General features: G+C 40.4%; 1 protein-coding gene across 1 annotated transcript; it reads left to right on the top strand.

The window, feature by feature from the left end:
• The first annotated feature begins 24,695 nt into the window (after positions 1-24,695).
• PIWIL4 (piwi like RNA-mediated gene silencing 4) lies at positions 24,696-65,988 on the top strand. Its single transcript, XM_090267841.1, is given in 22 exon segments — positions 24,696-24,782; positions 26,157-26,235; positions 27,808-27,851; positions 27,854-27,938; positions 28,765-28,896; positions 30,784-30,998; positions 36,332-36,453; positions 38,035-38,115; positions 39,712-39,909; positions 40,893-41,004; positions 45,175-45,295; positions 46,570-46,687; positions 49,118-49,229; positions 53,583-53,767; positions 56,062-56,134; positions 58,345-58,545; positions 59,512-59,615; positions 61,292-61,362; positions 62,731-62,884; positions 64,462-64,587; positions 64,696-64,843; positions 65,500-65,988. Coding segments are annotated over 22 exon segments (2,685 nt in total). The 3' UTR covers positions 65,617-65,988.
• The last annotated feature ends 6,101 nt before the right edge of the window (positions 65,989-72,089 follow it).

The following is a 72,089-nucleotide window of genomic DNA, read 5'->3' as shown; positions in this document are numbered from 1 at the left end:
GAATTTGAAAAATGATGGGGCCAGCTGAGGGTAGGAAAGGAACAACAAGTAAAGAGGATTCAGGAGTGAATGAGTAAACACAAAAGCAGACTATAAAGTAGAACAGATGGCGAATATAGATGGGGAATGAAGAGGAAAATGGAAGAAGGAAAGACATTGGGGTAAATGAGCAAGAAGTGTTTGGAGAGAAAATGGGATCAGAAAAAAACGGAGCAGAAAAAGATAAGGGTTCAATGACAACGAAGGAGATGGATCAAGGAGGAGCATGTGCACTGGGAGTGAGGGGACCGTGTAAAAGCCACCACTCAATGCTACTTTTCTAAAAAGAAACCTTTCTTTCATCTTGAAATGCAGCATCTGTTGGCAAATGGAGAATGAAATCAAGAAGTCTGAACTCACTGACAGGGAAAGTCAGGAACTTACCAAGGAATAAACTAACATTTCAGCAGAAATATAAAACTGTCTCTTGATTCATTACAACAGATTCTTGAACTCCTATGAATGCTTCTTTTTCATCTTGGAAAAATTACATTCATTGAAGTTTTTAAAAAATTCCCAGTTGGCATACTTCAACTGTACTCAATATCCACTCTTAGAGAAATTTATTTATTTATTTTAGATAGCCATAATCACCAATTGACTCCTTGAAGAATAGTCCAAGGACTCCGTACATTTAATACACTTGGTAGTTTCGTGTGGAACCCAATTATAAAACCATTTCCAGTTAAGTTGTAAAGAGTTGGATTTTTGAGGTCTTTGAGTTAATGTTTTTAAAAATAATTGAATCTTACCTAAATAGGCTAAGACATAATGCCCTATTTGAACATGAGTGCTAAAAATTTAACCTGAATTATTTTTAAAAGGACAAATGGACTATTCAACAACAAACACAAACTTCACTTCAGTGCCTTCTATGCCCAGGACTAGGGATGTGCTAGGACCAGGGGTATAAATAAGACTAATGTTCTTTCTGAAAAATACAAGTGTGACACCCTCTGGTCTCAACACTTATCTACCTGATTATTTCCAGGAATACTGCAGTTAGAAATAAACATTATTATTAACATAACCTTCAAAATGACTGATCTCTAGAGGGATTTTTCTCTCCTAGCATCTAGAACACCTGCTCTTAACCTATAATTTTCTCTTTTTCATAATGTTAGGTAAACACTTTAGAAATCTCTGTTCCACTACCTGAAACTCATTCTGAAAGACAATTAAGCACAACCACCTCAATGATCAAACAGAAATATTGTTGGATAACCATGAGTCTTATCCAAAGATTTAGCAAGCCTCCTTCTTTGAGATGTATAAATTTGTGGCTTTTAAACAAGCAGTCTTTGCTAGAAGTTGTAGTTCACTAATAATTTGTTATTTATTAAGCTTCTACTATATGCAGGGTACTTTCCATATTTTTTATTTTCCTTTTTTCTTTTTACCATTTACATTAAAGACACTGTGGTAGGCTGCCTCTAAGATGACCCAGAGTGCTTTTCACATACTTTTAAAAAATCTATCCATCATTCATCTATCCACATCCATCCAAGAATCCAGTCAGTCATTCATCTAATCCATATGTATTTATACATAATAGGTATTATGCTAGATTCTGGGGACACAGAGGTGAAAAACATGGTCCCTGCCTTCAAGAAGATCACAGTTTAGAAGCAGACACAGACAAATGAAGCAACAATTTTCAAGTGACTTGATTGGAGTCATGGCAGAGAAATGTCTGGAGTGTAATGGGAGCATACATGATAGGTGTCTACTTCAGCTAGGGTGTCAAGAGTGAATGGAGGTTAGGGAAAGTGTCCCTGATGGAGAGGAAATATGTGTGTGAGTCTTGAGTCTATAAATATGAAGAATATTACAAATACACTTAAGAGGTGAGTATAAGAGTTATGTATATGGAAAGAACTAGTATAGGCAAAAGCCCATACATGTGAGAGACTGATAGGTTAGAGCAGTGATTTCAACTTTCATCTCATGGCATACATGGACTAATTACTAAAGTTCTGTGTCATACCAAAAAATATATATTTTTTTGCTGACCTGGCAAAAAAAAAAGGTCTAATTTTGATTCATTCACACCAGATAACTATTGTTGTATTGGCTGTTGTCATTTTTTTATTTGGCAGTCACAGGGAAAAGAGGTCAGTGCCCCTGACGCAATAGTCAGGTATTGCATGTCTTAAAAATTCTTCCCGCACACCCTGACACACGGGTTGAAAATGCTTGGATTAGGGGAACTGGATGAGGAGGCAAGGGTGTGCTGGTACAGGAATGGGAGGTGAGGAGGGTAAGATGTGATCTGGAGAAGAGAGTGGGTTTGATCATTAAGACCCTTAAATATCGGGCTTTTGGATTGTTTCCTCACAGTGAGGGCAACCATTGAAGGAATCAGTTTAATTTGCCAAGAATAAATCCCAAAGAGGAGACATAACCTTTGCTAATGCTCCTTCTTTTTACAAATTTTTGAGTAGATAGAAGTCTCAGGTGCTCAGTTTACCACGTTCCAGTTGTATGGTGGAAGTTTAATGAAATTTCATTCAATTCACTCACTTCAGTTGCACAGCATTATGCCATTTCAAGTCTAGGAACTAGGTCTTGTGGTCAAGTTCCATCATCTTCCAAATGCCTCTTTGGGCACAGCTTCCACCACTTCTGTCTCTGGACAACGACTGATCTCTTCTATTGCTATACTTCACTTTCTCTAAAATGTCATAAATGAAACTGAGTAGTATATAACCTTTTAATCTGGTTTCTTTTCCTTAACAATGCATTTGAGAGTCTTCAGTCATGTTATATGTTAGTAGCTCCTTTTTTGTCGATGATGGTTATTCTATTAAATTTTTATATTCTGTATACAAGTTCTTTACCGTATATACATTATACTTTATATTTTAGAGCAGTTTTATGTTCATAGCAGCATTGATTGACAGGAAGGGTTAGGGTTACAGAGATTTTCCATATACACCCTGCTCTCATACATGCATAGCCTTTAGCACTATCAATATCCCCCACCAGCATGGTATATTTGCTACACTGACATATCATAATCACCCAAAGTCTGTATGGTTTACATAAGGGTCTGATCTTGGTGTTGTACATTTTATGGGTTTGGACAAATACATAATGACATGCTTTCACAATTATAGTTTCATACAGAGTAGTTCCACTGCCCTAAATAGCCTGTTTCATGTATTCATTCCTCCCTTCCCCATCCCTTGGAAACTACAGATCTGTTTACTGTATCCATAGTTTTGCCTTTTCCAAAATGTCTTAGAATTGTAATCATACAGTATAAAACCTTTTCAAATTGACTTCTTTCACTTAGTAACATACATTTAAGTTCCTCAATCTCATTTCATTGTTTGATAACTTATTTATTTTTAGCACCAAGTAATATTCCATTACCTGGATATATTATAGTTTATTCATCTATTTACCTCCTCAAGGGCATCTCAGTTGCTTCCAAGTTTTGGCAATTATGAATAAAGCAGCTATAAACATCCATGTGCAGGTTTATGTGTGGGAAGTTTTTAATGCCTTTGGGTAAATAGCAATGAGTGCCATTTTTGGATCCATATAGAAAGAATATGGTTAAGTTTATGTCTTGAACTGTGCCACTTAACCATACATATTCTCCCAGGTTTTTATTTCCTAAGAAGAAGAAATTGTTATTTTATTGTTGACTTAGATGCTACTGTCACAATCTTCTTCTTCTATGTTGTTGTTTAAATGTCTGACAATACTGTTTTTTTTTGTTTTGTTTTTTTTTATTTGATGTACTGGAAAGAAAATGGGTTAAGACAGCCTTACCCACAAGACTAAAATGGCCAATATGCCCACTCTGCATAGTGCTATCCTTGGCTTTAATGCTGATTTGGGCCAGGACATTTAGGAAGCCCAGAGTAAACTACCCCATACAAATAAACAGGCAAGTCCTTTCATTGAGAAAAATTGATCTGAGATTAAGGTGATTAATTTATAGTAGCATAGGCAGTTTTGTTCTGTAATTCTCAAACTGTAAAGTAAATCAGTAAGACTGACTACAAAGTTCCTCTTTATTTCTACTTGGCAATATATTTATTTGTGTTTTTAGGGCAAAAACACGTAGCCTGCAGTATTTTCCTAGTTACACTTAAAAAAAATTTTTTTTTAATCCTCACCCAAGGGCAATTTTCATTGCCTTTTTTTTTTTTGGCGAAGGTCTCAAGCTCCTCTAGCTGCTTCAAGCTGGACATGGTCGTCGTCCTATGTACCCTTGGGTCCAGAAAACCCTAATAAGAGTGGGAGTGTGGAGGGGAGGGTGGCCTTCCCAAATGGGGAAGGATCGTGCAGACTCCAGGTCAGTTGGCTGTCTCCAGTCAACGGCGTGCTTGGTTTAACAGGCTGGTGTCCTTGTTGTGTTCCAGCCATTTAGTTCAGCCAAACCGTTGAGTCTCAGGAGGCAGCGCTGCAGACAGGATTAAGTGAAGCTTATGCGTACAGACAATCACTCAGGTAATGCGATCATAGGCTTATGTCCTCTGGTTCAATTTTGCTCATTTGTTTGTGTTGTTCATTAGTTTCCTGTAATAGGTGACAGCATAGGGTATTTTTCTTTTGTTGCCTGGCTTATTTCACTAAGCATAATTTTCTCTAGTTCCATCCATGTTGTTGCAAATGGTAGAAGTTCCTTCTTTCTTCCTGCTACATAGAATTCCATTGTGTAAATGTACCACAGTTTTTTGATCCACTCATCTACAGATGGGCACTTAGGTTGTTTCCAGCACTTGGCTATTGTAAATAGTGCTGCTATGAACATTGGAGTGCATAGGTTCTATTGTATTGGTGTTTCAGGATTTTTTGGATATAATCCTAGCAATGGAATTGCTGGTTCAAAAGGCAGTTCCATTTTTAGTTTTTTGAGGAAATTCCAAACTGTTTTCCACAGTGCCTGCACCAGTCTGCATTCCCACCAGCAATGCACCAGGGTTCCCGTTTCTCTGCATCCTCTCCAGTAGAAGTTGTTTGTTGATTTGTTGTTGATGGCCATTCTGACTGGTGTGAGGTGGTATCTCATTGTGGTTTTTATTTGCATCTCTCTGATGGCTAGTGATGTTGAGCATACTCTCATATGTCTATGGGCCCTCTGTATGTCTTCTTTGGAGAAGTGTTTGTTCAGGTCTTTTGCCCATTTTTTAATTGGGTTGTCTGTCTTCTTGGTGTTGAGTCGTATGAGTTCTTTATATATTTTGGAGATCAATCCCCTGTCTGAGATGTCATTGGCGAATATATTTTCCCATATGGTTGGTTTCCTTTGCATCTTGCTGATGTTTTCTTTAGCTGAGCAGAAACTTTTTAGTTTGATGTAGTCCCATTTGTTTATTCTTTCCTTTATTTCCCTTGCCTTAGGAGATATATCAGTGAAAATGTTGCTACGTGGGATATCTGAAAATTTCCTGCCTATTTTTTCCTCTAGGACTTTTAGGGTATCACGGCTTACATTTAAGTCTTTGATCCATTGTGAGTTTATTCTGGTGTATGCTGTGAGCTGGTGGTCGAGTTTCATTTTTTTGCATGTCCCTGTCCAGTTCTCCCAACACCATTTGTTGAAGAGGCTCTTTTCACTCCATTTGATGTTCTTTCCCCCTTTGTCAAATATTAGTTGACCATATGAACCTGGGTTTATTTCTGGGCTCTCTATTCTGTTCCATTGATCTATATGTCTGTTTTTATGCCAGTACCAGACTGTTTTGATTACCGTTGCCTTGTAGTATAGTTTGATATCAGGTATTGTGATTCCTCCTACTGTGTTGTTCCTCAAAATTGCTGTGGCTATTCGGGCTCTGTTTTGGTTCCATATAAATTTTTGAAGTATTTGTTCTAGGTCTGTGAAATATGTTGCTGGTATTTTAATAGGGATTGCATTGAATCTATAAATTGCTTTGGGTAGTATGGACATTTTAATGATGTTGATTCTTCCCATCCATGAGCATGGTATATGCTTCCATTTATTTGTATCTTCTTTAATTTCTTTCTTCAGTGTTATGTAGTTTTCTGTGTACAGGTCTTTTACCTCTTTGGTCAAGTTTATTCCTAGGTATTTTATTTTTCTTGCTGCTATGGTAAATGGGATTTTTCTTTCAGTTTCTATCTCTGAGTTTTTATTGTTGGTGTATAAAAATGCCTTCGATTTCTTAATGTTGACTTTGTATCCTGCTATTTTGCCGAATTCACTTATTAGGTTGAGTAGTTTTTTTGTGGAGTCTAAAGGATTTTCTATGTACACTATCATGTCATCTGCAAATAATGACTGTTTTACTTCCTCTTTTCCAATTTGGATGCCTTTTATTTCTCTTTCTTGTCTGATTGCGGTGGCTAGAACTTCCAAGACTATGTTGAATAGGAGTGGAGAGAGCGGACATCCTTGTCTTGTTCCTGATCTCAGGGGGAATGCTCTCAGTTTTTGCCCATTGAGTATGATGTTGGCTTCAGGTTTCTCATATATGGCCTTTATTATGTTGAGGTATGCTCCCTCTATTCCCATTTTGCTGAGAGTTTTTATCATAAATGGGTGTTGTACTTTATCAAATGATTTTTCCGCATCTATTGATATGATCATGTGGTTTTTGTCTTTCATTTTGTTTATGTGGTGTATCACGTTTATTGATTTGCGAATATTAAACCATCCTTGCATCCCTGGGATGAATCCTACTTGATCGTGGTGTATGATCTTTCTAATGTGTTGCTGGATCCTGTTTGCCAATATTTTGTTGAGGATTTTAGCATCTATGTTCATCAGCGATATTGGTCTGTAGTTTTCTTTCTTTGTTGTGTCTTGACCTGGTTTTGGAATTAGGGTTATACTGGCTTCATAGAACGAGTCTGGGAGTCTTCCCTCTTCTTGTATCTTTTGGAATAGTCTGAGGAGGATAGGAGTTAGTTCTTTCCTAAATGTTTTGTAGAATTCACTTGTGAAGCCATCCGGTCCTGGGCTTTTGTGTGCTGGGAGTTTTTTGATTACTGCTTCAATTTCACTAGCTGTTATTGGTCTATTCAGACTTTCTGCTTCTTCTTGATTCAGTTTGGGAAGACTATAGTTTTCCAGGAATCTGTCCATTTCCTCTAGGTTGTCAAATTTCTTGCCATACAGTTGTTCGTAATAATTTCTTATAATTCTTTGTATTTCTGTTGTATCAGTTGTGATTTCTCCTTTCGTTTCTGATTTTATTTATTTGGGTCCTCTCTCTTTTTTTCTTGATGAGCCTGGCTAAAGGCTTGTCAATTTTGTTTATCTTTTCAAAGAACCAGCTCCTACTTTTGTTGATCTTTTGAATTGTTACTTTAGACTCTATGTCATTTAATTCTGCTCTGATCTTGGTGATTTCCTTCCTTCTACTTGATCTGGGTTTTGCTTGTTGTTCTTCCTCTAGTTCTTGTAGCTGTAGGGTTAATTTTTTTATTAGAGATTCTTCTAGCTTTTTTAGGTAGGCTTGTATGCTATGAACTTTCCTCTTAAGACTGCTTTCACTGTATCCCATAGGTTTTGGGTTGTTGTGTGTTCATTATCATTGGTTTCCAGGAACTTTTTGATTTCTTCCTTGATGTCATTGTTGACCCATTCATTATTTAATAGCATGTTATTCATTCTCCATGAGTTTGAATGTTTTTGAGTTTTTTCCTTGAGGTTGATTTCCAATTTTAAGGCATTGTGATCTGAGAAGATGCTTGATATAATTTCAATTTTCTTGAATTTATTGAGGCTTGTTTTGTGTCCTACCATGTGGTCTATCTTTGAAAATGTTCCATGTGCACTTGAGAAATATGTATATTTTGCTTCTTTGGGGTGAAAACTTCTATATATATCGACTAAGTCCATTTGATCTAAAGTGTTGTTCAGTGCCTCAATATCTTTGGTGTTTCTTTGCTTTGAAGATCTGTCCATTGTTGACAATGGGGTGTTAAAGTCCCCTACGATGGGTGTGTTGCTGTCTATATCTTTCTTGGAGTCTTTCAAAATTTTCCTTATATATTTGGGTGCTCCTAAGTTGGGTGCATATATATTTATAAGGGTTATATCTTCTTGATGGATTTTTCCCTTAAGTATTATGAAATGCCCTTCTTTGTCTCTTTTTATGGACTTTGCTATGAAATCTGTTTTGTCTGATATAAGTATTGTTACCCCGCCTTTTTTTTCATGTCCATTTGCTTGAAATACTTTTTTCCATCCCTTTACTTTCAGTCTGTGTAGATCTTTTGTTCTAAGGTGTGTCTCTTGTAGACAGCATATATGTGGGTCATTCTTTCTAATCCATTCAGCTACCCTATGTCTTTTAATTGGAGCATTTAATCCATTTACATTTAAGGTTATTACTGATAAGTACTTATTCATTGTCATTTTTCCCCTTTGTACTCATGTTCTTCTCTGTCTCTCTCTGTTTCTTTATCTTCTTAGAGCAGACCCTTTAGCATCTCTTGCATTGCTGGTTTGGTGGAGACGTATTCTTTTAGTCTTCCTTTGTCTGAGAAAATCCTTATTTCGCCTTCCATTTTGAATGAGAGCCTTGCTGGGTAGAGTATTCTTGGTTGTAGGCCTTTGTTTTTCATTGCTTGGAATATTTTTTGCCATTCCCTTCTGGCTTGTAGTGTTTCTGCTGAGAAATCTGATGATAGTCTTGTTGGAGGTCCCTTGTATGTTATTAGTTGTTTCTCTCTTGCTGCTTTTAGGATTCTCTCTTTGTCTTTGAATGTTGCCATTTTAATTATGATGTGTCTTGAGGTGGGCCTGTTGGGGTTCATCTTCATTGGGACCCTCTGTGCTTCCTGGACTTGCGTGACTCTTTCTCTTCTCATGTGAGGGAAGTTTTCTGTCATTAGTTTTTCAAACAGGTTTTCTATCCCGTGCTCTTCTTCTTCTCCTTCTGGAATTCCTATGATACGGATATTATTACGTTTCATGTTGTCCTGCAGCTGTCTTAGAGTCTCTTCAGTCTTGTTCAGTCTTTTTTCATTTTGTTGCATTGTCTGGGAGTTTTTGTGTACGTTGTCCTCCAGCTCGCTGATCCGATCTTCTGCTTCCTCTAACCTGCTTTTAATTCCTTCTACTGTGTTCTTCAATTCAGAGATCATATTCTTCATTTCGTCCTGGCTCTTATTGATAGTTTCCATGTCCTTTTTGATGCTGGTATAATTCTCAGTAAGTTCCTTATAGTTCTTCTGGAGTTCACTGTAGTTTTTCTGGAGTTCTTTGTAGTTTCCGCTGAGCTCATTTAGCTTCTCCATAATCCATGTTTTAAATTCCGTATCTGATATTTTGCTCCCCTCTATTTCATTTAACACTCTTTCTGGGGATTCTACCTTTCCTTTTGATGGGGGGTTGTTTCTCTGTCTCCCCATTTTTGTGATTCCTTTTGTTTGTTGGTGCTTCTTAGAATGATCTGTTCTTCCTGGATCTGCCTCTGGTAGCGTCAGATCATGTACCAGACTGGCCCTAGGCAGCCTATTGGAGACTTCCAGTGATCTACTGCCTTCATTGCTTTTTGAGAGAGAGAAAGAGAGAGGGAGAAACATTGATGTGAGAAACACTGACTGGTTCCCTTCTTGTACATGTCCCATCCAGGCATCGAACCTGCAACCTAGGTATGTACTCTGACTGAGAATCAAACCTGCAACCTTTTGGTCTATGAGATGACACTCCAACCAACTGAGCCACACTAGCCAGGGCTTTCTTAGTACACTTTTGAATGAGCATCTATTTATCATGATCCATACATAATTCAACAGAAAATCCTCAGTAATTCAGATGACATTTTAAAATTTTCCAATTAAGAAACAAATCAATTTTCTTCTTTCTTTGTATACTTTTCTGTATTATGTTTATTCTTTCCACCAGTCTTAACAGATAAACTCCCCTGTAGGTACCCCGCCCCTGCCAAAAAAGAGAGGATGTCTTTATTCATTATCTCTGCCTCATTCTACTTGAAAACATTTTATTTGCCAGCAGTGATCTGGAATGACTAATAAAATTCTAAACGTTTTTTCATTGTTTTATAATAAAATAATCAAAAGTATTATATAGCACTCTTGGAAATTAGCCCTACTCTACTTTGTTCCTTCTTGAAAGATTTATCAAGGCACTTTGTTGCCTAGAAATTCTATAAGCATGTAGCATATACCATAAACCACAATTATTTAGATGTTAACTTTAGCAACCTGCCATTCTGCCTGAAATTCCATTTCCATTCTCTTGGGCTTATGGTTATAATATATTGCTTTATTTACTAAGTATATTAGTCTAGAGCCTGGGCTCTAAGCAGTGAGCAAGTTGCACTTCATAAACAAGATTCAAGTTTATTTCAGTGTATTACAAAGCATAAGAATAGCGATTTTATATTCTGCTTTCATAATTGCCAGGATTGCTGGGTCATTTGGGAAAAATGATTTAACAGTTGGAATGAAATTTCTTTATGTAAAAGTATGAAATGGTAGGACAAGATAAAGTAGAGAAGAAAAACTAAGGGGAATTTTCTCATAGTCTTCAAGTATATTTAGTTATCCAACAAATACTTTGCCAAGTGCCAGGCCCTGCTTATTTGCTGGGGATAAAGTAGCAAACACATAAAGTTCAAGTCCTCATGGTGGAAACATATGGAAGTAACAGAAAATAAACAAGTAACCAAATAAATAAAATAATTTTTTCTAACATATGAGGACCCACTGTTCAGAATGATATCCAACATCTTTTATCTTTGCTGGAGCTCAAATAAGAGAAAATGGGTTTTGAACCATAGGGTAGAAAAGAAATTTCTTTAACAGGGAGAGTACATGGGGATTTCCATAGGGAGATAAGGAACACAGAGTAATGGTAAACTTTTATTGACTCTAACCTGGCTATTTTGCCACATACATTACTATCCTATTTTCCAATCACAACACTCCTTTTGAGTTAAGTTGTATGATCTGCATTTTATAGAAAACTAAAAGGTTGTGTTACTTGCCTAGGTCCACACAGCTCATCACTGCAGAGCCAAAGTTGACTCTCCTGGAGTCCAAAGCTATTGCTTTCATTATGCATTACCTGAGTTCAGGTGGATGGTATAGTGCCATTCTAAATCTTTAAACTTTGTATAGTATTTTTAGGTAGTTTCTTTTCCTCAAGTAAGAGAAAAGCCTATATGGTGGCTTTCAAGCCTTTTTTCAGAAACCAAATCTGATTTTCAAACAAAAGTGTAAGTAGAATTGCAACATATGAAACAAATTAGGGAGGATCAGCCCCAGTGGAGTTGGTGTGCACTGTCAGAACCTCACTCACTGCCCTCCTTACTCACTCCCCATGTAAATTCCCCCTCAATGACTAAGCTCCATTGTGTTGTAGGAATTTTTTCTTTGTCTAGTGAATATTACCATAATATCAGACTAAAACAAGATTAGGCTCGGTTACTTGGAATATTACCAAATTTTAATTTTATTATGGTAAAAAAAAATATCTCAGCTGTCATAACTCTATTTGGGAAGACCTGATTTGACCATCAAGTCTGACAATAGGGCATATTGGGGGCAAAGTTATTGGGGCATGAGTTCAGTAAGGGAGTTAGTAGGAGCTGAGTCCAATGTGCACTTAAGAGGCTTCCATTCTCACTTCTTCATATTATAGTCAATAGCTCTAAACTCTGTAAATCTTAGGCCAGTATGTTATGGACTCCTGGTAATGCTCTTTTACATTATAGTTGCTAAAGAATTACATCCCTCCATCTCAATCTCCAGACTGAGAAAATTAAAAGCTTTAATTGAGTCCTTACTAGAATCATAAATTTGGAGCCCTTCTTTGGAGTAACAAAGTGAGTAGACAATACTGAGAGAATGTATCTTCATTTTTCATTCTGGTAGGCTCCAAGGCAGAGCTGGAATCCAAAGGCAACTTCACACAATAATGGGAAACTACTGACTTGCCAGGAAGGAGGAAGAGCCTTGCTAATTAAGGAAATATTTTCTCTCCCAATATGAGATTAAGCCGTACTGCCCTCCGCTCATATTATATCTTTCCCTAGGCGAGGCACATGTACTATTCTAATAGGTTCCATAATCAAATAAGTGGACATACCTGTAACTAACACAGAGGAAATTGACCTGAAGACCTACATCTACCCTTGACTATTGATCTTAGGTCTGGGGTCCATCCTCACACACCTTCTGCATACTTCTTTGGGAATTAGAAGTCAGGGACCACCCTTGACCTTCCTGCTGTAGCCGCTGATACACCTCCATATCACATCACTCAATTTGGGAAATGCATATGGGAGTGAGAACAGGACTGCCTTGTGCATTAGACACAGTAAGCACATGCCTAAGGCACGCAAGACTTTTGGGGTGCTTGAAGATGTTTTAATTTCTTTTAAAATCAGAAGAGAAAAAATTTTAGATAAAAGTGATCTAATATATATTAATATATTCATTTAAAAATTTTATTGAGGTTAGTGGATTTTTTTATTTAAACATAGCTGGTATACAATTATATTAGTTATATCAGTTTCAGTTGTACAATATAGTCATTGGACATTTTTATGCCTTACAATGTTCTCACCCCACTAATTCTAGTAATTATCTGTCATTGTGCAAACTTATCACAATATTATTGACTATATTTCCCTCATGTTTTTCACCCATCCTCTCCCTTTGGTAACCATCCCTTCAGTCTCTGTTTCCATGAATGGATAAAGAACATGTGGCATAGATATACAATGGAATTTACACAGCAATAAAAAAAGAATGAAATCTTGTAATTTATGACAACATGGATGGACCTAGAAGGTATTATGCTAAGTGAAATGTCAGAGAAAGATATGTGGAATTTAAAATATATTCATTTTTATATCATCTGATTTGTAAGATAAAATTTTTAATATATTTTTTTAATTAAAGAAGGTGTCCCAATATAAAAATATTTAGGCTAAGGAAAGTCAAAATCCACCCTGTGGTCATTGAGGTGGGGCTTCCTGGTTGAGGTGGATGGATTTTCCCAGGGAAAGAAAGTGCTCTGGTGAACCAGTGCAAAGCTACTAAAGAAGCAGGGAGGAACTAGAAAATAGAGAATCTCTCCATTTTAACCATTTTCCTCTTGTGTTACATTTGCACATATGTAAATAATCTTAAATCCATTCTGTTCATCCATGTAGATGAACAGAAATAGCTTCATATAGATTAACAACTAAAAGAGACAGACAGAGGCAGTAGATCTCTGGTAGTCTCCAACAGGCTGCCTAGGCCCAGACTGGTACACGATCTGACATCACCAGGAGCAGATCCAGGAAGTGCAGATCAATCTAAGAAGCAGGAACAAACAATAAGAGTCACAAAAATAGGGAGACACAGAAACAACACGCCATCGAAAGGAAAGGAAGAATCCCCAGAAAGAGTGCTAAATGAAAAAGGGGGAAGCAAACTATCAGATATGAAATTCAAAACATGGATTATGGGGAAGATCAATGAGCTCAGCGAGCTCAAGGAAACTACAAAGAACTCCAGTGAAACTACAAGGAACTCCAGGGAAGCTACAAGGAACTTACTGAGAATTACACCAGCATGAAAAAGAACATAGAAGCTATCAATAAGAGCCAGGAGGAAATGAAGAATACAATTTCTGAATTGAAGAACACAGTAGAAGGAATTAAAAGCAGGCTAGAGAAGCAGAAGATCGGATTAGCAAGCTGGAGGACAACATAGACAAAAACTCCCAGAGAGTGCAACAAAATGAAAAAAGACTGAACAAGAATGAAGAGGTTTTAAGACAGCTTCAGGACAACATGAAATGTAATAATATCTGTATCATAGGAATTCCAGAAGGAGAAGAAGAGGAGCAAGGGATAGAAAACCTGTTTGAAAAACTAATGACAGAAGATTTCCCTAACTTGATGAGAAAAAGAGTCATGCAAGTCCAGGAAGCACAGAGGGTCCCAATGAAGATGAACCCCAACAGGCCCACCTCAAGACACATCATAATTAAAATGGCAACATTCAAAGACAAAGAGAGAATCCTAAAAGCAGCAAGAGAGAAACAACTAATAACATACAAGGGACCTCCAACAAGACTATCATCAGATTTCTCAGCAGAAACACTACAAGCCAGAGGGGAAGGGCAAAAAATATTCCAAGCAATGAAAAATAAAGGTCTATAACCAAGTATACTCTACCCATCAAGGCTCTCATTCAAAATGGAAAGTGAAATAAGGAGTTTCCAAGACAAAAGAAGGCTAAAAGAATATATCGCCACCAAACCAGCATTGCAAATGATGCTAAAAGATCTGCTTTAAGAAGATTAAGAAACAGAGAGAGACAGAGAGTAACACAAGTACAAAGGGGGAAAATGACAATGAATAAGTACCTATTGATAATAACCTTAAATGTAAATGGACTAAATGCTCCAATCAAAAGACATAGGGTAGCTGAATGGATTAGAAAGAATGACCCACATATATGCTGTCTACAAGAGACCCACCTTAGAAGAAACAATCTACACAGAATGAAAGTGAAGGGATGGAAAAAATATTTCAAGCAAATGGACATTAAAAAAAAAGCTGGGGTAACAACACTTATATCAGACAAAACAGATTTCACAGCAAAGCCATAAAAAGAGACAAAGAAGGACATTTCATAATACTTAAGGGAAAAATCTATCAAGAAGCTATAACCCTTGTAAACATATATGCACCCAACATCATCGGCAGCCGTCCGTCTCGAGAGACGATGGCGTAGCTTCTTGAGAGTCTATCTGCACTGCCGAGAATGGCTGTGCAGTCTGACTCGGGAGTGACAATCCCTGCCGCACTTGTTACAGGTGAAGGCAGATGGCCGTTGTTGCTGCTGTTGACGCTGCTTCTGCCTCGATCTTTTCTGGACCGCCTCCTCATTGCGCGCAGCCTCTGCGCGTGAAGTACCTTGCCTGACCGCGAGCCTCCAGGCTAGGCGGTCGTCTGCTTGAACTTCCCATGTGTTGAGATTGATGGAGCATTGTGTCATATCCTTTTTGCAGATGTCTTTGAACCGCAGTTTTGGGCGCCCTGTCATCCTCTGACCTTCTGCTAGCTCGCCGTAGAGGAGGTCTTTGGGAATACGGCCTGCATCCATTCTTTTGACATGGCCGAGCCACCTGAGGCGTCTCTCACTAAGAACTGCATGCAAACTGCTCATGTTGGCTCGCTTCAGCACCTCGGTGTTGGGGACCTTATCTTGCCAGGCGACATGCAGGACGCATCGCAGGCACCTCATGTGGAAGCTGTTGAGTTTCCTTTCGTGCCTTGCGTAGGTGGTCCACGTCTCGCTGCCATAGAGGAGAGTGCTGAGTACGCAGGCTTGGTAGATGCGCAGTCTGGTTTTCTCAGTGAGGCTGGAATTGTTCCACACTCGCCGGTTCAGTTTGGCCATAACTGTGGCTGCCCTGGCGATTCTCCGGTTGACCTCCAAGTCAACTGACAGAGAGCTCGAGATGGTGGACCCGAGGTAAGTGAAGTTGTTGACAACCTCCAGGGTGTATCCATCGATGGTGATGCAAGGGGGAGTCCCCGTGCCTTGAGCCATAACGTTCGTCTTCGTCAGGCTGATGGCTAGTCCGAACTCCTTGCATGCGTGGGAAAGGCAAGTGACTAGCTGCTGGAGTCCCTCTTTGGAGTGTGATGTCAAGGCTGCGTCGTCGGCGAAGAGCATCTCACGGATGAGCACCTCTTTGACTTTGGTTTTGGCTCGTAGACGGGCCAGGTTGTAGAGCTTGCCATGGGATCTGGTGTGAATGAAGACACCCTCGCTGCAGTCCTTAAAGGCGTATTGGAGGAGCATGGAGAAGAAGATTCCGAACAGCGTAGGCGCGAGGACGCAGCCCTGCTTTACTCCACTGCTGACTGGGAAGGCCTCAGAGGTTGCACCGTTGTAGGACACCGTGCTGTGCATGTTGTCGTGAAAGGACATGACCACAGCAAGCAGATGTGGTGGACAGCCAATCTTCCGTAGCAAGCTGAAGAGTCCGCTTCAACTGACCAGATCAAACGCCTTCGTGAGGTCGATAAAGGTGAGGTAGAGTGGTTTATGCTGCTCGTGACACTTCTCCTGCAGCTGGCGTAGGGAGAAGATCATGTCCACTGTTGATCGGCCAGCTCTGAAGCCACACTGGGACTCTGGGTAGACGTGGGAAGCAAGGGTCTGCAGGCGGGCAAGAGCGACCCGAGCGAATACTTTGCCAACGACGCTGAGGAGAGAGATGCCCCGGTAGTTGTTGCAGTTGCTGCGGTCTCCTTTGTTCTTGTACATGGTGATAATGTTGGCGTCTCTCATATCCTGGGGGATGTAACCCTCCTTCCAGCAGAGACAGAGTAGATGGTGGAGCGGCTGTAGCTGGACTGGTTTCCCGCTCTTTAGGATTTCTGGAGGGATTCCGTCGCTTCCTGGAGCTTTCCCGCAAGCGAGGCTGTCGATGGTTTTGCCGAGCTCTGCCGCAGTAGGTGGGGTGTCTAGCTCCTCCATGACTGGTAGGTCTGGGATGGCGTTAAGAGCAGTGTCTGTTACGGTGTTCCTCGTCACGTACAGCTCGAGGTAGTGCTCAGTCCACCGCCGCATTTGCTGTTCCTGGTCAGTGATGACCTCACCTGTCTTGAACTTAAGGGGGGCGATCTTGGAGGGGATTGGGCCTGTTGCCTTCTTGATATCCTCATACATTCCTCGTGCGTTGCCTATATCGGCGGCTTCCTGGATGCTTCTGCACAGGTTTAGCCAATAGGTGTTGGCACAGCAGCGGGCGGTCTTCTGGACTTTGTTCCTGGCAGCCTGTAGAGCTTGAAGTGTACTGGGAGTGGGCGTGGCCTTGTAAGCCAGTAGGGCCTTCCTCTTAGCCTCGATCACGGGTTCCATTTCTTCCCAGTGAGCCTCATACCAGTCAGCGTTCTTCCGCTCTTTCTTCCCGTAAGCAATAATGGCGGAGTTGTATATGGCATCGCGGAGACGTGACCAATTGGATTCGATAATGTCGTCTGCCGCCATTCCCTCGCCGAGTGCATCTTCCATCCTGTTGATGAATTGCTGGGTCTTAACTGGGTTGCTGGCACAACTGGTGTTGATGCGTGGGCGACCCTTCATCTTGGAGTGGTGCAACCTCTTCGGCATTATGCACACCTTGCTTACCACGAGGGCATGGTCCGTGTCGCAGTCTGCACTGTGGTAGCTGCGGGTGAGGAGGGTGCTGCCAATATCCGTTCTTCTGGTGATGACGAGGTCAAGCTGGTGCCAGTGGCGGGAGCGGGGGTGCCTCCATGACACCTGGTGGATCTCTTTGCACTTGAAGAATGTGTTTGTCACGCACAGGCCGTGGTGACACAAAAGCTCAAGCAGTCGCTGACCATTCTCATTGATCTTTCCTCTCCCAAAGTTTCCGAGGCAGGTGGGCCAGGCCATGTGGTCGGCTCCTACTCTTGCGTTGAAGTCTCCAAGGAGATAAAGAGCGTTACTTCTGGGGATCTTGGATAACGCTTCGTCCAGTGCATGGTAGAACTGTTCTTTCTCTTCAGTGGTGGCGCAGAGGGTTGGGGCGTACGCGCTAAGAATGCTGACTGGGCCGAAAGTTGTTGACAATCGGAGGGTAAGTAATCTCTCTGTGCCTCCTGTGGGTGGCTCTATGGAGTTAACAAGCGTGTTCTTCACAGCGAACCCAACACCGTGCTGTCTTGGTTGGTCCGGAGACTTCCCTTGCCAGTAGAAGGTGTAGTTGGTTTCTCTGATAGTTCCGTTGTCGGCCAACCGGGTCTCCTGTAGAGCCGCAATGTCGATGTTTAGTCGTGCCAGTTCCCTGTCGATGACGGCGGTTTTCCTGGCACCATTGATCCACGGAAGGTCTGCAGTAAATCCGGGACACATGGTCCTGATGTTCCAGCTAGCGAGGCGAAGAGCTGGAGGCTTCTTTCTTGTTGTTTGCTTGGAATTGCCTGGTGCGAGTGTTTTGTGGCTCACTTTTCAAGAGACGCCTCTCTGATCCCCACGCACCCAGTGGGGCAGGTGAACCATGGCGAGACGGCACCTAATTGGCTGGGGGCTGCCCAGCTTGAGGCGGGCGGTAGCTGTCCAGTGAGGTGCGATGACCTCTCCCACCGTCAGAGGAGACCCCTGGCGCTCGTTTCCTTCGCCAATCGGATGAACTTATAACCGGTAACTGTCTCCTCCCGTGTTAAGTCGACATCTTGCGATGACGCTGGAGTGTCCTCTCCAGTGAAGCTACAAAGCCTGGGCAGGGTGATACGGAGGGCCAGCTGTTGCCCATGCAGCAGACCCCCCCTCTCTTCGCAGCTGAAGGATCCAAGGGGAAAGACAGAGTCAATACAGCTTGGCTTCAGGTGCGCCGCAGGAGTTGCCGGTGTTTACTACAACGTCAAACCGCCTTAGGGACTCCGGCTCCAGATTTTCTGTCGGGGTTTACTCCCTTAGCCTTTCCCCTGAGGAGGTATGCCGCAAGGCAGCGGAGGTTTGGAGTCAGAGTTTCCCTTCTCCTTAGCCTTTCCCCTGAAGAGGTATGCCGCAAGGCAGCGGAGGTTTTTTGGAATCAGAGTTTTCCTTCTCTGATGTGCCCTGACTGGAAGATCGAACCAGCGACACTTAGCTCGCAGGCCGACGCTCAATCCACTGAGCCAAACCAGCCAGGGGGGTGCACCCAACATAAGAGCACCCAAATATGTAAGGAAAATTTTGAAAGACTTCAGGAAGGATATAGACAGCAACACACTCATAGGAAGGGGACTTTAACACCCCATTGACAATAATGAACAGATCTTCAAAGCAAAGAAACACCAAAGATATTGAGGCATTGAACAACACTCTAGATCAAATAGACTTAGTTGATATATATATATAGAACTTTTCACCCCAAAGAAGCAAAATATTCATTGTTTTCAAGCACACATGGAATATTTTCAAAGATAGACCACATGGTAGGACACAAAACAAGCCTCAACAAATTCAAGAAAATTGAAATCATGTCAAGCATTGTCTCAGACCACAATGCCTTGAAACTAGAAATCAACCTTAAGGAAAAAACTCAAAAACATTCAAACTCATGGAGAATGAACAACATGCTATTAAATAATGAATGAGTTAACAATGACATCAAGGAAGAAATCAAAAAGTTTCTGGGAACTAATGATAATGAACAAGCAAAAACCCAAAACCTATGGGACACAGCGAAAGCAGTCCTGAGAGGAAAGTTCAGAGCAATCCAGGCCTACCTAAAAAGGACAGAAGAATTTCTAATAAAAAACTTACCCCTGCAGCTACAAGAACTAGAGAAAGAACAACAAGCAAAGCCCAAAGGGAGTAGAAGGAAGGAAATCATCCAGATAAGAGCAGAATTAAAAGACATAGAGACTAAACAAATAATTCAAACGATCAACAAAAGGAGGAGCTGATTCTTTGTAAAGATAAAATTGACAAGCCTTTAACCAGGCTCATCAAGAAAAAAAGAGAGAGGACCCAAATAAATAAAATCAGAAATGAAAGAGGAGAAATCACAACTGATACTACAGAAATACAAAGAAATACAAAGGATTGTAAGAAATCATTATGAACAACTGTATTGCAAGAAATTTGACAACCTAGATGAAATGGACAAATTTATGGAAACATATAATCTTCCAAAACTGAATCAAGAAGAAGCAGAGAGCCTGAACAGACCAATAACAAGTAGTGAAATTGAAGCAGTAATCAAAAAACTCCCAGTACACAAAAGCCCTGGACCGGATGGCTTCACAGATGAATTTTATAGAACATTTAGGAAGGAACTAACTCCTATCCTTCTCAGACTATTCCAAAAAATCCAAGAAGAGGGAAGACTCCCAAACTCATTCTATGAAGCCAGTATTGCCCTAATTCCAAAACCAAGTCAAGACACAACAAAGAAAGAAAACTACGAGCCAATATCGCTGATGAACATAGATGCTAAAATCCTCAACAAAATATTGGCAAACCGGGTCCAGCAACACATTAGAAAGATCATACACCATGATCAAGTGGGATTCATCCCAGGGATGCAAGGATGGTTTAATATTTGCAAATCAATAAGTGTAATACACCACATAAACAAAATGAAAGACAAAAACCACATGATCATTTCAATAGATGCTGAAAAAGCATTTGATAAAGTACAACACCCATTTGTGATGAAAACTCTCAGCAAAATGGGAATAGAGGGAGCAAAAAAAAAAAAAAAAGAAAGAAATTAAGGAAGATACAAATAAAGGGAAGCATATACCATGTTCATGGATGGGAAGAATCAACATCATTAAAATGTCCATACTACCCAAAGCAATTTATAGATTCAATACAATGCCTATTAAAATACCAATGACATATTTCACAGACCTAGAACAAATTCAAAAATTTATATGGAATCAAAAAGAGCCCAAATAACCACAGCAATCTTGAAAAGAAGAACACAGTAGGAGGAATCACAATAGCTGATATCAAACTATACTACAAGGCCATGGTAATCAAAACAGTCTGGTACTGGCATAAGAACAGACATATAGATCAATGGAACAGAATAGAGAGCCCAGAAATAAATCCAGGTCTATATACTCAACTAATATTTGACAAAGGGGGAAGGAACATCAAATTGAGTGAAAAGAGCCTCTTTAACAAATGGTGTTGGGAGAACTGGACAGGGACGTGCATAAAACTGAAACTAGACCACCAACTTACACCATACACCACAGTAAACTCAAGATGGATCAAAGACTTAAATGTAAGCCATGGCACCATAAAAGTCCTGGAGGAAAACATGGGCAGGAAAATTTCAGATATCCCACGTAAAATAAACAAATGGGACTACATCAAACTAAAGAGTTTCTGCTCAGCAAAAGAAAATATAAGCAAGATGAAAAGGTAACCAACCATATGGGGAAATATATTTTCCAATGATACCTCAGACAAGGGATTGATCTCGAAAATATATAAAGAACTTATACAACTCAACACCAAGAAGACAGACAACCCAATTAAAAAATGGGCAAAGGACCTGAACAAACACTTCTCTAAAGAGGACATACAAAGTGTCCATAGATACATGAAAAAATGCTCATCATCTCTAGCCATCAGAGAGATGCAAATAAAAACCACAATGAGATACCACCTCACACCAGTCAGAATGGCCATCAACAACAAATCAACAAACAACTTGTGCTGGCGAGGATGTGGAGAAAAGGGAACCCTGGTGCATTGCTGGTGGGAATGTAGACTGGTGCAGCCACTGTGGAAAGCAGTTTGGAATTTCCTCAAAAAACTAAAAATGGAACTGTCTTTTGAACCAGTGATTCCACTGCTAGGATTATATCCAAAAAATCCTGAAACACCAGTTCAAAAGAACTTATGCACCCCTATGTTCATAGCAGCACTGTTTACAATAGGTAAGTGCTGGAAACAGCTTAAGTGCCCATCTGTAGATGAGTGGATCAGAAAACTGTGGTACATTTACAGAATGGGGTACTATGCAGCAGAAAAAAAGAAGGAACTTCTACCATTTGCAACAACATGGATGGAACTAGAGAGAATTATGCTTAACGAAATAAGCCAGGCAATGAAAGAAAAATACCTTATGCTATCACCTATTACAGGAGACTAATGAACAACACAAACAAAGGAGCAGAATTGAACCAGAGGTATGTAAACAAGGAGCAGACTAACAGTAACAAGGGGGGAAGGGGGAGGGAGAAAAGGGGGTAAGAAAGGGAAGAGTCTAGCCAAAAAACATGTATAATTGACCCACAGACATGGGCAACTGGGTGGGGACTGACTGGGAGATGGGGTGGGAAGGGTGCGGGGAAGCAATAAGGAAAAAAGTGGGACAACTGTAATAGAAAAACAAACAAACAAAATTTTTAGTTGGTTAAAAAAAGAAAATATAAGGAATAGAAATGCAATTTTAGTGAATATTAGAAGGACAAGGATTTTCCTTCACACTGTATATTTTTCTCCCTATTTGATCCCTCCAGAACTTGACATTCTGAAGAAGTAAGTAAGGACATGAGGTTCTTTGCATGAAACTAATAATACCAGTTGTTAATAGAGGTTTTGTTGACCAAGACTTTGACTGGAATGTCATGCCTAAAGGAGACATGCTTGGGCTCCTTGTGTAAGTTCCAGCAAAGCAGAACTAAAGATCACAAGTGATTATTTGCTACTCTTGTTGTGTTTATGCAAATGAACAGGATAAATTAAAAATAGACTTAATGCAGTCCCTTTAACTACAAGGAGGGTAATCTTGAGAAAAATCGTAAAAAAAAAAGAAGAAAAGAAATAGCTTGATAGCACAAAATACTCAGTGCTTGCAAGGTCAGTTCTCCAGAAGGAGTTATTTGACCTCTAGAGCATTCACTGGAGACCAGGAGGTAGACAATATGCTTGAAAAGATTTCCATCACAATAGTTGAGCAGTTAACATCTAGTGCATAATGGGAATTTTCTTTCTCTGGACATTTTAATAATGTAGTTCTCACAATTTGTCCTTAAAAAATGGAGAATGAGACTGTTCATGTTACAGATTAAAGAAGAGTAAATAGGCATGACAACCAAACGCAATAAATCATCCTGACCTAACTACTCTGGACAAAGAAAAAAATTATTTTAAGAGACGTTTGAGGACAACTGTCAAAATTTAACTATGGAATGTAGATTAGACAATAGAGTCTTATCCATATTAAATTTTGTGATTGTATTGTGGTTTTATAAGAGAATGAGAAGATACTCTTGTTCTTAACAAATGCATACTAACATACTAGGAGGTCAAAGGCCATGAAGTTTACAACTTTTTGGTAACTGGGTCAGAAAAATATATACATATGAAGAGAGAAAATAGTAAAGCAAATAGATCAAAATGATAACAGGTAAGTTTTGGTGACAGGTTCTTTAGTCTTGTAACTTTCTGTAAATATGATATATTTCAAAATAAAAATAATGAGACTGCTCAAAATTAATTCAGTAAGTATTGTTGAAATAAGATCCAAAGAAGACAACACCGTTGATGCACTAATTTCACAGATGTTCCACCATCCTCACCTGTGCCTGGGGAATTAATTTTGTACAAGCAGGAACCATGGATACTCAACAAATTAGCTGATCTGAACATGCCTGTACTTGTAGATCGTCATTATTTACAGGGTTTCCATAATAAAAATTATTAAAACATTTAAGCTACAGCTGCTGGACCGAATTTCAAAAAACCTGATTTTGTAGCTGACTTGCAGAATAAGTTTAGTAAAATTTTTTTAATTGTATTTTTCTTCCCTCATAAAAGTCAGAAACCAATGCTTGGGATCACAGTAGGCATGAAGTTGTTTTCAATGAGTGAATACTGTATCTTATTGAACTACACTAGCCTAGGTTCCCTTCAGAATAAAAGTGACATAAGAGCTTCCATGCAGGTAGAATATTTTGGAAAGTGTTTGCAAGGAACAGTAGAGAGGGACAGGGAAGAGGTAACAACAATGTTATTAAATTGATCACCACTGTGGCATCTGATGCTTGGTCACATGAGGACCCTCTGTGAAGCCACAAAATGCACCACAAAATCGTCTGCCTGATGAATGTTAGAGAGAGTATTTATCCACCTTTTTCACCCCACATTGGCCAAGGGTTGCCCCCATGAGGTGAAGCCCTGGGACAGAAGTAAGAGCTGTAGTGTACAGTTGTGGTTACACCGTGTGGTGCTTGTGGAGAGCAGAATAGAAATCAAGGCACAGACCAGATCTAGGTGTATATGGGAATTTGTCATTTGCTGGAAGTAGGTCCACCAATCATCACAAAAATCATACACTGTTTAATAGATGATGTTAGGGGGAAATGGCTAACTATATTGAAATAAAGTTAGATCCCTTCTGAACTCATATGTATATGATCATGTATGTCTGTATTCCTGAAGGATACAAGACATTTACTGTCATATATGTCCTTATAAATTTAGGGCAGGGAAAATTTTCTTATAAAATAACCCCAAATGCACAAACCATAAAATTAAACATTGGTATATTTGACTACATCAAAATTAAGGATTTTGGTTAGGTAAAGGACTTCATGGTCAAAATTAGCAAATGATGGACTGGGAGTAGATATCTGCAATGTTAAAAAAAGGATTAAATTTCTTCCAAATCAAAAAACAGCAATGTTTGTAAACAAACAATTCACAAAATGGAAAGCTCTATAGCTATTACATAGATTTAAAAAAAAAAAAAAGTGCTTACCTCCACTAGCAAGCAGAAAATACAAACTGAAAAAAGTAACAGCGTGATGCAGCCTTACACATAAGAAGCGCAAAAACTAACAAGCTGGATAATGCCAAATTTGGGGAGAGGGCAAAAAAAAGGGAAAAAAGGGGATGAACGAAAAGGGAAGTCTGGGCACCAACCCCCTTGCATTAGCCCCTCCCATCCCTGCACTATCCTCGCCCCACCTCGCCCTGCGCTGCACCCCCACGCTGCTCCACCCCTCTGTGCGCTCCTCCCTACCCACCACGTTGTAACCCCGCAGGCTGTGCGTGCTCCCTCCACCCACACAAGGTACTGGAGGCGTATCCAGCCCAGGAGCCAGAGAGCCACCACCTCCACCGCCTCTGGTCACAACCGAGCCATTTGGATGCCAATGAGAAGATACCCTAATTGAGACTGCTGCCTTGGACGTTGCTCTGGGCTCATCGTAAACATGAGTGGACGTGCCCGCGTTAGGGCGCGAGGCATCAATCGCAGCCCCGTGGCCATGGCGGTGGGAAACACCCAGGCCTACCCGACGGTGTGTGCGACACTTAGCTGGCGTTGTCTTGCTCTCTTCGTATGTCTCCTTCATGAACTCGGACTTCCTCTCTATCCCTCTTTTCCTTCCTCCTAGGAAGCAGTGGGTTATCTTCTCTCTCAATTTTGAGTCTTCCAAGGGCTTCTCATATTTTTTCCTTTGGGATTTTATCTGAGTAAGGTATCAATGTAGATATTTTGGTCAGTGAAGAGAACTAAAAATTAGAGGCAAGCATGCTGTCCTTTTCTACTTTCTGAATCTTAATTACTTGATTTGTGTTTAAGTCTCTTGGTAAAAATTGCTATGCCTTCAGTACTAGCATTATATGGCATATAACCTAATAATTCCTATTGTTAACTCGTATATAAAAATAAGTAATCTCAGACACAGATGTGGTGTTGATTCTTGAGCAACCTCTGTGGGTATGGCTCCTTGCTAGACTTAGGCAACAAGAATTGACCAGCATATCGGCAGATTTTGAGTGATGTTACTACATACTCTTAGTATTTGGAACAATCTCTTAGATTCTATTCAAGAGTATTCAAGGGAGTAGTTTGGTCATTATGCTTTTACTGTCATGAAAAGATCCTCTCTTGACTTCACAACATTTTTAGCAGGCCAAGATACATTTCTTCTTGAACCAAGAGAGTAGTTATGGTGAAACAAGAATATATTTTTTTAAACAGAAATATTTAATGGTTGGGAGTAGGGGTGGGGAGGCGGAAGAAGATATGAAGGGGATGGATGGTGACAAAGGGAGACTTGGGGTGGGTGAACATGTGGTGCAGTGCACAGATGATGTATTATGGATATTATATAAAACCTATATAATGTTATTAACCAATGTCACCCCAATCAATTGACTAAAGAAGAAAAAAAGAGCATTAATGGTTTCTTTTGCCTATTTTATGAATTAATTTGGAAAGTGCTATTCAGGACAGTCATCATCTGACTAGCCCAGATGCTCTGGGCTCAATTTATTTTCTTGCTACAAACATGTTCCCATTGGAGGCCCATGTCTGTGGGCCATGAAAGCATGGGGCCGTGCTCATCTGGACTAGCTTCCCTCTGATGAGCTTCCTGACTCAAGGGTCTCATCTCTCTCTCTTCACACCTCCAGGGTCTAACGGCTGTATCTAGGACAGTTGTTACTAAAATTAAAGTTTGAGGAATGGGGAATACTATAGCTCGTCCTTTTCCTTTTTTCTAGAGTAGGCAATTTCTTACCAGCCCTAAAGCATCACCTGTCAACATCAGCTCATGGCAGTCTGATGACTTAGGACATGATATGGTTTTTTTGTAATAACATTTTGGTTTACAAATTAACATCTCAAATCAGACCAAAACAAGGTTTTTTTTTTTTGCCCATTTTAGCCTCTATCTGCTGATCTTAGTGACAATGAAGCATCATCCAGTAATAGCTTCGTGGGAACAAGCAGGATTTCACAGCAATGTAAGTGCAATATTCTGTTCCATTCAGTTCTGTTCCATCTGCATGGAACCGGAGTGACTCCACTGTGCCTTGATAGCAGTAGGGTGCCTTCTTGAGCATCACATTTGCCTTTTCTCAAAGCATCCCCTGTGTTCGTTGTGTTTCTTTGGGACTCCCAAACATAGAGCCTGCTGCTGAATTTGCTGACAGTGTTTGGCATTTGGGACTCCACAGATATTAGGAAGCTAGTTTTCAGATTCTTTCTGTTCACTGAATAATTATGAAAAGGTATTTTAAAATTCTTTGACGTGTAGATGTCAGTGCCAGAAGCTCTCAGGGATAGCGGAAGTCTGGAGTGCCTGCTGCCACTGCTCTCTTCCTCCTTCCCCACTAGTAGTAGATGTCACTGTTTGATGGTAGCTCTCTTCCCTGCAAATCCAGATTTACTCTCAGGATACTTGTCAACATGCTACTCCAAGTTGCCTCTATCACACTGTGTGCGTTGGCATGCTCAGAACACTAGTTTGCTAGGATTACCATGACAAAGTACCACAAACTGGGAGACCTAAACAGTAGAAATGTATTATCTCATAATTCTGGAGGCTAGAAGTCCAAGATCAAGATTTCTGTAGGGTTGGTTTATTATGAGGCCTCTCTCCTTGGCTTAGATGGCTGCCTGTCTTCTTCCTGTGTTTTCACATCATCTCTCTGTACTTGTCTGTGCCTTAATCTCTTCTTATAAGGACACTAGTCATACTAGATTAAGGCCTATACTGATTATCTCATTTTAACTTAACTGCCTCTTTAAGGACCCTGTCTCCAAATACAGTTGCATTCTGACATATTAGGGGTTAGGAATTTGACATAGGAATTTTGGGGATATGCAGTTCAGCCCATAACCACTGTTGAAATCTATTAACCATCTCCCTTGCTCTGACCATGAAGTTAAGTGATTAATTGTTAATAACCATGTAATCTCCAAGTTCTTAGGTTCTTCTAGATTCTTAAGATCATCAGTCTTTCCACCCACCTTATGCCTGGTTCTCTTGTGCTCTGCTGGAGTTTTTCTAGCCCTGCTCAGGTACCCCTTGTAAGCTGAACTCACAGAAGTGAATGTGGTCCCTCAGAAGACCTGCCTCAGGCATTGCCACTGCCACCATTCAAACCCTATCGTGACTTCTCCTTGGGACTTTATTTCCGTGTCTGCTACACATTCTTGTGACTAGCAAGTGAGGGAAGAAACCCTTCATCTATTGAGAGTAGAGTGAATTTTTATTTATTTTTAAAAATTGTGCTAAAATATATGTAGCACAAAATTTACGATTTTAACCATTTTTCATTATACAGTCCAGTGGCAGCCATCGCTGCCATCCATCTTTAGGACGTTTTTCATCTTTTAAAACTGAAACTCTGTAGTCATTAAACAATAACTCCCCATTCCTCTTCCCTTTACCCCTGCAGCTAACATTCTATGGAAGACTGAATTTTTAGAAACCATCCAATATCTTTCAAAACCATGAGTGGTGAATGATATGGATAATCTAGTGAGAATAATTTTTAAAACTTAACAAATTTTTGTGATTTTCCTGGGAGATGCGGACTTCACTGAGAAGGGTTTAGACGGCAGTTTTGAGCAAAAGTGATGGCATCATTTGGGGTAGTTGCATTCAGTGACTCTATCAAAGGACAGTGGTCAAGTCAGAGTTCTAGAAAGTCATCATACTGTGAGTCATATCACCTTGTCATAATATTCTGTATTTTTATATTTTCATGTTGACTTCAGAGAGCCAAAGCTGCATCTAAAAATCAGCATCTCTCAGACTCATGGATAGAGAGCAGGATGACATCTAAGGCAGGGGGAGAGTAGGGAGTGGAGGGACTGAGCAAAAAGGAAAAAGGACTCATGGACATGGACAACAGTGTGGTGACTGTGGGAGGGGGGAGTGTATAAGGGGATTAAAAGGTAATAAAAAAACAATAAAAAATTAAAATCAAGATCTTTTTGTACTAATTTTAACAGAATATAGTCATTGGATTTTAATTTCATATTTTCTAGAACCTAACTATGAGGGATATGCCCTAAGGTGAAATGTTGGCTTTCATTCTCAAGGGAATAATCTAGTATAAAAACTGATGGCAATGTTCTGGGTGTTTCCTTGCTTGTGACTGGTGTGGACACTCTTGGTCTTCTGGGTGTTTGTTACATAAGAGCTGAAGGAGTTACTCTTCCTAAGTGGCTTTGGAGTGGGATATTGGGAGATAGAGCTTCCTCTTAGCCAAGAGGAGAATTAGACCAGACCAAAACATTATGAGGGAGGACTAACTCAGGGTCTGTTATTTCTAACAAAACATGCCATGTGTTCTTCACAATTTTTAATTTTTCCACTAAAGATTTCTGTATGATCATGATTGTTTTCAGCAATGTTGGCCAGTTTTATGAAAAACCACAAAAATCTGAGTTTTGTTTATAGATGAATTTTTGATATAGCAGTTATAAACAATATCACTAGAATAAAATATAAGCTATTATTAATTCTCTTCATATTTTAGATAAAAATGGCATATCTTCTGATAATCCTGAATGTGCCCTCTTGGAAAGAGGTGGAAAAATCAGACAAGATTTCATGGATTTGAGTGTCTGTACCAGAGAGAAGTTGGCCCATGTGAGAGATTGCAAAACAGGTAACCAGTCCTTATGTCACTTACTTTTTTAATGTCACCAAATCTTGCTTAAGGTATTTTAATTTGTAGATATAAAATAAATGAGTTCATATGTTGACTTAAAAGCCATTTATTAACCATCTGCTATATTGAAGGCATTACCTAGATGCTAGTTGTTTTAGCCTCACTCTTTCTTTTATTAATAGAAATAGTAACATTTCCTTCAAAACATTTCACTGTTGAAAAAATTTTCTCTTTACATTTGGAATAGGAGTTTAAAAAGATGTTTTGACTCTTTCCCAATCCTTTTCTTATATGGGGATAATAATGTTTTTTACTTCAGCTAAAAAAAAGATGTTGCCTATTTCTAGAATTCTTAAGCCAGATTCCAGGCTCACCCCTGAAATTGCACCCAGAATTGTGGACATAAGCATTTTCAGGGAAGTGGGTCTCTTGTTTTCTTTGGATTCTCCAAAGGCTTTGTGACTCCCTCCCAAAACTTATGACTCCCTACTGCACATCAGTCTTTTTCAAACTTTTAAAAACCATGCAGCAAAATAAGAAATAGATACATGAGTATTATCCAGCAGTACATCCACTCAATTGAAACAAGTTTTTATGTAGCAGTGCTTGCCCTAACTCCATGCAAGGGGTTCTGATCCAGTTCCATTGTGGTATAGTCCTCTCATGAGACATGATGGTTTGCCTCATGTACTTTCATAACTGCAGCACTAATGGGTCATGATTAGTTTGCAAATACTGGTGTAGATGATCTCGAAGGATCTTGCCAGTTCTGATATTCTAGGATGACTTCTCTTTGTCCATTAATAGGATTGGCTAAGCTATGTTGTCATTGCCTCAGGATCTGGAAGAACAAAAGAAGCTTTTGTTTAATTAAAATAGCACAATAATTCCTTGCTCCTAACGGATTTATACCACAGGGATTTATACCACAGGCAGACGCTGAGGGAATACTAAGACACATGTGATATTATACTTTCTTCTTTCTTACCACCTTGGGGGCTCACGTTTCCTTTTTCTCCATGAGAGACACAAAATAGTGCCTGTTTGACAGAATTCTTTTCTGTAAGACAAACACTGGATGATTCCCTTCAAGGAGAGGTGAGAAGTTCCTCATAGTGGCCTTCTGGATTCTGCCTTGGTGGGAACTTAGGCCACCTCGAACACTGACCAGCTATACTGTGGCCATCTCTGAATTTGTCCTGTAGACTTTGAAGAGGTGAATAAAACATTTTATAAGGAATGAAATTCTTGGAAACACCCATGGGCCTCCCCACTGACGCCCGTAAAAAATAGAAGCCTACTGGCCCTGCTTTCACCTAGGGGAGATGTGTCAAGTCTTCCTCTCTTCTCCACCCTCCCCTCAATCTCTGAGGTCCTTCTCTGGGACTCGGAGAGCAGTGTGGCCACCGATTGAACTGTTTCAGGATTTTCAGAAGTATGGTTAACTTGATTATCTGGATTTCCAAGAGGCTGGGGTTGTATTCATGGTGAGAACAGGACAGTGTCTATATAATCTGAGAGAAGCATCCTAAAATGTTAGTTGACCTAACTTGAATGGCACAGAATCAGAGCTCTGGAAGGAGTTCTAGAGTCACTGAATTCAGATGCTTCCTTTCTCCCAGGGACAAGAATGTCAGTGTCTGCTCTTATGCTCTCATGAGCACACAATGCTTTTTAAATTCCCAAACCTGTGTTTATGGAACTCCATGAGGTCATCAGGCTACAGGTTATTAGAGCTTGTTTTGTGTTACTGACTAAGAATGCTGGCTTTACAGCAACAACTATGTATATGCAAATACATTTTTTAAATGATGTGATTAGTATTAACATGGTGTGACCTTTTTTCTTGTTGTTAAAAAATGTTTTTTATTTGTTTTTCCTCAGGTTCCAGTGGAATACCTGTGAAACTGGTCACAAATCTCTTTAGTTTAGATTTGCCCCCAGACTGGCAGCTATACCAGTATCACGTGACATATATGCCAGATTTGGAATCGAGAAGCGTGCGAATTGCTTTGCTTTATAGTCATAAGGAACTTTCCAACAGAGCAAAAGCATTTGATGGCACCATCCTTTTTCTCTCACAAAAACTAGAAGAAAAGGTACAGTATAGCTACTTTTTACTACATATATATACACACATGCATATATTTATGCTCATTCCTATATATTTAAGAGGTTAGCAGATTTTCATGACACTCTTTTCCTCTTTCCTATTCCCATGTCTGAGAGCAAAAGGACTTCCTAAGTAAGACCTCATTAGTAATTGCTTTAATTAAGAAGCTGATGGTCTGGAATTTTAAAAATAAGAGCTATAATACAAACACTGCTTTTTTTTTTTTTTTTTTTTGGTTACGTGTCCTTGAGATATGCATCCTTTTAAAACTTTTCTCAAAATAGGTAAAACTTTAAGAAACACCATTTAGCCTGTGGCTTCAGGGCTTTAAATTTATGTTTTTTTCTTTTTGCTCCTGCACAGTTGTGCCGATGTGCCCTAATAACTTTACATTAATCTCTGATTCTAAAACTCATTTATTTTATGACTTGTCTCATATGAAGTATGAGTTACTGATATTAATCTTAAAGATATATTTTAATCATGTGACCATTACATGTTTCATATTCTTTTTTCCGCTTTTAGTCTTAAAACAAAGATACTGGTATTGAAATTTTTATCATATGCTTTGTTCTAAAGCAAGGAAAAAAGAGCCAAGTTCTATATGAAAAATTAAAACACAGCATTGGGTTAAAATTTTATACTTTTATTCCTTGGAAAATTTAATCTGTTAGTTCACCATTTTGAACAGAGTGATATCAATAGCATACATTTCTAGACTCCATGTAAATCTTTGTAAGTTTCCTCAAGAAATGCATTTCTGAGCACTCATGGAGCCTTTATCACTTTATGAGAACCTGAAATTTATGGGAGCTACTTGAGTGTTTATCTCATCTGAGTATGGAATTTTAAAATTATACCAGGTAATTAAATTTAAAGACTTGAAAAATTTAGAAACATTTTTATTTATCTTAAGTTCTTATTGATCCTTCAGTATTTTGTCATATGACCAGATTTTGATAGCATGCTAATATGGCCTCTCATACTTAAATGATATATCTTAAATTTATTGTAATCACTTAAGATCATCTTGCTTATAGATATATTGTAGTAACAATTTGGAAATTTAGATATTTTATAATTATTATATAGATCCCCATCTTGAATGATCTAGTTCACTTAAGGTACCTAAACAAAGTGGAGAAATTTTACAGATGCTGGGAATAAGTTAATATTATTCACTTTTCATTCAAAATAAGCATGTAGTAAGTGCAATACACCTTCTTATTGTTGGTGATGGAATTTAATGAGGAGGCAGGTGAGTAAATAGATGGTAAAAACATGGTGTAACAAACCCTGGCTGCTGTGGTTGAGTAGATTGAGCATCGGCCTGTGAACCAAGTGTCACTTGTTCAATTCCTGGCCAGGGCACATGACTAGGATGAAGGTCAGGTCCCCAGTTAGGGGCGCGAGTGAGAGGCAACCACACCGTGATGTTTCTCTGCCTCTCTTTCTCCTTTCCCCTCTCTCTAAAAATAAATAAACAAACAAATAAATAAATTATTTTAAAAAAACATGGTGGAACAAATCAAGCCTGTTGATGTCACTTCTCAGACACAGGTGATACTAGGTTTAGACGAAAGTATGTTGTCTTATTCCTTATCCACACATGACCTGCCACCCAATGACAGTGGAAAAGAAATAGTGAAAAGAAAGTGTCCTAATGAAGATATTACTACTTCACCTTATTTTGTCTTGATATTGACTCAAGCTAAATCCTGCACTCTCCTCTATACACTACAAACTTCGTTGGTTGCTTGTATTAGTTGAAAGAGCTCCTCCACTGATTCATTGTGCTCCCAAATAGTGCAGTTCTAGAAGTCCTGTTCTGCTGCCTCCCAGTCTTCCACTGTCCTCCAGATCCTATCTGTGCTTCTGTGGCCACAGTCTAGGTTCCTATCACCGGTCCCATCTCTTTGCCGCTCTCATGCATTCATTCTACATTTAGAAAGATCCTACTGTGTGTCTAGCAGGGTGCTGCCACCATGGAAGAAACAAGGATCGATAACAAAAGCCTCTTGTTGTCAAGATTTTCCTTTAGTACTGAAGCTATTTACAAATAAACGCATGCAAGCAATAAAATAAATAGCATAATAACTGGTGGTTTTATTACGCTAACATTTACTGAGCACTTACTAGGTGTTAGGCACTATGCTTGGTTGTGGTCAAGATTACCCCAGTACATCTGCTGGGTTAAGCAGATCTATACTGTGTGTTACACCCACCAGGTTACACTTGTTGAGCGCTTACTCTGCCAGGCTCTTTATATGCATGATCTCATTTAATCCTCTCATCACCCTGGAGCCTTGGAGAGGCTAAGTATCTTGCCTAAGGTCTTCATACAGAGCTTGAGGAAAGGAAAGATCATTCCAGCAGGTCACTTCAGAGGGAGTGATAATTAATTTGTTTTTAGGGGAGGATTTGGATCAGTGAAGGAGGGTGGTGGTGGTGGTGGTGAATTCCTAGACAGAAGGGCCAGAAGAGGGAGCAAGGGCACAATTTTGAAACGTGATGGGCATGCTTTAGAAACTTCTGAGAGTTCAAGGTTAGCCAGGAAGGAATGGAAGTTGTGACTGAGAAGGTAGGGAGAGCTTTAAAGTCCTGTTGAGCTATACAGACTTTTCTCCATGGGCCGCTGAAGCCATTGAGAGGGAGTTTCCATGGGAGCTGTAAACTACATGACAGTTACTCTGATAACATCCTTTTGAATGCTTAATGTGAGAAAGGGGGAAAATTATTAATGAAGTATGACTGGAATTATCTGGGTAGGATGTCCAAAAGGCTTGAAGAAAGGTACAAAGCACTGCTTCAGATAAGGATAAGATCTGTGAATTAGCTCACTTAGTTTTCACAGCCCTGGACTCACTCTCACTTTAAAGATGTGGAAAGGTCTTCAAGAGCTGAAGTAACTCGCTCCATATTGTACGCGCTGCAAGAGGCAGAGGACCAGGGTCTGTCCAATTCCAAAGTGAGGCTAAGCTCTGGAGTAAATGAATGGTATGGGAACAGTGGAAACAGATTAGAGACCTGGCTGGTGTAGAAGTGCTGAGACTTGCCAGCTGATTAGATAGTGGGTGGAAGAGGGGAAGTGAAAGCTCACTCTGAGGCTGGCAGCCCAGGGACTGGAGGGGGCGGGGCCCAACAACAGACCTAGGAAGCAAGGAGGATTTGGTGTTTGGTGGGGGAGGTGCAGGGGGCGCCTGTGAGTTTGCTCTTAGATGGGTGTTAGGAATACAGTTCCTAAACAGAGGTCTTAGTGGGCACCATCTGCTGCTCCCCACCCTGACTATTCATCACCGCCTGCTTTGTTGTCTTAATTCTTTGTCCTGGAATCTCTGTGGCGGTGTGAGAGCCCCTCATCTCTCCTGGCTGCTACACTTCTCCCAGATGTTGATGAGCTCTTTCTGCAGCTGTCCACCTCTGATTTCTCTACAATTTTATCTGAAGCAAAAGATCATGTCAATGATATATTTCAGCTCCCAGGAAAGGATCTGCAATGAGCCATTCCTACCCTACTTTTTTTTTAATCCTCACCCAGGGAAGAGGGGGAGAGAGGTAGGGAAGGAAGCATCAATGTGAGAGAGAGAGAGAAACATCAATCGGTCATCGGTCATTGGTTGGTTACCTCTTGCACACTCCCCTACTGAGAGACCAAACCCCAAACCCAGGCATGTGTCCTGACCAGGAGTTGAAACCACAGCCCTCCGGTTTGTGGGATGATGCTCCAACCAACTGAGCCATGCCAGTCAGGGCTATACCCCACATTCTTGGTTCAACCTAAAAGTGGTGAAAACTACTCTTTAACTATAGAAAATAAGAGTAAAATACATAAATGCTTGCTAATGAACTGATCTCTTATAATTGCTTAACCTTCTGAAAAATCCTTGATCATTGATTTTTACTGACTGATTTGTTTATTCTTTTATTCCTAAAATCTGTACAGAGACCTGTCTGGTCAAAGGAGCTTTAAATTTAGTTGGACAGCTGGTATAGCAACCTATTCATGCATTCATTTCATGGTTAGAACATTGCTCCAGATTATAAGAACCCTAGGGATTTCTCTAGACTTTTCAAAAATCAATAAAATCAGATTTCTTCTGTGTTTAAAATTCCACCACATTCTTCTCTTTCCCCACATTTACTTCCCCTCTTGTCTATCCTTTGTCCTTTGCTTTCTTCCTCTTCTTTTCTCCTCCTCTCTTTTATGAATAAACTTTTTTTTTCTTTTTTCCATTTTATTTTGTTTTATTGTTGCTCAATTACAGTAGTCCCAATTTTTTCCTCATTGCTTTCCCCTGCCCTACCCACCCCTCTACCCACTGCTCCCACAGTCAGTCCCCACCCTGTTGTTCATGTCTATGAGTCCTGTATACTTGTTCCTTGACAGACCCTTCCACTTCTTTCCTACGTTGTTCCCCACCCCCTTCTCTCTGGTCACTGTCAGTTTGTCCCTTATTCCTGTATCTCTGGTTCTATTTTGCTTGTTTGTTTGTTTTGTTCATTAGGTTCTACTTATAGGTGAGATCACATGGCATTTATTTGTCTTTTACCGCCTGGCTTATTTTACTTAGTATAATACTCTCCAGTTCCATTCATGCTGCCGCGAAGTGTAGGAAATCCTTCTTTCTTTCTGCTGCATAGTACTCTATTGTGTAGAAGTGCCACAGTTTTTTGATCCACTCATCTACAGATGGGCACTTGGGCTGTTTCTAGCACTTGGTAATTGTAAATAATGCTGCTATGAACATTGGTTGCATAGGCTCTTTTGAATTGGTGTTTCAGGATGCTTAGAGTATAATCCCAGCAGTTTTGAGAGGCTGTACTCTGAAACCTATGAATCCAGGATGGGCAAGATAAGCTTCTAGGCATCCATGAACTCCCTGGAAATGGGTACATTATGTATATCATTGTGATATATACATATGGGACATTTTCCTGGGAGAATGTCTGTAACTTTTATCAGACTCAAAGTAATTTGTGACCTCTCTCACCATCCCCCACCCTCATCCTCTGAAAAAGTTAAGAACCACTGCTCTGGAATTCTCTTTGGATTGAATCTTTGAACCCTGAGTCTGGTTTTGATTCTCCATGAAGAAGTGACAGAGTAGAAAGATGTGTTGCTTTTGTAGAATTGGCAAGATACAGAGACAGTAGCCCTTCCAAACATAATGCGTTGATTACATCATTGCTTATATGGTAACTAACACCTGCAGTTTTGTTTTTGTTAACGTGTATTAAATTGTGATGGCTTCATCACATCTGCATTCTGCACACTTGGGGGTAATCTGTAGAGTGCATATTAAGTACTTCTTTTCCCAGGTCACAGAACTGTCAAGTGAAACTCGAAGAGGCGAGACTGTGAAGATAATTATCACTCTGACGCAGGAGCTACCGGCAAGTTCCCCCGTGTGCATCCAGGTCTTCAGCATCATCTTTAAAAAGTAAGGTGCCTTAAATGTGAATTTAATTTAGGCTAATGATGCCTTTCAGCATAGAGCTGGGTAATGAGATAATCAACCATTTTGTAGGCAATATGCCAGAACAGTGTCATCCTTAGGGCAGTTTTCCAAGCACCTGTGCAATGATGTGCACCCCGGTGCATCACAGCCTCTCCCTGGCATTAATCATTATTATGCAGCACTGTCTGAGCTGAGACAAAGAACTCAAGAGTTGTGCTGTCTCCGTGGTAGCAGGGAGGGTGCTTTTTTCCTTCTCTTCCTTTTCTGTACCTTGTACCCCTTCCTCTTAAAAGTTAGGTGTGCCTGCATTAGTGCTGAAGCATTTGTTTTTCTCCTAGTTGATTTATTTTAATGTAAAAGGCCCTCACCATCTGCAGTCTGACCTCACTCAGGGGTGGGGGTGGGGTTGGCAGAAGGAAGATGGTGTCTAAACCATTCAGTGCTCTTCAAACTGATGTGAAGCATTTATTTCAAAGGCATCTTGGGGGTTGGGTGGGGCCTGATAAAATGCAGATTCCTTACCCCACAGTGGACCCAGTGAAGAATTTCGTGAGTGGAATCTGAAAATCCATGTTTTTAGCAAGCTTACCAGGTGGCACATGGGTACACAGAGCATGTGAACCACTGTTTTCCATGCCACTGGTGCGAATCCGTAAGATGACCTGTTCACCTAAGATTGGAGTTCTTTGCTCAGCACTGATCTCTGGATGGATATGGATGGGAGTTTTGGGTTTTGCTGAGTAGCGCACATGAAGGAACTTCCCCTATATATTGCTCCCGTTCTGGTCACACTTCTTGCCGTTACCTTGGGTCTTACCTGGACTTCAGTTCAGTGCTGCGTCGTGCTCTTCAGAGGCCAGTCTTGCACGTACCCTCCTGAGAGGGGACCGTTTTAAGTCAGCTGGTAATTGTGAAGGTGCTTCTCTGTCAGAAAGCTCTTTCTCTTGTATTAGATCTTGCTTGATCCTCTCTCAAGTGCCCTGAAGCATGTACTATTAAAATTCGCATTACACAGATGAGGAGGCTGAGGCTCAGTGACATTTGGAGCCAAGATCACGTAGTTGGAGCCCCTGTTTTCTGGCCTGAAACAACATTTCCTGCATACCCTGGGCAGCCTCAGATCAGTGATGTGTCTCTTTCCAAAGCTGGCCAAAGAGGCACCTATAGTTATTTGGTAGCACTAGGCAGCTTGAGCAGCCCCCCTTGGAAACATCCTCCTCGTCTCAAAAGAGGGAAGAAGCCAGAAGAGCCTTCAGACATGCCTTGCCTCCATTCACACTACCCGGAATGTTAAAACCACAGTCATCACTACCACATACTTATCATTGTGGTAAAACCCAGGCAGACAGAAATCATTTCAGTGGTGTCATTCTCAAATATGAAGAAGTGATCGTTCTTATATATAGCATATGTATATTTAGTATCTGAACTTCCCACTACTATAAGAATGAGAGTTCTGTACTTTTCACATATTTTTATCATTATGTTCAGGGTGGGTGCAAACTTAGAATTACATGTTACTCACTGATGTTTACTGAAGAGTAAAAATATATATACTTGCAGGATCTTAAAGAAATTGTCCATGTACCAAATTGGACGGAACTTCTATAAGCCTTCTGATCCCGTGGAAATTCCCCAGCACAAGTAGGTTTATTTATGTTTTCTGTTACTCTGTAATAGTTATAATGTGAGCATCATAATTTATGATGCAGTATTATACTATGAGAGGGCACATGGTATGAAAAGTAATAGATTTTTTTTTTAATTTTCAAGTTTTTTATAGAATGGTGAGTGTCAGCGTGAAGCTAGCAGCCGGTTTTCTTATATTAGTGTGCTAGATCATTATCATAAACCCTAGAAGGAATTCAGAAACTGAATTTTCCATGTGTGATAAGTAATAATGAAAGTCAAATAGGTTGTACTACATAGTTGGTGCTCTGTTTTCTTGCTGAAAAGAAGTTAGGAAAGCCAGGGTGGTTGATAGGAAATTATTGGGTAAGCAGAGGTCAGACCAACGAGCCAACTAAACTACCCTAGGAAATTATAGAACTTTTAGGAACACATGCAGAACTTTCACCCTAAACTGGGAAGCAGATGCTACAGAGAAAGTGGTGAACTAAGTCTTGAACTGGTTGTTACTCCGCTCTCCAAGTATGTGGCCATGCTAAAGACAGAGAGGCAACCAGAAGCCCAGAGACAGATATGTTAGCAAAGGGAGAAGTGCATAAAGATAGAAAATGGGGGCGGGGTGTTTGACCTTCTGCCAAGTGGAGGAAAACTTGGGGCTTTCCATATGTTAGTTCAGTCTGTCAGAGTGGTCTATCAGTCTAGGTCAAGCATGCTATTCATCAATGCTCTTTCCACCTAGATTAGAAATTCTTGCAGGGCCAATGTGTACTGAGCTGGAGTTGGTGAAGGCTGGCTTAGTATCACAATGAATGAAGTACACAAAATATAAACTGAAATCATTTAAAAATATATTTGTCTATTCTTTCATGCCATTTTGTCACTTTTTCTTATTTAAGATGTCAGTCTATGATATTCATAAATATAGAAAAGAGCCTCTGCTGCAGTTTCTTTTGTATGTCTGTACATGGTATCATTTCAGTCATTTCTTTATCTCATTGTCAAGTCTTGCCACTGCCTTCACCACTGAGTTCGTGTGCTTTTCTGCACATGGATAATTTCATGCTGTGGTTCTCCATAAACATATCAGTCTTTCAGCTGTGGTTCCCAGCCGAGGCAGTTTTGTCCCCCAGGGGACATTTGGCAATATTGAGAGACATTTTAGATTGTTTACAGCTGGGGGGCTGCTAGTGGCATCCAGTGGGGAGAGGCCAGGATACGCTAAACATCCTGCCGTGTGCAGAACAGCTCCTGACACGGAATTATCCAGTCGAAAATGTCAGTAGTGTCAGGGTTGAAAAACCTGCTCTACAGGAGTATGGTTTATGTTGAATATATGTTTAAAGACATTCCAGTTGGAGATAGCTAAAGTTTTTAGTCAGGACCTCAAAGAAATTAGACTGAGGAAAAAATTATTTCATAAAAATCTAGAGAATTGGAATATAAAACCACAAATTAAAAATATTTAGTGTGGTGATAGTGGGGGGGGGTGGAAGTGAAAAAGGTTATAAGAGGGATATTGGTAATGGAAAAAAATACAATAAAAAAATTTAAAAAATGTTTATTGTTTTTCTGATATAACTTCATTTTTAAATTTTTATTTATTTATTTAAGGTTGTCCCTTTGGCCTGGGTTCGCCATTTCTGTGTCACAGTTTGAAAACAAGCTTCTGTTTAGTGCTGATGTGAGTTATAAAGTCCTCCGTAATGAGACTGTTCTGGAATTCATGACTGGTATCTGCTACCAAACTGGAATGTCTGGCTTTACCCAGATGTGTGAAAGACAGCTGCTTGGGCTCATTGTCCTTACAAGGTAAAAACCTGCTTTTAAATAAACTTTTCCCCAGAGAATGAATTATTTACAGTATTTGGGAATAAGGATAGCATCAGGGTGTTACAGGACAGGCACCTCCTGGCCGGTTGGTAGTGTGTAGGTTCTTGACTTCATTCAGGAAAAATTTCATAGTACCAGATGATTGCATGTACCAAAGCTGACGACAGTGAAACAGGAAGGGCTTAGCATAGAATAAGCACCAGGAAAGTACAGGCAGGGCTGCCTTGGTCCCCTAAAAGTGTTATAGGAAAGAAATGAGCCTTGGCAGGGCAGCTTTGACTCACGGAGGCATCAGAGAAAAGGGCCCTTGGAGACAGGTTCAGGAACTAGCCCAGGAGAGCCTCTGCTGCCCATCGCTCCCCTGGTTGCAAGTGTCGTGGGGACCCTTAGTGTTTAGGAGCAGAGTGCCTGTTGGGGAAGAAGGGGAAGAGGCGTAGGAGACATTGCAGACACACAGCTCTGAAGGGGACAAAGAGCTTTGCGTGATCTGAGCTGACCTGCTTTGCATTTTGCTGAGAGCTGGCCCAGATGGGAGGTGGAGCGGCACACCAGAAGCAGCCCTCTTTTTGTGCTTTTATCAGAAAAGCTATCTGGGGGCTCAAAAAAAATCTGTGTGGCACCAGAAGCTGATGGGAAAGCTTTGAACAGTGGTTTGGCCTTCCAACATTGAAGAATGATATACTTGAAGTCAGCATGTCTATCAGTGAGAAAAATAGTTTGTGGTCTAACAACTTTTCTGCCAGTTTTGTTGGAATACAGAAGTCTTCCTGTAGACTGAAGAATTAATTATTACTCTTCTCAATAAGAACTAATAATTTTTTTAAAAAGTGACTATTCTTGTGTTATTCTCTTTTATACTTTCTGAAATTCTGGAGTCTGATACTTGGAATTAAAATTGTAGTGAAATTGTTGCATATCTTGTATAATTTGAAAAAAAGTTAAAAGTTTCTTGCATTTACCAGATACAATAACAGAACCTACCGCATTGATGACATTGACTGGTCAGTGAAGCCCACGGACTCCTTTCAGAAGCGGGATGGCACAGAGATCACCTATGTGGATTACTACAAGCAGGTAAGACTTTGTACCTTTCTCCCTCATCTCCCCTCCTCTTAGCTCAAGAGGTCTCCCTATGCCTTTCCAAGTCCAACAGGTTCCTGAAACTGTCAGGCTGAGTGTGCCTCCATCATAATTCTCTGACTTTTCCCTTCTCCATCCCTACTGTCCTTGGCTTGGCCCAGATCCTCATCCAGTCTGCTGTTGTCCTTCTTCCTGTAGGCTGAGTACTCTCCCTTAAAAGCATCTCTGAAAAAGTCACTTCCCTGCTTAAAATATTCCCATGGCTCCCTATTTCCTTAGGAGCCAGATCTAACTAAGCTCCTGGGCAGAGTTCCCAAAGCTGTTTATAATATGACCCCTTCCTGCCTCAAGAGTGTCCTGTCTTACCACTCCTGTTTTCTTTGTATGTTCTGCAGTTACTTCCCTGTGCATTTTCACACACGTTGCTTCCTCTTTCTGGACACCCCTTCACAGCCAGCCAGTCACTAAACACCCTCAACACTCAGCTCAGCTGTCAGCTCTTAGGCGAGCCCCATGATGCTCTCCCCAGGCCCCCTTGCCCCGCATCAAATTATTATGGGCAGGATGTGAATGGTCTGACTCCCCTTCTGGACTGTACCCAGGGCTGGCACAGTGTCTTGCACGTCGGAGACATTCAAACATATATAGATGGAATCTCCTGATGCTTCTGTAAGTTTGATTCACAATTATCACAGTCATCCCTGCCCCCACCTCTACCTTCAGTTCTTTTCAAAGGCTCCTTCTCTTTAATGTGCAGTCGTATTCCAGCGAGTCTGAAAAAAATCTCACAGCTGTTTTTAAAAAACAAAAAACTCGACGAGAAAACCCTTTTGTCACCTTTCTACCCAGTCAGGAAAGACTATCTCCTTTTTCTTCTTAGCCAGTTTCTTTCGAAGGTTGTCACCTCCATTAGCTCTAAGCACCTCTTCAGTTCTTCCTTCCTGAAGTCTGGTATCCTGTCTGGCTGCTATGGAAATAGATCTTTAATGGTCAAATTCACTTACTTTTCTCATCCTAATGGGCTTTTGATGGCATTTGACACTAGTGACCCCTTTCACCTTGACTCCTGGGGCACATCCCTAATGGCTCTCTGCTAGGTTTCAGATTGTTTTTTCTCAGCCTTTATTTATTTATTTTTTACATTTTCCCCCTAAGTTCCCCCAAACCTTAAATGCTATTATTCATCATGGTTCCCTTATATAGGACTTTTTCTTTATAATTTGAGACCTTTTGCCTTGCCCCCATTTCTAAATTACATACTCATCTCTGTTTTCAGACCATCTTGGCATGAATATCCCGCAGGTATCTCAGACTAACATAATTCATAAGGAATTCATTGTTTTTCTCACTTGTTTCTCCTTGCTTGCTCCCTTGTTCTGCCTCACCCTCACCTCCTCCTTCGGTTGTCACCAAGATGAGTGCTGTCTTTTTATCCTTGGGCTCTCCCCGGAACATGTGCCCCTTCCCCGCCCCACTCACCACCTCAATACAGAACCTCTCCCGGATTCCCACCTGGGCGATTTTGGTCACCCCTTGTGGTCTCCCGACCCCAGCTCTCTCCTCACTGTGATCTGTCATCTCACTGCCACCAGGGAGAGCTTTTGGAAACACCACCCAGAAATGTGGTAAAGAGCACATGCTCTGGGATAAGATGGTCCTGGAATGAGCTGTGCAGCCTTGGGCAAATCACTAAGCGTGAAGTGTCCTCTGTAACAGGGGGTCGTCTGCCTACCTTTGCGGTGCAGAGCAAACAGTGAGCGAGGTAATAGTGCACACCAGGCGTTTACCCCGGCACCTGCACATGGGGAGCACTGGGTCAACCGTGGAGACCCTGCCCCCCTTTCCCAGCCTCCCCTCTTCATCCCTCCCATCACAGTACGGGCCCCATCTCAGCTTTAGCCTCTTCTCTCACAGCATTCCCACCACACACCCCATGCTGCTGTCGCCCAGTCCACTCGCTGTCTGTCACTAAATGCCCCTCAGCTTTCACTCATGTTCACTACCATCTGCAGAAAGCCACACTGTACTTTCTCCTTCACCACAAGGTAAAATCTTAGCTTCATGGTCCAGTGTCACCTCATTTGTGAAGTCCTGTCTGACTGCTTCCTGTCAACGGTCAGAGAAGAGCCTAGCTGCGCTCTGAGCACTTACCACGCTGCTCCCAGCACATCTTCCTTCTAGGACAGGGACAGCATTTGGCTAACCCTTGTTGCCTAGTGCCTCGCCGCGCGTCTGGTGCATGAAATGTGCTCTACAGTGTTTGTTTATAAACACCATGTTTGTTCAACATTTGGGATTCTTGTCTGCGTGGGTAAATTCATTCTTCTTTGAGCAGATGGATTTTAGGTCCTGTGACATCTTGAAAAGGGAATAATTGTAAAATCCCACTCACTTTCTTTGAAGTGAGTTATGCTCACTACAGTTATGTTGTAACTGAGGAGAAAAAGAAACAAAATTGCCTTTTTCTGGAATGTCTTTCTCTCTGTCCAGAAAAGGAACTCTGACTTATTATGTAGCCCACTTTAAGACATGTTGATACTGACCTTTATATTTCTCTGTTTTATCTTATCATGAAACATATTTTCCGATGCTAAGAAAATTGGGGCAGGGGAGAGGATAAAATTTACCTTATGACATAGCTTAGCAGGCAGAATTCTTGGCCATGCTCCAGGGCAATAGAATACTCTCTTCCTGGAACATGCTTTGCTCAAGAGATTACTCAGGAGTCCTTATACCCCCACATTTTCTTTAGGGTGCCTTCCCTGACTTAAGAGCCATACATTGTTTTATTAACCACCACCATTTTCCCTCCCTATCCCCGCTTCCCATCCCTGGGACCCATACTGAGTGGTGTAACAAGCAGAGGTCCGCAAGTCTTAAGAGATAAGTCTGGCCTATGCTAATGTCCATTATGGGGCCTTGGGGAAGTTGTTTAGTTTCTGATGGTGATTCCTCATATATCTGTCTCATAGGTTTGTTAAGGTTAAAGGAGGAAAAAGATAAGTATTGAGCATATCATTGTTTGTGCTTCTCATCTCCCTTGCTTTATAGATAATGACCCACTGCAGCTCCTGGAACATAATAGGTACAAGATGTGTACTGAATTAATGAAGTCATGTATAAAAAACCTCTTCCTTCTATAAAGGCTTTTCTAAGTTTTTTAGCTATAACTTGAGTTGCAATCACCACTTTAAATAGCAGTTTTCTGAATTGCTTTTTATTTTACTGACTAAAAGTCCTTATTGAAATTGAGAAACTCTCACTTCTTGCTTAATTATAATTATCAATATCAGCATCACATGGTGCCCAGGCATTTTGTAATTTATAATTCCAATTGTTCTGTCATTAGTGCTGAGTAAATTATACTGGAAATGAATGTTAATCGAAACCGTTGCCTTTGGAAGAGAAATGAACTTTAGGCCAGGTGAAATGTTGAAATTTAAGTCTAGGAGGGGAAAAGGGGGTAAGGTAGGAGTTGATTAAAAACCAGACATGTTGCTAGTGGTTTACATGGGACACTTCAGAGCTGCTATTCTCCTCATTTCATAGACGAGGAAAGGTAGGTACCTTCCCCAGTGTCCCAGTACAATTAAGTAGAAGGTTCGGGGGTCAGATTCACATTTGTCAGACTTCACAGCTGCTTCTCTGTAACGTCTTGCAATCCTGGAAGTTAAGGACAGTCATGCTCTTTGGGAAATCCTGGGGTTGACTTAATATAACCTTGCCTCCAGCTTTTGTACAGGTAATTTTAAATGAATGTGGGTGCTTAGACCCAGTCAACTGTGCATGGGTCATCCTGGTCAGTCATCAGTGGTGGAAATGCAACATTGACTTAGCACAGCAGGGTCACTGCCCTGTGCATGGAGCCAGTTGGAGACTAGTCTGACTCTAGATGGAACTCAGAAGAGAGCAGGGAAATGATTAAAAATGAAACAAAACAATGTCACCCTATGAAAGATAATTAAAAACTGGCCCTCAGATATAAAAGACAGAACTTGAGAGGAAGGAAGTAGAAATGAGTAGGTAACCATGAGATGTTTTTTCTTCATTGAAAAAATTTGTTTATTGATTCATTTTGTGTTTACCTTGTTGCTTATAAGCGAAGATGCTCATTTTATAGTGTTTCCATATTAACTTTTCCTTGATTAATCTTGCATTCTATAGCAATATGATATTACTTTATCTGACCTACATCAGCCGATGCTTGTTAGTCTGTTGAAAAGCAAGGGAAATAACGCTGAGGCTCGGATGGTCCACCTGATACCTGAGCTCTGTTTCCTAACAGGTAATGACTATGTTTTATACTCCAGCAAGTTCTTGGTCACAGGCTTCTGATACTTAGCAGTGGGCAGAACCTCCTTCAGTTAGATGAGTGCCAGAGCATTAATTCAACCCAGGGAGAATAAACCCTTGAGTAATTTATTTGATAGTAGAAAAAGTGGGAGGACAGAGCGCCCTTTGGAAATTGCTGGGTTACCTCGTGTATTCCATTTGCTATTTCGATGTCAAATAGGCCCCAGATATTTTCCTAAAACCAAGCTACTACTCGTCACCATTTTTTGAACTTCACTAGTTTGGGAAGTGATAAGACTTTTTCTTCCAGTATACTGTTTGTGACAAATGATCCTTATTTTCTTTTTGCATGTGCTTCCAGAAGATAATCTTCACTATATACTGAAGAACTGTCTTGAGTACCTTTAATCATGTTTATTTGATTAACAGGGTGGGACTAAGAAGGGAGGACTTTCTGCTTTTTACGTTTTTGTATTACTTGAATCAGTATGGTGTTTGTATGTTTATTTTGCAAGTAGAAACACTCATGAGGATATATTCCTTGAAGGGAGGGATGCTTATTGTTTGTGGTGTTTGATATTCTGGATCGGCACAGTCCCGTATGGTAGTCAGTAGCCATATGTGTTTATTGAGCACTTGAATGTGGCTAGTGCGATTAAGGGGATGGAGATGTGCTGTGAGTATAAAATCCAGACTATATTTCTAAGACAGTATGAAAAAAGGGAAAATAACTCAGTAAGTTTTTTACATTGATTACATGTTGAAATGATAATATTTTGGATATATTGAGTTAAATATTGTATACTATTTAAAAATGTAACTTCACCTGTTTCTTTTTTAAAAATAATCTTATTTTTATTTTTGGTTTAGAGAGAGAGTAAGGGGGGGGGAGAAATAGAGGGAGAAAAACATCAATGTGAAAGAGAAACATTGATTGGTTGCCTCTTGTAGCGCCCTGACTGAGGACCGAACCTGCAAACCAGGCGTGTGCCCTGACCTGGAATTGAACTGGTAACCTTTTGGTTTGCGGGATGACCCCCAGCCAACTGAGCTACACTGGCCAGGACTTATCTGTCCTTTCTTTCTTTTTATTTTTTTTAAATGTGGCCACTAGAAAAGTTAAAATGACATATATGGCTTGCATTTTTATTGGAGAGTGCTATCTGATTCAATTTCAGTGAAAAGCTTACACTGTGCCTGAGATGGGCTGGGGTTACGTTGTATACTATTCATTTTTTTCACTTTATTTTTGTTTACATTTAATAGGACTGACTAGCCAGGCAACCTCTGATTTCCAGCTGATGAGGGCTGTAACTGAAGAAACGCGTCTCAATCCTCTAAGAAGGCAGCAGCGACTGGCCAGGCTTGCTGATGACATACAGAGGTACCGGGCATCTTGCTGGGACCAGAGTGTATCCTGTCTAAGGCCTGGTTTGTAGAATTGTGGTCAGCCAGCACACTGCAGGCTGCAGGTTGAGGGGAGGCGGTGGAGCCTGCTGTGGCAGAACGACCACCCACTTCAACTAGGTGACTCTGCTTTCATCCCTTTAATACATTAAGGTTCTGGATAAAAGTCTGAAAGAAGAAAAGGACTGAAACTTAAAAAACAAAGTCCTTAAAACTCCAGTCCCCCAATATGCCAGGCCAGGAATGTTCAGATCTTAAGAGTGGCCTCAGCACACTGATTGTTAGAAAAACCTCACTATGTATTGTTTAGACTCAGGAATACCTCTGTGCCATTCGGGTTCAGCCCACCTGATTCTCAGATGGCATTCGTGCCCTCAGTTATGACAATTAGCTACGCTCTGTGATGGAAAAGTTGAGCCTCTCATTGGTTCTCCGTTCTGACTTCCTAAAACTTCACCGTCCAGTACTGTAACCTCATGTAACTATTGGACACTTAACATGTGGTTCACACCACATCTCAGAATGGTTGTGTTTTGGATACATTGGGTGAAATAATATATATTTTAAAATAATTTTACTTGTTAATTTTTAGTTTTTTAATGCAGCTACTAGAAAATTTTAAATTAAATATGTGACTTGCTTTCTGTTTCTACTGGACAACATTGTTGTGGAATGATCTTTTTTTCTTTAAAGATGAAAAAATGTGAAGAAGGAATTTAGAAATTTACATACATAAACAAAAAAAAGAGGTGTGTGTGCGTGTGTGTATACTCAGTAAAATTTGTTTATTAAATGAATGAATCATAATTGAATGAATGGTATATATTCTTTCAGATATTTTTCAAATGCATATAATCATGTTGTTTTTAGGGAAATGGCATAGCACTGCACATCATGATTTTTTAAATAGCTTTTATTGATTTTAAAGAGAGAGAAAGAGAGGGAGAGAGGGAGGAAAAGAGAGGGAGAGAGGGGAAGAGGGAGAAAGAGACATCGATTCCTTGTTCCACTTATTTATGCACTCATTTATTGCTTCTTGAATGTGCTCTGACCTGGGATTAAACCCACAATCTTGGTGTATCAGGATGATGCTCTAACCAACTGAGTTACCTGGCCAGGGCCTATGCATCGTGTTTTGTAACTTGCTTTTTTTTTTTTTTTTTTTTTTTAAATATTTCTATATGGTAAATGTACATCTCTATTATAATCCTCATGGTTTAATAATTTTCTGTTTTATGGTTACTCTTCATGTCATTTATCCTGGACCTCCCCCAGACATGTCCCTACTTGAGAATAACTTATTCCTACTTATTCCTGGTTCTCTACATTTACGGATTAGTCTTCATGACACATCTACCTGCCACCTTCCAGTAACCCCACTTATTTCAACCCAGTGTGCTGACCAGTGATCACCTCACCCATCTCATCTTGGACAAACAGTACCTGAGGCAAAATAATTAACTCAAAGTATTCATTAGACTAGACGTCACATGGATAGGTGGAGATAATGAGCTGTTGTGAAGAGGCAGGGTAGAGAGGTCTGAGCTTCCTAAAGACAGAAGGGAGGCTTTGACAGGTGAATAAAGCACGAATCGCATCAGTTTCCTGTGAGCGTCCGGCTTACCATGTACCGGCTACTGATAACAGGTACCAGGGCCTAAATTCAGTATGATTGCTCTCCTCAAGGAGCTGACAGGTGATAGAGATGACCATATGTATCATAATCCAATGAGATAATGCATAAATTATGAGTAAAGTTTATTAAGTTATAAACTCAAAGTCTATGCAAACATAAAGTAGTTATTACTAATACTAATACTCTCCTCTTAGTCTTCCCACTGTTCTGTCTATCCTATGAATCTTCTGGTGCATAAAGTTCTTATGTTCCCTTCCTGTATCATCCTCTATCTACTCTCAAGCCACAAATTCAGTTATTCCTGGAAGACCTCTCCACATCCAGAGACTCCTCAATATGTCTTTATTAAGTTTACTATCAGGAATACTTTGTTACATTTATTGAGCACGTAGCATCTGCCAGGTACTGTGGTAGCACTTGCCATGTATTGTCATATTGCCTTACAAAGTAGCTAGTTTTATTATCCATACGTTTTGCCAATAAGAAAACCACAGATCACAAAGTTTTAAGAGTTTGGTCAAGGTCACATATTATTAAATGTCAGCACTGGAAGTTAAACCCTGGTCTGCCTGGCTCAAAGGCCCATTTCACTAACTAGGAGCTTTTTCCATCCCTGCAAGTCCCAGACATCCCATAATTCTTTTGAGCAGGAGAAAAAATTCAGTGAGTAGGAATCCTAAAAATACCAGTAAGTTATAATTCTGTCTCTAATGATTAAACTTCTTTAGAAAAGAAGCACTTGAATAACTTAAAATTCAACTCTGTCAACAGAAACAAGGATGCTCGTTTTGAGCTGGAGACTTGGGGACTGCATTTTGGATGCCAGATGTCACTGACTGGCCGGGTTGTGCCTTCAGAAAAAATATTAATGCAAGACCACATAGTAAGTGCTGTGATTTTATTTTTATTTAACAGTAATTGTGTGACTGTGTGTAAGTTTGATCATATGCCAGAGTGACTACGTGGACCTGTAATATCATTTGCTTTCTCTGTGAGCATGTCCATGTGCTCCCTCTGTCCTAAACCTCGAGGTCCCCTCTGTTTTTCTTTTCAATTTCAGTGTACTTGCGCGGGCTTCGCAGCACCCAAAGCGCATGATTTGGGTCAGTCAGTGTGATGTGGTGTCACATTTAAAGATGCATTAAAAAATGTCATTTCAAGCCATTGTAATTAAAATAAAGGGTCTTAAGTCTGAGAGGGGGGATTGTTATTTATTTATTTTTTTTTTTTGGTTTTTCAATTACAGTTGTCCCATTTTCCCCCCATTTCTCTCCCCCACCCAGCCCTCCCCCTCTCCCGCAACCATATCCCTCCCCACTGTCCGTATCCATGAGTCAGGGATTGTTATTTTTTATTGTTAAAAAATAAATAAGTAAATAATTTTTTTAAAAAAAGAATAATATAGGAAAGGGTGAAACCAGAGAACATTTTTAAAAAATTTTAAAAATGCCCACCTGTTGTTGAGTATTGTAGTACTCTTATGTCACTAAAAAAAAAAAATTATAGTACCTGGGAAAATTCTGCTAGCTAGTAAAGGTTAATTTCAATAAATTATGTTTCCTGATACTAGAGTTGTTTTTAATCCCAAAGTAAAATGCTGCTCAGTTGGCATAAACATGAATAAATTCGCACAGATCTCATGCCCAGCCATAGCATTTAGGGAGAAGGATGTTCTGAAACTTGAAGAGGCCAATCATTGCTTCTTTTTTTTTTTTTTAATTAAATTTAATTGAATTTTTTAAAGTCTATTTTATTGATTATATTGTTACAATAGTTTCAAATTTTTTCCCCTTTGCTCCCCTCTGCCCAGCATCCCCCCTCCCCCAGAAACCCCACCCCCCTGCCAGCTCATGTCCATGGGTCATGCATACAAGCTCTTAGGCTTCACCCTTTCCCATATTATTCTGGTTTTTTAATGATTAATTAATTAATTTTTTATAACAATATAAAGTAACAATCCCTCCCTCTCAGACTTAAGACCCTTAATAAGCTTATGAAGGACAATGGGCGAAGGTCTTGTGCTCCTCTAGCTGCTTCAAGCTGGACATGGTCGACGTCCTATGTACCCTTGGGTCCAGAAATCCCTAATAAGAGTAGGGGTGTGGAGGGGAGGGTGGCCTTCCCACATGGGGAAGGATCGTGCAGACTCCAGGTCACTTGGCTGTCTCCGGACAACGGCGTGCTTGGTTTAACAGGCTGGCATCCTTTTTGTATTCCAGCCACTAGGTTCAGCCACACTATTGAGTCTCAGGAGGCAGTGCTGCAGACAGGATTAAGTGAGGCCTATATGTGCAAATAATCACTCGAAAGCAGAAAACACATGTTAATTTATGCAACATAACCCACAAACCAGTCTCTTAATCTATAAGACTGTCTTATTGGAAAGACATCCAGTTGCAAGGCACTTGACATTCTTCTTGCCTGTAAATTAAGCATCTTTGATGGTACCCAAGACCTAGTTTAACTTTCAAATGAAAATAAACTTTACATGAAAAGAAACTTTAAAGACAGTTATCTGCGTTATTTTATGGTCTACCACTGAGCATTGTGACTCCTTGAATCACGATTTTTCTCCTTAAGATTACCCTCTTTGTCACTAAAGGGATTGCATTAAGTTCATTTTTAATTTATCCTGTTCATTTGCATAAACACTGGAAAAGCAGCAAATGATCACATATGACCTTTAAGTCTGCTTTGCTGGAACTTACATTAGGAACCTTCACCGTGATTTTCAGTCTGCCATTCAGTGCACAGGAGCTGAGCCACATACCTGCCATTCAGCCTTGCCTGTAAAAACCTGTCTTTTCCAAGTCCTTCAGGTTTTCCATTGTGCCTTAAGGTCCCTTCTAGACATCTTTCAGGAAAGCAACCTTCGTTCCTTCCATGGAGAGATTGCCATGGACCGCACAACCAACCAAGGTACCAGGCCTTTTTTCTCTTGTGCCTTTAATACATTCGAAAGTCAATCCCAGTTCCTCAGGGCTTTTGGGTAACAACCAGAGCCCAAGCATGTCTCCTTTAGGCATGATGTTCCAGTCAAAGTCTTGGTCAACAAAACCCCTATAAACAACTGGTCTTATTAGTAAGCAAAGAACCTATGTCATTGCTTACTTCTTTAGAATGCCAAATTATCTGGTTCAGTTTTGCTCATTTGTTTGTGTTGTTCATTAGTCTCCTGTGATAGCATAAGGTATTTTTCTTTCGTTGCCTGGCTTATTTCGCTAAGCATAATTCTCTCTAGTTCCATCCATGTTGTTGCAAATGGTAGAAGTTCCTTCTTTCTTTCTGCTACATAGTACTCCATCATTGCTTCTTTAGGTCTTCAGTTGAAAAAATGAATCTATTTTATGCAAAATTGTGCATTACCTTTCTATTTTTCCCATTTTTTTTCCATTTTAAAATTCAGTAATATTTTATTTCATTTTAAAGGCTCTCTTCTTGCCCTATTTGATATAATAAACTGACATGTTTAAACCTAATGTATTGAGCAACAAATGGTTCGTGTTGGCAGAATGGGGATTTTTTTCATCATTTCTTTTTGGAAATCTGTTCTAAATTACCAAAATCTTGTTGGAGAAGCTGAAAAAAAAACTACTTTTAAAAACAAACCACAACTTTGTAAAGTACTAAAATGTAGGCCTCCATTAGGATCTTGGTCAGGAGTCAGTAAAGAGAAGCTCAATTTTAGTTCCATGTATAAAGCAGGATTTAAATATTTAAAATGACCTGTCTCATCATCTTCATAAGTTAAGGCCTATTTGTCAGCTTTTTTTTTTTTTTTTTTTTTTTTTTTTGCATTTTTTGGCATGGAAACAGGTCTCCGTAGAAGGAACATAAAATGGAAGAACCTGCTTCCTAGAGGTGGCAGTATATGGCTGGAGGTGCCTAGGCCATCAGCTTACTGACCAATTCTCCTTTTCTGAGATTGTGTTCTAGGAAATGAGTAAACTAAAGGTCCACGGACCTCATAATGGGCTGTGGGCATTTGTCCTTGGTCTTTTGCCAGCCCATAACAGGTAGGAGCGTGGGTGAGTGGGCATGACTCTCCTCATACTGGCTGTAAAGGGAAGGAATAAACCTTTGCTCCAGATAGAACCATTCATGGCAGGGCTAACCCTTACCCTTCCCCCTCAGGCTAAGTAAGGTCTCTTCCTGGAGTGGAGTCCCTGCCTCACCACCTAAGACAGGGCATCATGAGGATGGCTGGTGGTTGGAAGTCAGAGTGCTTGGTGGAAAGTACTCTGGTTGCCATGTCAAGAAGACCAGCATTCTAAACCTGTTACTCCCACTATCTGGCTCCATAATCTCTTTCACAGCCACAGCTTTGGGGGCTATAAAACAAGGGGATTACAATGCTGCTTAAACATTAATGTGCATATGAATCACCTGGGAACTTATTAAAATGCAGATCCTGATTCAGTGGGTCTGGGCTGGGGCCCGGGACTCTATTTCTAACAAGCTCTCAAGGCAACACTTTGAGTAGCAAGGAATTAGATTACAGTGTGTTTCTTTTAAATTCTAACAGTGGCTCTCCCTGGCTCACCATACCAAGGACATTTCTATTCACTTCCAGTCCATGGATATAAGCAGAAGGCTAGTGACCAGTCTAAAGTCTCCCCTCTTCAGTGCAGGCAGCTTGTTTTTCCTGTACCTGGGGAACCTTTCCAGAGTGGGCAAGGAGCTGCATCCTGGCCTCTTCTTTGCTCCTAGGTGTAGCTGCTCCTTGCATAAATATTTTCATAACTGCTCTGTAGGGTTTGTTAATTTCAGTATGAGGACCTGGAGTATCAATAATCAACATTTTCTATTTGAGCTACTAGAGGCCTAGAGTGAAGAGACCAAACCAGACAGCCCACTTGCCTGAGCCATTCATAATAAAGGTCAGAGATTCTTAGAGCTGGAAGGAGACCTAGAGGTCTTTGAACTGGACCCCCCAACACACACCTTTTTTTTTTTTTCTTTTTGCACACAGCGGAGGCCTGTGAAGTAAAAGGACTTGTCTACAGCTCTGCAGCCATGGGGTGACTGACCTAGGATGATGCTCAGATGCCTCCACTCCCGGGAAGCACATGCATTCTGTTCAGATGTGCAGTGCTTGTATCAGTGTTTTGAGTCTGAATAGCAAATAGTTCTAAATAGTTCTCTATGACAAATGTGGACCATCTTCACATTGTCTTTATTTAATTGCTTTCTGAATAAATACGTTCAACCTTATCATGATCATTGTTTTTCTCAGTGTCTACCTGTGTCTGCTGCTGATTGGTCCAAGGATATTCGAACTTGCAAGATTTTAAGTGCAAAATCTCTGAATAAATGGTTGATTATATGTAGCAACAGAGCTGAAAATGTGACTGAGACCTTTCTGAGCTGCTTAAGAAGAGTTGGAAGTTCTATGGGATTTAATGTGGACTACCCCAAAATGTGAGAATACACTGAAAATCATCCCAACCTTTTAAAATATATTAATTTGCTTTGGTTACAAGCTAAGAAATAAGGGCTTGTATAGCTACAAAAGCTTCTTTATCTCAGTAAAGTTTCCTAATATGAAGTGCCAAGAAAATAGTAACTAAATACATTTTTGCAATGATTAAATTTTTATACAGTTAAACTATATTTTATGTTAGTCTTTATAAAACTTTTTTTTTTTTTCCGTTTTTTAGGCAGTAGTGTCATTACTTTGAAGTTTTTTCAGTACTAGTTCAGGTATAAATCCATATATTACCTTCTCAACTATTTTTCTTTAATTCTTTCATATTACTTATTTAAAAAATATAACAGCAAACAGGATACTAAATAAAGTTGCATTTCCTGACTCATTTAATAAATTTCAGGATATAAAATTAAATGTAAAAATTAATCTGAAATAAGCTTTTCTGATTCTGTTACTATAGAATAAAGTTAGTCATTTACATAGTTTTCTCATAAAACCAAGGCCATTCATTTAGTTTTTGAACACTTATTGAGTCTGCTGTATGTTAGATACTTTGCCGATTTGGAGGGATGAGAAAGATAAATAAGTTGCTTTCAGTTTAGTAAGCGATCCACACACACACATTAACACTCCAAACTGAATATTGTTTTGCTTTAGAAAGAGGTCATAAAGTTGGTTATGCCTCATTTTATTAAGCTTGGTATTCTTAGTAAGGAGCAATAGACATGTCTTTTTCTTTGTTATGGTAGAGATGTAGATGTCCTCATTGGCAGGGTGGGAAATTACTCTTTAAACACATGGTTGCTTATTAATTACATCAGCAGTGCATGCATTGTTGAAAACCACAGATGTCCCCAGTCTCATTTTATACTGTTGTTTAGAATTCTCCTCTTACCAAATCTGTTAACAGATTGTCTGGCTTGAGTTTCACCTGCTCAAATTTCTCTTAAACTGTGAGCTAAGTAATAAGGCAGGAAAAGATTAATGTAAGAAGCCACAGTCAGCAGACCCTGGGCTGGCATCTTTTGCACACCAATTCCATGAGCAAGCTCATGTCTATGTTCTGTTCCTGGCCTGTTTTATTTGAAAGTCCGTGTTTTTCCCAGGTGAAGCCAAACTGTGAATCTTGGCTGGTTGCTGCTAGTGCCTGGCCTGGGGCCACTTAGCATGAGGGGCTGGGGCTCACTGAGGCCACCTGTTGCTTTTAGGAGCTTGTGAAGCATGAGCCAAGACCAGCCACTCATATGGAAAAGTCACAGTTATCAGTTTGGGTGGGCCCATATTTTGAGTGGGACAAACACCAGCAAGTCTGGAAACAGTGCAGATAAGAGACTGCCCTCACCCCCTTCTCCCCCCATGAAGTATCCATTTACCCGTTAGATTTATATGCATGGTTTCTCCCATCTGAAACATTTGCCAAATGACTTTAGAAGGAATGGACAGTAAGATAGTGGTTGAGTCTGATTCAAGAGATCGAATTGGAAAAGTCAGAAGCATGAAGTTGTTTTAAGAGCTGTAAGCCCTTCCTACAGCTTGGTTGGAATCAGCAAGCAGGACAGTGGTCCTGCCCTCTGGTGGGCAAGTTTTAAAAGGCCACTGGGCATTGGGACAGTCGAATCATACACATTAAGAGAGGCTGATTCTACATAAAAGAAGTGTATTTATAAATTCCTCTGTGTGGGAATCATTTCTCTAGCCTCTGCCCCATGACTTACTGTAAGCACAGAACAGTTCATTGATAAGTACTTGTTAACTGATAGATGAAGGCGAAGTATTCCAAGCTCCAAACAAGCTGTCATGGAGGGAAAAAAATCTTTTAGTCTGAATCATACAGATTCAAGATTAGCTGAACACCTTGGTCTCATTAACCTGATGATTTTTGAAACATTCATTTTGAAGTTCTTATGGAAATTTGGTATTAGAGAAATCTTAATCCCAATTTAATTTGAATCCTATTTCAGATACTTGATAGTGAAACTTGTGATTTCAAAAGTTCGCTTTCAGCCTCATTTTGAGCAGCAGAATTATTGTAGGGATTCCATACAATACCAAAAGTTTTGTTTTCTACCAAACTATTTTTAAGCTAGTACAAATGATTATTAAATACTTCTGGCATATGTTGTAGTGGGAGAAACAATTTTAGACTCAAAAGGTTGTCACTTTAATAATTTTTTTCTTAAATTGCTAGTGTCTTATAAAAATCCATTTGTATTATTTTAACTTCATATGATTATGTACTACTAAGAGAGGAATTTTACATCTCCAAAATTTATCTTTTATGTAGCATAAAAGTACAAGAAAATCCAGCTGCATTTCTTAGCGCTATACAGAAACATGTTGATCCTGATGTTCAGTTGGTAAGTATAGCATCATTTTTGTATTTTGATGTATAATTTTTATTTTTTGTTATATCTAACAGTCTTGAAAGAAAGAATTTGAACACAATCTCCCATTATATGTTTAAAAATTGCTGTGCATTTCCCCAAGCACCCGAAAGTATTAATCTTAGTATTACTACCTTATTTCTCCCTCATATTTCTAATATTAACTAAAAAATTCTTGTTGTTACCCCTATATCAGCCTCTGGGATATCTACATATTTTTCCACTTATAGGGGGCAGTCATCTTTCACTTAAGATTTAAGATAGATTAACTGCCATCCTATCCCATAAATGTTGGGGCACCTGTGTCCCATGTCACCTATGGCTCCGTGTCTGTGCTTCCTCTGAGTTCTTGCCCTCCTGGGTGTGTCTCATCTCTTGTGAGGGCCATTTCCTCCTGCATTGTATCACCCTGTGGGATTTCCACAATTGCCTCATTTCCCGGGATAGGGGTGTGGGGTGTGGGGGGTGTGTGTGTGTGTGTGGTGTGAGGCTGACTTTGCAGAGGGTTTGGGACCAAGGAATACTGATATCACATTTCAGCATTGCAGACAAGTTAAAATTGGCATCCCTGTTCTTAAAAATATCTCAACCATTCCTGTTTCTTGGAACTGTGTACGCCTCTCTGAGGTTTCAGCCTTGCATTATATTGTAGTGCTTTTCCTGTCCCATCTCCTCATCTTACCACCCTAGCTCATTCATCCCAACCCCCAATATTCCTACTCACAGCTCATGAAAAGCAGTGTAGCTCTTTTAGTATGTATGTGTCTACATGTACATACATACATATATAATGCACAATTACACCTAGTTTATTACTCTATGTATCTGTGTGTATATTAAAATCATGTTCACACCTCCAGTTCCAATTCAGTACCACAGGAAAGCATTATCCCTTTCCAAATTTGTACCCCTCCTCTCTGATGGTGAGAAATATGGCTGCTATTATTTACCAAGTCACTTGCTTGTTTCTCCCACCCTAGTGTGTAACCGATTGCACTTGGCTCCCACCTTCTTTTGGCCCTGGTCCCATGGGGCTGCTGTCTTATTCTGCCGCCTTCTTGCTTGGCCCCAAACTCATAGGATGGAAGGAAGGACAGCTTGTAAGATAATTTTGATGACAATTTAAAAATACTTTTTCCTACTTTATATATTTAAGTGTAAATAATTTTAGCCCTTGACATTATGATTTTGAACAGATCTGTAGGTGAAAAAAATAACTTCATTTGTTTTCTTTTGCTAATCATGACAGTGCCTATCTTTTCTATAATGGAGGGGTTTTTGAAGGTAGAGCATAGAAGATAGAAAGGAGATGGAGGTAGTCCAGGGGAGAGCCTTCCGTGAGGGGAATACCTGATAAGAAGTAGGGGCAGTCGACAGAGATGAATGGGATTAAAAAATACCAGCAAACCTGAAGTTTCTTTCTCCTTATTTTCCCTCCTCCTATATCCCTACTTTCAAGTACCAGTAAACAAAAACTGTGTTGCTGTTTTTGGTTCTTTTATCGCGCTTGTTCAGCACCTAATGCCTAATGGGAGGGAGACCCCAGTGTAAACCAGTTCCCTGTGGGTGAAGTTGGGAGGCAGAGGGGCTGAGAGCTGGAGAGCCATAGGAGAAGGTCATGGCGAAAGGGGGAGGGAGCTGGAGGAAGAGCTGGGTTAGAAGGGAACTTGAGGACACTAACAGAATCAAATCAGTAGAGAAATGAAGGGGAAGGGAAACCCAGGGCTGGTGGGTAAGACGGGAGCGGTCTTGGTGGAGTGGATGGCTGATGAGAAGGCATTTCAACTGGCCTTGATTAATTGTCAGTGTTTAAAGACCTGTAGGCATGTTCCTATTTGCTTCTCGAGAACTTAAGGGCGAAAGATGTACGGAGAATCCATGTATTCATATTTCTTTTTCTTTTCTTTTTTAAAGATTTTATTTATTTATTTTTAGAGAGGGGGGAAAGTGAAGGAGAAAGAGAGGGAGAGAAACATCAGTGTGTGGTTGCCTCTTGCGTGCCCCCAACTGTGGACATGGCCCGCAACCCAGGCATGTGCCCTGACTGGGAATCAAACTGGTGACCCTTTGGTTCTCAGGCTGGCACTCAATCCACTGAGCCACACCAGCCAGGGTCATTTTTCTTTAAAAAGCTATTTCTAAGCATAAGTAAATTGACTTACCTTTGTTTGTTTTATTTTTAGGTAATGTGTATTCTGCCTTCCAATCAACAGAGCTATTATGAGTCCATTAAAAAATATTTGTGCTCCGACTGCCCAGTCCCGAGCCAGTGTGTGCTTGTTCATACCTTGAATAAACAGGGAATGATGATGAGTATCGCCACCAAGATTGCCATGCAGATGACCTGTAAACTCGGAGGCGAGCTGTGGGCTGTTGAGATTCCTGTGAGCAACCTGTCACTCTTTTCTTTTTAGTAATACACCAATTAGTCAATTCATTTTAAAAGTTAGATCAAAGTAGGAGATACTTTTACATGATCCCAGAAGCAAGCGTTTTGCTTGTTGAGCCTCTCCCCTGGGCTTTGGCAATGCACAAGCCACCGCAAAGGTGCACAAAGGCGAGGCATGACCCCTGTTCTCAGGGAACTCTGTTTAAGCTGCTAACAGAATATTTCCGGAAAGAGAATCTAGTTTGGCATAGAGTTGGAGGGACTTGATTTGGACCCTCCTGGAAGCTATTTAAAATCTGTTCCATGGTCTTTCCCTTCACCTGATTTCTCAAGGCACTCCCTTTCAGAGTAGCCTTGCACCCCGAATAGGCCTCCCAAGACCTTGGAGAACTGGCAGAGCTGAACCTCCAAACTGTGTTGGAAACTGAGAAAATCCTTCTCTGTCCTGAACCATTGCCGCTGTGGGAGGAAGTATGGGGATGAGAAATAAGGGACCATTGCCCATTCCCTTATGTTTCCATAAGCGGGATGTATGGGGTGACTCCCAGCTGCTGCCCTGGAGGTGCAGAGCCAGGTCAGGATTCCTTAGAGATCTGAACAAAGAGGAATGGAATTCCTTTTTAGATTCCTTCATCCCAGAGGCAAGGGATAAATGGATTGACCACTTTCCAAGAATTTTTTGAACCACTGATGGCCCTTGGCCTTCTCCACACAGGATGGTTGCTCTTTTGCACTATAATGAGTCTCTTAAGCAAAGGATGTACCATATTCTTTCCTTATTTTTCAGTCTCTTTGGCCTCTAGGTTAATAATCTGCCTTACCTGGACCTTGATCTCCCCAGCACATAGCTTAACTTGAATAATTAAATAACTAGGGATAATTTTTCTTAATTTCATATTAAGTCATTGTTTGGGGAAGTAGTACATCATTCCATTAAATCATGAAAAATTGTATTTTACAGTTAAAGTCCCTGATGGTAGTTGGCATTGATGTCTGTAAAGATGCATTCAACAAGGGAATGGTGGTGGTTGGATTTGTGGCCAGTATTAACCTCAAAATCACCAGGTACTTTTTTTTTTTTTAATTTAAAAAAATTTATTTATTTACTTTTAGAAGGGAAGGGAGGGAGAAAGAAAGGGAGAGAAACATCAATCAGTTGCCTCTTGCCAACCCCCAACTGGGAACCTGGCCCACAACTGAGGCATGTGCCTTGCCCGGGAATCCAACCAGTGGCCTCTTGGTTCACAGTCCAGTGCTCAATCCACTGAGCCACACCAGCCAGGGCTCACTAGGCAATTTTAAAATTACCCTAACATATTCTTCCACTGTCTGGACTATTAATTGTGGTTTAATTAAAGACTATACAGCAAAGAATAGTTTGTATTCTTTACTCATTTTTAAAATATGAATACTTATGGTCATAAATTATACTTACATATAAATGTGATTGATAATATTAGGGCAATATGTAGCCTCATTAAAAAACTATTTTTATACATAAAGTAAGATAAGCTATTGCTCACATGCCAGTCATATTCCTAAAATGATGGCTATGTAGAAATTCTTGTGTATTTATTTTCTGAACATTTGCACTCTTTTAGGCATTGTGCTAGGAATTTTACATACATTATGTCAAGCAGTTGAAAATCAGATTGCCTGGATTTGTATCCTAATCTGCCACTTATTCCATGTAAATGCTCAATGCATGCTTGTTATTATTTTATCATTCTTAATGCTCATAGACACTTGATATGGTTGTTGTGCATGCAGCTATTAGAAACGTAGGCAGGATTAGGGATAACACGTTAATTATGAGCTTATAGTTCTTATTAAATTGTAGTTCTTAGAATTGTTTCAATATTTGTCACTGTACAATGTTTTGAGACTGTAGGAGCTGTTGGCAAAATTTCTTCTTGGACTTAAGCTGTTTGATTTGCTCCACTAAATTTGTGGTTAGGTATATATTTGGGAATGTGGGAAACAGGAAGAATAGCAACATGCTTCTGACTTCATTCCAGGTTGAAAGAGATCCCTGTTATGTGTGTCACTTCCTTACTCAGGCAGATAAAGGACATCCAGATAATTAGCAGCGTCCTAATTGCGTCATTATTGTTCCATATATTCAGAGAACTATAATAATCTTGATAGCATACTTATTACTGTCATGATCTTCATTTTCTAAGTGCTTTACATTAATTAATGGCTTTAGCAAGAAAACTTGCTTCTGAAATCTAAATAAGTTAATCATGTTAAGAGCGTAATCTAAAAGGCTCTCCAATAGAAGTGGAAGTTCATGCTTGAGAAATCTATTTTGAAAGCAGAAGATCTGTTAAACTAATAAATTCCTTTATAGTAATAGCATAAAGGCCTCTATTGCTTATTATGTGTCAAGTACTGTGCTAAGCACTTTATACATATTATCTAATTTAATGTTATCCTTGTTACAGGTAGGAAACTGAAGCTTAGGTTTACATAGCAAAGTCAGGTAATTGATGAGTATACCAGCCAGGATTAGAACCCAGATGTGTTTGATGTCAGCACGATGCTTTAGTTTCTCTTTTTGATAAATTTCATTTTGGGGGAGAGTGAGTTTTTAATATAATTGTGATCATATAGCATATGTGAAATTATGAACAACATTAATTTTTACTCATAATGCCTATTTCTTAATTTAACCCTAATGTATGTTTATAGTAGGAATTTTGAGGTTGAACTTCACGCCTGTTCTTTGCTTACTTTAGGTGGTTTTCCCGGTGTATCCTTCAGAGAACAACCACCGATGTTGTAGATTGCTTAAAAGTCTTCATGACCGGTAATAAAAACAGAACAGAAGGGGTGGGCTCCAAGGACTGTTCCTTCAGACCAAAGTCCACAGGTCTGGAGGAGACCAGATAGGATGAAGCAAACTCCCCAAGCCTGCCTGGGTCAGCTGGCAGCCAGCTGGAGATCCCCAAAGCTGTGTCCTGACTCAGGCTCAATAGTCAGACTATAGAATTTACATTGTTGCCTGCGTGTGGTAAACAGAAAGCCAGGAGGAGGGAGAGTTTGTAAATGCTGGTGGCTGGCAAGTATTTGGAAGGCCAAAAGAAACCTACGCTAGAGGAACAAGGGTTGTGAAGAGCAGGGTTAGGTCTATAAACAGGAGAGATGCCTTTGGGAATGTTGGCGGGTGAAGTGTGGCATAGCAGGAGAAGACAGGGAACACAGCCGATGGAAGAGTGCCCTCCTTGCAGTCTGATGTGGTGGGAAGGGCGACCTGACCGGATCCGACTTTGTCACTTCTTATCAGAGTGCTTGTAAATCCCACCCCCTCCCCTTTGGTGGGAGGCGGGGGTGGGGGGTGGGGGTGGGGGTTAGGGGTAGGAGAGTGGGTGGGGGTGGTGAGGGGTAAAGGGTTGTAAAGATTTATTTTCCTAAAAAAGTGAATTTGGTGATATGTATTGGTAATGGACTTACATATATCATCTTCTATCAAACTAAAATGAATTTCCTGGATGATAAACTAATACAATTGTATGTACAATATATACATAAAAAGAATTACATCTTTATTATATTATTATATTACTTTTTCCCCACTTCAAAACCTGGTAATTTTTTTTTAGTGGTTATGAAAAGTGTCTGTTGGGTAGGAGTTACTGTCTGGTCTCTGCACATTAAGTAATCTCTAGTAGAGTGGGCGGACAATTTTTTAAAGTCATGTTGTCAGTGAGACTTGGAATCTAATTGGATGAGTCCATGTGAAGAGATGCTTTCAGAGGGATAGCCAAGTTCTTATGTTTTCATTTTGTGCTCAAAGAAAATGACCTAAAATTACTCAGTCTTTTTTATTGAGAGGATTGAAAGGTTTGAGGAATCTACCTTAGTATTAATTCGGTTTTAGAAATTTGTATGTCTATTGCATGAATTCAGTTTTAATTTATTGCTTAAATATTAAAATTATACAAAAGTGATATGCTAAGTTTAAGAATCTGTTTTGCCATGGAAACTATTATGATTCTTCAAATAGCAAATATGCAGAAATGTTCCCTAAAGGTACCTGTTTTTATGTTACTGCAAATACCACCCTATTTCACAGTGGTCTAAAGGAGCAAACTTATTTACCCATTGAAATTGAATGGGAATTTTATTCTTTGTTGGCATCAGACAAGTCATTCTTTTCTTACACCAAATTCTGCAGGAGCACTCAATAAATGGTACAAGTACAATCATGATCTGCCAGCCCGGATTATTGTGTACCGTGATGGTGTAGGGAATGGTCAGCTAAAAACACTCATTGAATATGAAGTTCCACAGTTGCTGAGCAGTGTGGCAGAAGCAAGTTCAAGTACCAGGTATCAAATTACTGTTTTTTCTCCACACTCACAATGACAGCACATTCATCTTCTCTATTAGAATTACTATATGTCAGCATATCTTTTTCTATGCAGTTAAGTTCTGCTCTGCTTCTGTATCTGAATGGATTGGTTTCCTCTAGATTGGAGGGTAGTCGAGATGGTCTTATGTAAATAGCCTGGGTGGTGTGAGCTTCAGGTCCCTGGGTTGGTGGCACCTGGAGGAAGGCAGACGACATCCTCCAGACAGAGCAGCTGACACTTCGATTCCGCAGAAGGCCTGTGGGGCTGCTTGCAGGTGAAGACACTTCATGCATATTAACATGCCATGGGGAAAAAACAAGCCATGGCTTCACACTGAAGGCCCAAATGCACGCAGGGCTGATTCTCTGAAGTGCAGGCACTGCTGTGCAGCTGAAGTCCATGGCAGGGGCTGAGAGGGGTGTGAGCGCTGTGAACGCTGAGCTGCACCTGGAAATCAGTCCATCCTAAACACCAGGCACCTTGCTCCATTGTCACAGTTCTAGACTCCTCGTTTCAGTACGACATTGATTATGTCAACTGGAAAATGGGGGAGGATGATCATCTTAAAATATTCAGAAAGCATCTTCTCCCAAGCAGTGCACAAGCACTCCACTTGTAGGGTTACAACCACCATCACCACCGTCAACCAAGTGTCCCAGCCAAGAGTCACAAATGATCTGAGTCTGGACCTCATTAGTGACTCTTAGGAGGGAGACCATAGTAGCTGGGGACTGTATCACCTTCAGCTGCATCCAAACTGTTAAGAGCCAAAATCTCTCTCTCCTCACTGACCTCAGGGGGATGTATTATTTCAAGTCTCAAGATGCAATTTAGGGGTAGCTGGCAGTGCCAAGGACTGAGTTTTCTTGCACTATGGCATCAACTTGTAAATCTCAATATCGGAAACATGAATAATATACATTTTAAATAATTAAAATGCTTAACGTGAAATTTCACGGTGACCTTTGTATCCCAGAAGTTCCCTCCATGATGGGCAATATTTGGATTTGGTCTTGGCCTTACCAAATGCTGACTTTAACATTTGGTCATTCAGCATTTGGCCCATCCATCCATCTTTTCAGGGGTGTGTTCGGGAGTGATGATTTAAGGAGTAAGAGGGACTTGTGGTTCTCTCCTTGCTATTAAGAAATTGAGAGGAAAGCTGAGGGTAAAAATAGGGGGACTATTGCTAATGCAAAAAAATAAATCTTGTCTCTACAGGTAATTCTGGAAAATCTTTTTTTAGAAGTGCTAATTGAAGCACATTGCCCTATCAGCCATTCCTTCCTGTCCCTTTTAAATGATATAAACTAGCCAAATGAGACCTACCACACTTTTGCAGCAAATGAGGACAATCTCTCATTAAAATATATAATATGTGTCTCTGGGAGAGAGGAGAGATTGGGAGTGACTTTATTTTCTTTGTTTTTGCAATGTTTTTCTAGTGAATTTATTAATTCATTTACTACCTCAAAATTACCAAATAAGAGAAACAGAAAACTGCATGGCTTGGTTTTAGTTCTATCTCATTGTTTTGCCTTTCTGGTTCCAAGCTCCAAGCTATCGGTGATCGTGGTCAGGAAGAGGTGCATGCCACGCTTCTTTGTGGAGGGGAACCACGCCTTACAGAACCCACCACTTGGCACTGTGGTGGATTCAGAAGCCACGCGTCCTGAATGGCAAGTGCTCTTAGAAAACCTGGTTTTCACAAAACATTTGCTGTTTTGTTCAGGTTTGGCCTTATTTTGTTTGCCTTCTTTCTCACTTTCATTTCCTTTTCCCCCCAGGTATGACTTTTACTTGGTCAGCCAGACCACCTTTCGGGGAACTGTGAATCCTACATACTATAATGTCATCTACGACGACAACGGCTTGAAGCCTGACCACATGCAGAGACTTACATTCAAGCTGTGCCACTTGTACTACAACTGGCCGGTGAGTGATAGCTGTTATTGATACTTGAGTTCTCACCCAGGAATTGTTACCCAGTTTATCTTTTATCCCTACACCTGACACAATGCCTGACTTTCACCAAGGAGGAATGAATGAATGAATGAATGACTCCTGAGTCCAGAGTGGGAGAAATCCAGTCTATCATAGAAATGAAATAGCAATAACTATTAATACATTAGTATTTATAATTTCCAGAGGACTTTATTATATACAGTCACTATCTTATGCAAGCCTGGGAGGAAATGAGGGCATTTTTATTTCCATGTTGCAGATGAGGAAGCTGAAGCCAGCTCGGATGGCTGGTGGAAAAGCAGTGGGCCTGGCCCTGTTCTGTGTGCCTCAGAGTCCAAGGCCAGGATTTGTTCTGAGCCCCTTAGAACATTAAATCAAAGGAATCATAGACTAGCCCTAAGTATGATAGCGCCCAGCTCCCAGTACCATGAAGCCAGACTGGCCTGCACCCAATTCTGCCCAGTGAGCATAAGTCCCCAGTGGGCAGGGTGCCCTTTTTTTTTTTTTGAGTCTAGTTATTGTTTACTCACAAACATATTCTATTGTGTATGGAACTAGTAGGGGAAAAACATCACTTTGAAGAATAAGTCATCCTCTTAATTACCACCGGTACTTTTTCCTCTCAGGGCCTAATCAGTATCCCAGCACCCTGTCAGTATGCGCACAAGCTGACCTTCCTCGTGGCACAGAGCATTCACAAAGAACCAAGCTTGGAGTTAGCCAATTCTCTCTTCTACCTGTGATAGCGTGAACCATCAGCATCACTAAATGAGGAACCCAGGAGTAGTCAGTATACAAATCTTCTGTGAGCTCGAGGCTGTGACCTGGGAAAGGAGATGGAGCTTAGTTTTAACTCCTGGGAGAAACAAAACAATTTAATTTGAAATGGTTTAAAAGAAATGTATGTTGTTTTATGTTAAAGTTATATGCTTGGGGTAAGTTCTCACTGTGATATATGGAATTAAAATGTACCATCATTGTTAGTAATTCCACAGAGCTAAGTACCTTCTAAGAAACGTCGTTTTTACATGATGTTTTGATGGGCAGTTAAACAGGGTCTAATCCCCACCCTAAATGTTTCAGGTGTTTTCTTAAATAATATTATAGAGCATTTTGTAGAGTGGTTTAAATAGTTATTAGAAAATAAAGAAAATTTAGAGCATCACATATTGCGTTTCTTTTTATTTGAATTTCAGCTTAAGTTACATGTGAACCTCATTATTTAAGTGTTTTCAGGTAAGATTCGTACCCACTAGACCTCACCGTCATCATTCTGAGTTATATTTCTAAAACTGAACATATCATTTGCTCACTTGATGGGACTTTATTTCATTACATCCAACTACCCTCATTGATGAGCTTGCTGCCTACTGCACAGACAGGACTTGCATGGGCTCCTGGTCCATCCACCCACCTGAGGGCATCTGTGCATAGATGCTACCCCATCCCTTGTCCTCAGAAGTAAGCCCTGACCCTGTTCTGCAGAAGACTCTCCATCTGTGTGCTCACTCCCAGTCCCCCAGTCCCTGAAGGATCCTGCTCTAGCCCTCCTTCCCTCTCTCCTCCACATCATCAGTCTCCTCCTCACACTGGATCATTGCCATCAGCATGATAAATGTCCTGTTATTTCTTCCATTTAATAAAGAAACTATTTATTCCTCCAGTTCTGTAGGGGACCGTTCTGTGTGGTTTCGAGAATTGTAGCCCAGCCACATGCTAGCTCCCTGCCCCCCAGAGGCCTATAAGACTTGACCGGAAAACCAGGAAGGTAAAGGCAGACATGACTCAAAGGCTACTCAGGAGGTTCCCATGGGAACTGGATTTGAAGAATGCATATTATGCTTTAGAGCTTGCTCTGCTTTTCTTATCTCTTAGTTAACTATAAACAGTGTGTAGCTAAAAATGTATGAAGTCTTGCACCTGATATCAGTGTGGTGTCAGGGTGTTTAACAGACCCTAACACAGAGCAGTCACTGTGTTCTTTACACTGATATCTGTAATCAGTAACTGTCAACTGTAACCCAAGCATCTAAAGCTTATTGATGATTCTTAAGTCTTGACCTTGTATCTCCCAAATCCCCTTCTCAATAAAAGGGACCAGGAGAAAGCATTCAATGCTCTTCTCCACTAGAGAGATTTGCCACCTTTCCTCCTTCCAGACAAAAGCCTGGGTAATTTTATTCTCTCATCCATGATCCTGAAACCTCTGCTGGATGAGGAGTTTCCCACCGAGCCTGGGTGTTGGAGGCAGACAACGTTACAGTTCTTCATTTCTCTTTGTAGAACTTTTCCGAAGAGTAGTCTTTGCTTGATGTACCAAATGCCTTATACCATTAAGAGTCTCACAATCACCACATCAAGACTGTTTTTGCCGAGGTCACCAATGACCTCTGCTTTGCAAGATTTGATCGTCCTTGTCTTGCTCAACTTCTTACAGCATTTGGCCCAATTGATTGTTTCCTTCATCTCGAGATACTCCGTGGCCTTTAGGATACCACGCTCCCCCAGTTTTTCTCCTGATGCATTAATTGTATCTTCTCAGTCTCCTTTGCTGGTTTCTTATCATTCCCTCATCCTTTTCCCATGAGATCCCCCAGGAATGAGAATATGGCTACATTTAAAATCTATTTTGATGAAGGAAACCAGAGTTCTAGATTCTCTTCACAGGGAGAGATTACATGGAAGGCTATAGTGAAGGGGAGTGTGGAGAGCCGGAGTTTCTCTCTGAGGGGTGAGGAGAAGCGGGCCCAAATGCAGAGATAATAGAAGATGGCACTGAAAAATCCTCTTCTCATTTGAGAATTTTTAAAATTTTTCCCAGGCCTGGAATTTTGGTCCATTTCAATGATAATAATGATAACCATTTGTGGACATGAGGGTGGAGGGGGGTTAATACATTCCAGGCACAGCGCCAAGCCCTTTACATTCACATTTAATCTTCACAACAATTGTATGAATTAAGCACTATAATGACCGTTTTACAGTAAAACTGAGAATTAAAGATGCTATGTGGCTCACCAAAGTTTATAAGATTAGTAAATTGTGGAGTTAAAGTTTGTCCTGGGGTGTGTGTGACTCTAAAACCTGTGCGATGAATTACAAGACTCTACTGCCTCAATGAAAGGTACCGTAAGATTTTAAAATTTTCTCCCTTAGTTCATGGGTGAGGGAGTGCCTATGTGAGTTAAAACTGGCAAGTGCAGGCAAGGCACTGCACCAATCCAGAGTGGTTGTGCTTCTGTGTTGATGACGTTGTTTTCTCCAAGTACCAGGATGCTGTAAAGCGCCACCACCTAACAGCCGGCTTAAAAAAATCTACATGCAGCATCTGGATTGATCAATACAATAGTCTAGGAGCTTTTAACCCTTTAGTATGTTTTGCCCAAGGTAGTACTCCTTGCAGCCTTAGCCCAGCAGGGGGCAGACAAGGACTGTTTGGGAGCAGGGCCCTTCTGCAGGTAGAAAAGTCAATGACAAGTAAGCTCCCAGAGGGCAGCATGGAATTAGGAAACTTCATTTGAGCTCTGGCTCAGCTGTGGGATTCTCTCTCTCAGACTCAGTTACCCAATCTGTAGTATGAGAAGGAGTTGGAGTAGGCGTTTAAAAGTTAAAAAAAAAAAACAAAACATGTTGGTCCACCTCCAGGAATAGTGATTTAATTGATCTAAGATGAAGCTTGATCATCTGAAAATTGTAAAAGTTCTCCAGGTGATTCTGCTGGTTAGCCAGAGTTGAGGACTACTAGCCTAGGGCAGGACTGGGTTTGAATCCCAGAAAAACCACATACTAGCTAGCTATGGCCTTGGGCACGTTATTTAACTTCTGTGAGCCAATTTACATGTAAAAATACCTAACTATGTCCACATTGTAAGGTCATTGTAGGATTAGAAATAACAAATCTAAAGTATCTGGCTTTAATAAAGAGTGACATATTATACCTCACCAAAGGAAAACAATCAAATGACATAATTTAGTCAACATATAATGTGCTAGGCACTGTGCTAGGTTCTGAATTCTTCTACATTTCTACTTAAGGGAAAGCTTCATGTTTTCTCTAGATGTAAGTTGTTACGGCTACATAAGCGAGATTGAACACTCTGGAGCAGTGGATTAAAGCAAGCAAAGTTTTATTAAGCCGGCTGTCGGGCAGAGACCCTGTCTCAATAGTGCACCGACGGGGGACTGGGGTTTCAGGCAAGGGTTTATATAGGATTTGGCTTTCTTTCTTTAGTGAGATGCAGCTCATTGGGGAGGGGGGTGGCAGGACAGGGCTGCAGGAGTGTCAAACAGAAATAAAGTTCTCAGGGCCAGAGGTTCCTCAGGGCTAAAAGTTCGCAGGGCCATAAAGTTATCTCCGGCAGCATAACTCTTCAGCCAGGGAGTGATTCTCTGCGAAGCAATTTATCTTCAAAGGGCTGGATATTCTGTAAAATATAACTTTTCACAACAGTTACAAACAAGACACAAGCAAATGGAAGGTGATAGAGGCTGTGGTGCTTTTAGCTTGTAAATCACCAATTGCTACTCCTTCCTACATTCCTCTCTCCAAGGCTTTTTAGCAAGTCCCTGCTACATCTTACAAAGAACATCTGAAGCCCCTACATATTTACATATTTAGCAAACCTCTGCAACTTTCTACAGGGAATAGCTGATGCCTCTACAAGTAGTCTACCACCTGCTGTCTTAGGGAAGAGGTTTTGGTTTTGCTTTTATTTGGAGGGCGTGGGATGGAAACTCTTGAAGACTTTGCACCAATCAGCTTGCCCTGAGCTGCTGACAGCTTCTCAGTGTGAACAGTAACACAGCGAGAGGAGAGCATTTAGAGGGAGTGAAAGTGTGCTCACATCCTAATCTTGTTAGGAAGGAGGCTAGAGGTATTAACTTGCCATTTCACTAGAAGATAAAGCTAAAATTCATCTGAGTATTTTCCTATAAAAATAAAAATTTCATCCATTACTCTGGATTACTGGAAAAGAAGAGGATAAAGGATGCTGTCAACTCAATAGAGGACAAGAAAAGAGAAGAAGAGACTAAAGAAAAAAGAACATGGTAACTGGAAACACCAAACGAGATGGGACATATACACTCAAAAATATAATTAGAGAAAAAAATTATTTCACTTATTACTAAAGATTCTGAGATTGGATAAAAGGAACATCTGAAATGAAACAACATAAAATGGTTCAAAATAAAAAATAGGGAACTTCTGGCCATGATGGAGGCCTAGACAGACATGTTGAGTCTCCCTCCACAATTAAGAAGGAACACAACTACCTCAAAACTAAAGACAACCAGAAGTTCCAGAAAATCAAGCTGCATGGAAGTCCAACAAACAAATACATAAAGAAGGAATACTCATCCAGACAGGTAGGAGGGGCGGACCCAGGGCGGAGAAGACTCAGTGTGGTGGCGGCAACAGCGGTGGCAGTGGCAGACCAGCAGAAAGTGCAGTCACACATTTTAAAAAGCCAGGAGGGACACCTGGGGAGCACTCCCAGCACCAGACCAGACCACACAGCTCACGGTCCCAGCACTGGGGAAAATCAAGCCTCATTGCTTCTGACTGAGCGAACTAATGGGGGTTGGGGTGGAGGAAGAAACAGCTGATCTCTTAGCAGAATCCGCTTGTTTAAAGGGCTCCCACAGTCCTAGACCCCCCCACTCTGGGAAAAACGTCCAGGGCAACAGCTCGAGAGGCACAAGTCCTATACAGAAGCGGGAGAAGTGCATGAAAAAAGGGCGAGTGCTGAGCAAACAGCATTATTCCCTCTGAGACCCCTCTCCCACATACAGCGCCGCAACGTGTTGAAACGGGTTGCCCTGTACTGATGAATACCCAAGGCTCCGCCCCTACAACATAAGAGGTGCGACAGCTCTACCTAAGACACAGAGGCAAACAAACACAGGAGCCTGTCAAGTTGAGGAGACAGAGAAGTATGGCCCAAAATAGGGAATGGATCAAGGTTCCAGTGGGACAACTAAGCGATCAGGAGATAGCTAACCTAACAAATGAGGAGATAGTCAGCCAAACAGATACAGAGTTCAAAACACTGGTGATAAAGATGCTCACAGACTTGACAGATATGCTTAAGTACAGCAAATGCATAAGGAAAGAAGTGAAGGCTATACTAAATGAAATGAAAATGAAAATCCACACAAAACCAATGGTGAAGGGAAGGAAACCGGAGTTCAAATCAGTGATTTGGAACATAAGGAAGAAAAAAACAGTCAACCAGTATAGAATGAGGAAACGAGAATTGAAAAAAATGAGGAAAGGCTTAGGGACCTCTGGGACAACTTTAAACGTGCCAACATCCAAACCATTGGGGTGCCAGAAGGAGAAGAGGAAGAGCAAGAAATTGAAAGCTTATGTGAAAAAATAATGAAGGAAAACTTGCCAAATTTGGTGAAAGAAATAGACATACAAGTCCAGGAAGCACAGAGAGTCCCAAACAAGCTAGATTGAAAGAGAACCACACCAAGACATATAATAATTAAAATGCCAAAGGTTCAAGATAAAGAGAGAATCTTAAAAGCAGCAAGAGAAAAGCAGAGTTACCTACAAAGACTATCAGCTGACTTCTCAAAAGAAACTTTGCATTCAAGAAGGGACTGGCAAGAAGTATTCAAGGTGATGAATAGCAAGGACTTATAACAAAGATTACTCTATCCAGCAAAGCTATCATTTAGAATGGAAGGACAGATAAAGTGCTTCCCAGACAAGGTAAAGCTAAGCTCATCATCACCAAGCTGCTGTTATATGAAATGTCAAAGGGACTTACTTAAGAAAAAGAAGATCAAAATTATGAACATTAAAATTACAACAAACTCACAACTATCAACAACTGAATCTAAAAAATAAAAACAAAATCCAACTAACAAACCAGAATAGGAACAGAATCGTAAGTATGGGGATCATTTGGAGGGTTATCAACTAACTGGGAGGGGGAAGGGGGAGAAATGGGGAAATGGTGCAGGGACTAAGCAGCATAATTGGTTGGTACAAAATAGACAGGGGTTAGTTAAGAATAATATTGGAAAGGGTGAAGCCAAAGAACTTATATGCACAACCCATGGACATGAACTAAGGGGGGTGGGATTGCTGGAGGGAATGGGGATACTGGGCAGAGGGGAGCAAAGGGGAACAAATTAGGACTACTGTAACAACATAATAAAATATATTTTAAAAAATAGAAAAAGATATACTTTGAATTGA

The sequence above is a fragment of the Furipterus horrens genome, unplaced genomic scaffold, assembly GCF_987537825.1.
Source record: "Furipterus horrens unplaced genomic scaffold, mFurHor1.1.pri manual_scaffold_2, whole genome shotgun sequence".
Classification (NCBI taxonomy): domain Eukaryota; kingdom Metazoa; phylum Chordata; class Mammalia; order Chiroptera; family Furipteridae; genus Furipterus; species Furipterus horrens.
Note: the sequence above shows the minus strand (reverse complement) of the source record. Positions and strands in the feature narration are given on the sequence as shown.